The sequence below is a fragment of the Carcharhinus amblyrhynchos genome, chromosome 4 (assembly GCF_965287045.1).
Source record: "Carcharhinus amblyrhynchos chromosome 4, sCarAmb.v2.hapA, whole genome shotgun sequence".
Lineage (NCBI taxonomy): Eukaryota > Metazoa > Chordata > Chondrichthyes > Carcharhiniformes > Carcharhinidae > Carcharhinus > Carcharhinus amblyrhynchos.
Window position 1 is genome coordinate 86421782 of NC_137327.1, and position 65782 is coordinate 86487563.

General features: G+C 39.7%; 1 protein-coding gene across 2 annotated transcripts; it reads right to left on the minus strand.

The window, feature by feature from the left end:
* Positions 1–20288: 20288 nt before the first annotated feature.
* LOC145342160 (non-POU domain-containing octamer-binding protein-like) lies at positions 20289–58405 on the minus strand. 2 transcript variants are annotated; one of them, XM_080187453.1, is made up of 11 exons: positions 58281–58405; positions 57671–58052; positions 44440–44741; positions 38666–38761; positions 36854–37050; positions 35514–35598; positions 33230–33341; positions 31640–31694; positions 28645–28683; positions 28163–28290; positions 20289–21947 (listed from the first exon to the last, which is right to left on the minus strand). In XM_080187453.1, the coding sequence occupies exons 2-11, from the start codon at positions 58046–58048 to the stop codon at positions 21813–21815; spliced, it is 1527 nt and encodes a 508-aa protein (XP_080043579.1). In that variant the 5' UTR covers positions 58049–58052; positions 58281–58405; the 3' UTR covers positions 20289–21812. The 2 variants fall into 2 exon arrangements, with proteins under 2 accessions (XP_080043579.1, XP_080043580.1); XM_080187454.1 differs by lacking the exon at positions 20289–21947 and adding an exon at positions 26228–27254 and having other exon boundaries at positions 57671–58402.
* Positions 58406–65782: the final 7377 nt, after the last annotated feature.

Here is a 65782-nt window from a genome sequence, read left to right on the forward strand (position 1 = left end):
CAAAGAGGCTGAGATTAAGTCTGCATTTGCTACCCTCCAGTTAATTAAGTCACTAAGTATATGTGCTTGTACATGAGATTACATTTTGTCTGCATTCCCACAGATCTGCAGCCTTGCAGTAGTACATTACATCAGAATCCTTGTAGGAATGTGCTCATATGAGCTTGCTGTTTCAAAAGCAAATAAAACAGATTGTCCAGCAAAGTGCCTCAGATTCATCCTCCCATACAGTAATACAACAGAAGACGGTCGAACTGGATAACAACGCAATTGTAATTTGGAGCTCTACTTGGTTCCATATAACAGCAGGGGCTCATATGATTATGCTACAGCATCTCAGGTAATATCTGGATCGCCAGCTTAGACACTGATAAAAGACGTCAAAAAACATTTTTGCGATGAGAAGCAAATGCCATGTTTGGCCTCCAATATTTTCAGAAATTAAGATGAAATCATTGAATGAGATTGAGGTGCTTTCCATCAGATTGTTGAAGATTTTGGGCAATTTTTTTAAGGAATAACAGCATGCCTATTAACAGTAGAGAGATGTGGTTCATGGATTACTCAGATCAGAAGGGCACCTCAATTTGCTGCTGTTCCCCATGTTCTTCATAATCTAGTCATTGGTCATCTCCTTCCAGGATTTTACCTTGCTTACAATGCTGTACCCTATCTTTTGTCACATTCTTTATTGCAGAGCTGCGGATCAATTAAGGTACTCTTATTATAAACCTATGTTTCATTGTAAGTTTGGACCAAGAACTGATGATTAAATGGCTGAGTAATGGAGAAAATACCTATTTTATACAATTGTCCCTAGTCAAAGAAAGATACCATGACCGAAAGTGACAAAATGCCAGAACCGCATTAGATTTAATTTATTTTAAAAGGGCAGAAGTGAGAAAAACCTGGGATGGCCCAGCACAACAGATCTTGCTGTAGTATTGGTGCAGAAGGTAGGAAAAACGATCCTTGTTTTTAAGGAGCACATGCGAAACAAGAGAAAAAGAATCAAGTGTCTTGAGCAATTTCTTGGCATCACTTGGCTGTGAAGTGTTCTTTTGACTAACCATTCAATATTGGTTGTTTAGATCTCATCGAATTTGCAGTGTTGACCACTTTTCTTTTGATTTATACATCAGCTGATTATCTTGATTGACTGGAAATACTATTACCAAATCACATTTATGTAGCGGATATAACTCAATGTGCAAGTCAAAGTAGTGCCTTAGGCTGACAATAATAAAAATGTTGTTTGAAGCTCTATGTTAGTTAAATAGCCTGCAAATACGATTATACCCACATTGGAATAGAAATGGTTAAACTCAGTGAACATATTTACATTGAACCTTCATTTCAACTAAATTACTATAGTACAGGAACTGCATGTGGCAATTAGAGGCCATGTTGATCAATAATATTGGACAAGTGGCCTGGGAACAAGGATCCAAGACTGCCGAGATGACAGATGAGATTGCTGACTAAGAGAATTAGAGGGAATGGTCATTTTGGGACCAAGAGGGAACATGGTTCTAACAGAAGTGGAAACGGAGTCAAAATATTAGCATGCTAAGGAAAAGTAGTTCTGAGAAGTTACATTGGGGTCACCAGATAATGTTGGCACATTATATTCTGTACACGAGGTCAAGACCATAATTTGCAAATTACCCCAACTAATAACAATTAACAACATCTTTGAATATTGTAGACAACTCATGAAACAGTTGATGTAGATGTAGAATGTAATCCATACAACACCAGTTAAAAAATTGAGAATACAATTCAACATGAACGTTCAGCTATATGGCAGCTCCAACAACAGCTCAATTGCCTTACCCTAATAAGCCATGGTAATTCGCTTGGAAGCAAAAAAAAGGCATCAGTAGCATGAAATTTTAAATCTATTACATTTGTACCAGGAGCTTATACAATAAGTTGGTTTAATGCATGTTTTGGCAACATAAAATTAAGTGATTAAATGCATTGGTTTATAAAGAGTGGACTTTCTCTAAAGAAAGTCTCTGGGAGCTGTCAAAACTATCTCCCTACAGATTAATTCCATAGCAAAGTAATTCCATTCTCTACACAGAACAAAATATAAACAAATTATACAAAAAAAAGTATAGAGAAAGAGTTGGGTAATACAGGTGAATGTGAAGAGGACAAAATGGACCAAAAGGCTTTATTTCCACCTGGGATTTCTACAGTTCTGCTATATTCTATTGTTATGTTGCATGGTGAGCCATATTATGACAAAAACTTCAATAGCATAAACAATTATACATCAATCCTTTTTAGAATGAATAAAAGAATTAACCAATTAGTGGTTCAGTGTTCATATTAACAGAATTAACAGGAATATGCAAAACCCAACCTGCACTACTACTTATTCAATTATTTCACCAGTCACATTTCTACATTCATTAATGCAGTTACATTGGTGTTTCAACCTTCAATGATCATCAGGCAGAAATTCATTTACCTAATATTCATTTATGGAGTGTGGGCACCACTGTCACAGCCAACATTCAGTGCCCACCCCAGCTGCCCTCAAGGTGATGGTGGTGAGATGCCTTCTTGAACTACTGCAGTCCCTGAGGCATAGATGCTGAGAGAGTTCCAGGATTTTGACCCAACAACAGTGAAGGAATGGCAATAAATTATAGGATGGGTAGAAGGACAGGTAGTATTGAGGAAGCAAGGGGCTGCAGAAGGATTTGGACAGGCTAAGACAGTGGGCAAAGAAGTGGCACGTGGAATACTATGTGGAAAAATGTGAGCTTATGCACTCTGGAAAGAGGAATGGAGGCAGACTATTTTCTAATTTGGAAAATGCTTTGGAAATCAGAAACACAAATGGACTTGGAAGCCACTGTTCAAGAATCTCTTAAGGTTACTGAGCAGGTCCAGTCAGCAGTTAGGAAGGCAAATGCAATGTTAGCATTCATGTTGCGAGAGCTAGAATACAAGAGCTGGGATATATTTCTGAGGCTACAGAAGTCTCTGGTCAGATTCCATTTGGAGTATAGTGAGCAGTTTTGGATCCCATATCTTAAGGATGCACTGGCTTGGAAAGGGTCCAGAGGAGGTTCCCAAGTATGATCCCTGGAATGAAGAGCAGGTCATATAAGGAACAGTTGAGGACTCTGGGTTTGTACTCTTTGGGAGTTTAGAAGGATGAGGGGGGATCTTATTGAAACTTACAGGATACTTGCAAGGTCTGGATAGAGCAGACGTGCAGAGGTTGTTTCCACTCGTAGGAAAAACTAGAACCAGAGGACACAACTCAGGCTAACGGAATGATTCTTTAGAACACAGATGAAGGAGGAATTTCTTCAATTAAGAGTGGTGAATCTGTGGAACTCTTTGCCTCAGAAGGCAGAGTGTCTTTAAGGCACAGACAATAGGTTCTTAATTAATAAGGGATTATGGGCAAAAGGCAGAGGAATGAGGATGACAAAAATATCACCCATGATTGAATGGCAGAGCAGACTTGATGGGCCAAGTGGAGTAATTCTGCTCTTCTGTCTTAAAGTCTTATGGATGGTTACTGTCTTGGTGGTGTTCCCAGATATCTGCTGCCCTAGTCTTTCCTGATAGCAGTTGTGGGTTTGGAAAGTGTTGCTCAAGCACCCTTTGTGAATTTCTACAGTACACCTTGTATTTGGTACACGCTGCTGCCATTATTCATCGGTGATGGAGGGATTGAATGTTTGTGGAACCTTGTTCAGCTGCTTTTGTGCTTAGCTGTATTTTTGAGCATATTTATGAATTATTTTGTCATTGCATCTCACTTCAAAAGAAGCATCACATTAAAAATAATTTCTGCTTTAATTCAGTAGTTTCAGTAAAGAGAGATGGAGGAAATAATAAAAGTATTTGGCTGCACTTATAAGACAGTTTCATACTGGCAAGTGGTTGCCTGAAATAGAGTCATTACCATGTTTTTCCACACAGGATTAATGAATGTATTGAGCTTTCTGGTATGTTTGTTCAAAAAACACACCTGTTCACATTTTAAAGTTAAGTTTATTTATTAGTGTCACAAATAGGCTTAGATTAACACCTCAACGAAGTTATTGTGAAAATCCCCTTGTCACTGCACTCCAGCACCTGTTCCGGTACACTGAAGGAGAATTTAGCACGGCCAATGCACCTAACCAGCACAGCTTTTGGATTTTGGGAGGAAACTACAGCACCTGGAAGAAACCCACACAGACTTAGGAAGAAAGTGCAGACGTCACACGGAAAGTGATCCAAGCCAGAAATTGAGCCCAGGTCCTTGGCACAGTGAGGCAGCAGTACTAACCACTGTGCCACCATGTTGCCCTATTTGAATGTTGGTACTCATGTTATTTTTAAAGCTTGTCCTCTTTTTAAGATCTGCCATGCCAAAGTGTATAAGATACATAAGACGAGCATAAGTAGTTCAGCTAAAAAAAAATCAAGAAATTACCTAGCAATGCATACAGCTTCTGCATTTTTAGGGGATAAGATCTACCCATTAAACCAAAAGAATTATAATCAGGACTTCTCAAGAGGTCAGAATTAAAGATAGAGATATCTGAAGGCTGCAGATTACCAAGATAGGGCAGGGGAATGGCCATGGAATATTCTGAAAACATGAGATTTTCCAAAATCAAGGCATTAACTGGAATTTAACAGAAGACAACACATGGAATGAAATTGCAGGTGAATGAAGCTGTGAGTTTAGAGACAGGCGGCAGAATTTTGGATGGCTTTCAGCTTAGAGGACAGAATGCAGAAAGGTTGACAGGGACTGCACTAAAAAGTCCAAAGCCAACAAAAGCATGGATAACAGTTTCACTGTGAGGCACTGTGACTATGAAGGTAGAAACAGGTAGCCTTAAGTGAGGACTTGGATATGTGATTGGAAGCTCATTGCAGGAATGACACTAGGGTTGCAATCAGTTTTTTTTAAAGATGTGATTCAGAATCAGGATGAGGGGTTCCAGCAAAATAAGGAAAACGAAGCTGCAGAGGCTGCTGAAAGGATGGCTTCAATCTGCGACAGGTCCATGGACTCATCACACTTGTTGGAAGGCAAGTGTAGAGGAAGCAAGGGAATGTGGATTAAGAGGTGGGGGAATGGCAGAGGTTACAGTTGCACTCCAGGATGATAATCCTGGAACAGTAAGCAGTTTTGGCAGACGAAAACCAGGTGCATCTGAGGGATCCACTGAATTTCTTGTATGGGAAGGTTAGGATAAATGACCAATACCCATAACCAGGCTGTAGGATGCAACTCCTTAACCAACTTATTCAATGCACTAAATGCATTTTAGGGAAATCTCGTCTGGCCCAAAAAAATCCATTGCTTAACATCTGTAGTATCCTCCAGTCTATTTCACGTTAATTTGTCTCAGTGATGGTTAGTGGAGGTGAAAACCATTCCAAGGGCAACTATTAAGAACATAAGAAGTAGGAGCAGGAGTACACCATCTAGCCCGCCCTGCCATTCAATAAGATCATGGCTGACCTGAAGTGGCTCAGTTCCACTTTCCCGCTTTCTCCCCATAACCCTTAATTCCCTTGCCTACCAAAAACCTACCTACCCGTGACTTAAACATATTTAGCGAGGTAGCCTCCACCACTTCAACGGGCAGAGAATTCTGGAGATTCACCACCCTTTGAGTGAAGAAGTTCCTCCTCAACTCCATTCTGAACTGCGCCCCCCCCCCCCCACCCCAACCCCATCTTGAGGCTGTGTCCTCTAGTCCTGCTGTCCTTTCTGAGCGGGAAGAATCTCTCTACCTCTACCCTATCCATCCCCTTCATTATCTTATACGTCTCTATAAGATCCCCCCTTCATCCTTCTAAACACCAACAAGTACAGACCCAGTCTATTCAGTCTCTCTATGAGTCCAACCCCCTCATCTCCGGTATCAGCCTAGCGAACCTCCTCTGCACTCCCCCCAAGGCCAAAATATCCTTGCGCAAGTGCGGTGACCAAAACTGCACACAGTACTCCAGCTGCGGCCTCACCAGTGCCCTGTACAGTTGCAGCAAGACCTCCCTGCTTTTATATTCTATCCTCCTCACTATAAAGGCCAACATCCCATTCGCCTTCTTGATCACCTGCTGCACCTGCAGACTGGGTTTTTGCGACTCATGCACAAGGACCCCCAGATCCCTCTGCACCGTAGCGTGCTGCAGCTTTTCGCCCTTTAAATAGTAATCCCTCCTACAATTATTCCTGCCAAAGTGGATGACCTCACACTTGCTAACATTGTACTCCATCTGCCAGGTCCTCACCCACTCACTCAGCCTATCTAGATTGCTGGATCATGAGCTCATTTACAATGATCTATGTCTACCGAGATTCTATTTGCTTGAAAAACACTTCTAGGGGCTCTCATTTTTCTATTTCTGAGCCCCAATATGGCAGTGTTGATAAAATGTATTGTCTGGTGGAAGGATCAGAGGAGGGCAAACTGATATGGTGGCACAATGGGTTAGCACGGTCGCTCACAGCACCTAGGACCTGGGTTCAATTCCAATCTCAAGTGACTGTGTTTGCACATTGTGTTTGCATGGATTTCCTCCAGATGCTCCAGTTTTCTGCCGCACTCCAAAGATGTGCGGGTTAGGCTGATTGGTCATGCTAAATTACCAAAGTGTAAGAGGGATTAGCAGAGTAAATAAGGGGCTATGGGGATAGGGTCTGGATGGGACTGTTGTCAGTGCATGATCAATGAACCAGATGGCCTTCTTCTGCACTGTGGGAATTCTGTGATCCTAACTACAGGCATCATCAATAATGTCTTTCTGACTAACTTGATTGAATATTATTTCTACTTTTGTGAATTGGCAAAAGACAAAGATGCAATTTTCAGTTCAAGTATGATTCAGCCCTCCAAATAGGAATTATTGATACAGTTGCACAAACAAATATCTTAAAAACATTAAAAGCAACTTCCTCAGGAGACCGAGAAGGGAGAGAGAATGTAGTGAATGGTACAGTAGATAAGTGACTTTCTTCCCTGACCAATTTCAAGTTTAGCGCAACTGATGGGGTGGAATTCTTTTCTAATTAATGGCAGAGAGTTCTAAAATTTTAAGCAACGTCATCTATTTTCTAGTGAGCCTGAGTCAGTATAAAAAAAAATCCTAATTGCATACTATCACTCTCACTCAATGCCAGAAATGTAAACATGCCACATTACAAGTGCACACTGTTTCCACTGAAGCGGCTTCACTATGGAACTAACCTGCAGAGTGTTGATAACGCTGACACCTAAAAACAGAGTTCAGAGTTCAACAAAAACACTCACCTGGGCAAATACAACATTCAAATGGTAAATATATACCATGCCAGAGTACAAGGAATACTCACTCTGCATATTTAATCTCACCCAGTTGTTGATTATATATCAGCGCTGATAGAACTCTGAAGTATGTTAACTGCATGCTCTCTTGATCAAGGGTGTGAGAGTTGCAAAACTGAATCAGGAAAGGATGACAAAATAAAGCTGACTTAAAATATAAATGTTCTAGTACAGGTGTGGTATGAAACAACATTAAGATTTGCATGCCAAACAATAAAATTGCACAGTGTAAGACAAGTGGATTCATTTGTATTAAATGTTAAGTACAGAGAAAAACATATAAGATGCATTCTATTTTAGCTATTCCATCACGTTGCAAACATCACCGGGCACAAGCAAATGGTTTTCTTTCATGTTAGCTGCAGATCAGTGCTGTACTGACAATCTAACAACCTGAAACACTGCAATCCTTCTGCGAAGTGTATCTTGCATTATATTGCTTTTTGGAGAAATGAAAATGCCATTTCATTGCTGATTTTTTTTTAAATAAGCTCTTCTGATATTTCCTTTTAGAAATTGGCATCCTGTAAAGAGACAACTAGGAGCGATTGGCATGGAGTCATGAACCTCCTCAGTTATTATCCTGAATACAAGTGCTCCTGTATTACTTCAAAATGTAATGAAGTGGTAAGAGAAGCTAAACAGCTTTTCTTACCACTTCAGTGAATTTGAGTTCTCATGGTATAATACATACACTGATCCCTTCTCATGTGGAATGCAACAGACTTAGGTTTCATGTTTAAATGGTTGAAGATAACTACGAATATCATTAACTTATCAGGAAGTTATGTGTTGATGTAAAATATACCTCGTGTGTATTTTTTCAGCTGGGAAACAACTTTCTGAACATTTATATTGTGTGTAGTGTTTGCTGGCCTTTTATTTCCCATGGTTCTTGCCATCAGGTTTCCCACGGAGACCTTACAAAGTTTAATAGCAAGAAAAATAGTTTCATGCAAATTTTTGTTCACTGTGTTAAGATAGTCTTAAAATAGTTTTCCCACCTGTTGTATTATCCAACCACAAATCTGCTCCAATTCACAATCAAATTGGCAAATCAGCAGGGCTGACAAATTAGAAATACAAAATCCCACACTGTACAGGATAAGAGAAGAAAGATATGTAAGCAGAGGGCACGAATATCAAGGCAAGTCCAAAGAAGTTTTATAAATACTTCGAGAACAAGAGGACAACTGAGGAAAGAGGGTCAATTGGTGACTAAATGGGTAATTTGTGCATAGAAGCACAGGAGCAGATATAGCAGTAGTGCAAAATATTGAATGGGAAGAGCACAAGACAGGAAATAATACGGTGTTTAGCACCCTTTAGGCTGAATAAATCACCGAATTGAGTGAAACATATTCTAAACCACTAGGGAAAGCAACAGCAGAGGCTTTGGTCATCATATTCCAATCTTCACTGGTAAAATGCCAGAGTGCTAAAGGGGAGAACAAGCAACCTGAGTAGTTAGGGCCAGTGAGCCCAGATGCTGTGCTGAGCAAATCACTGAAAAAACTGACATATGGTATTAATCTTCATTTAAAGAAGCAAAGTAATCAACAACAAGTCAGCATGAATTTCGTAAAGATATTGGTGTGACAAACTTAATTGAATTTTGTGAACAAGTAGGGTCGATAAATGTAGCACATGGATTTTAGTCTACGTGGATCTTGACAAGATTTCTCATGGCAGACTAATTAGCAAATTAAAAACTCAAGGCACACCAGCAAAAGTGGCATGTTGGATCCAAGATTGGTTCAGTGGCCAGAAGCAAAAGGGTCATGATCCAACTGGTAGATTTTTAACTGGAAGGCCATTTCCAATGGAGTTCCATAGGAATTGGTACTCAATACCCTGCTATTCTAGATCAATGGGTTAGACTTAAAATACAGCAGGCAGATCAAATTTGAAGATTACGTGAAAATTGGCCACGTGGATGATGGGAAGGAAGAAAGCTTTAGGTTGCAGGAAGATATCAATAGATGAGTTAGGTGAGCAGAAGTGTGGCAAATGGAATTCAATTCAGCAAAATGCAAGGTAATACATTGAGGGCGGCATCAAGGAGGACAACAGAACAAGGAAATATACAATATACTTTTTCAGATTCCTCCCATTTAAAGGAACACAGAGGACCTGTTGTGTCCACAGACCCGTGAAGATAGGAGGGCAGGCAGGCAAGATAGTCACAAATTGAGGATTCCTTCCTTTATTGACCAAGTACCAAGGCACAAAATACAAAAGCAGGAAGATTATGTTGGAACTGCATAAACAACTCTTTTTAAGCCACAGTTGGAGTACAGGAAACAGTTGTGATCATTGCATTGCAGGAAGGACATGATTACACTAGGCAGGGTACAATGGATGTTGCCATGAAAACAGCATTTTAGATATGGACAAAGTAGGGTTTAAACAAAGAGCATAAAATTATGAGTAAGTTAGATGGAGTGAATAGGAAGGACCTATTTCCATTTGTAGAAGAGGAACACGGAGCACTATTTTAAAGTAATCGGTAAAAAGGGTAACTCGGTTTTCTCCAGATGCTCCGGTTTCCTCCCACAGTCCTAAAGACGTGGTTAGGTGCATTCACCATGCTAAATTTTCCCTCAGGATAGCCAAACGGGGGCCAGATCTAGCGACTAGGGGATTTTCACAGTAACTTCATTTCGATGTTAATGTAAGCCTACTTGTAACATTAATAAATCAACTTTAAAACCTGAAGATTAGATGGGAATTGTCCAGAAGATAGTGGGAATCTGGAAATCAATATCTGAAAGGATGGAGAAACCCGCAACACATTTCGCCTAGTTATGTAATTGAGGTGTCATGATCTACAAGGCCAAGAGCAAGAAGGTGGCATTAAAATAAAGAGTTCTTTCAGGTGCATGGACTCAATGAGCCTTGAAATTCTCATCTAACTTTCTCATTAGTTGTTAGGTTAGCTCCTACAAACCACACTTACAAATATTGATGTGCGTGATTAACCTTTATAAAATATAATCAAGTATTAACTAGTAGCTTGAGCAAATTGTATTAAGATGTACAACACCAATAAAAAAAACACTCTTCTCAACCTTTTGGCTAAGATCAAGTGTGCTTGGCTGAAGTCATTAGGTTGCATTTCAGCTTCATTTGAAGCAATTTTTTAAAGCAATATTTCAGCCTTTTGGCTGGGATGCAGATAAGATCACGCCTTGGAGGAGGAGCCATGCCTGCTCCAATCAGCTTGGGCTGTGTGGATCAAGCCCAAGACAAGAGGTAAAAACCCTGCTCGTCAGCTTGGATCGTGAATGTCTCAATTTGTTGAGACTCTGAATTGGACTTGATTGGATTGAATTGGAATAAAAACATCAGAAAATTTGGAGCTTTTTAAAACCTCATAGCAAGTTAGAGCAACGCTGATTATAGTTGCATACTGCTCAGAATTCAATATCATTACCCTTGGTTTGTTTCAACTGAGTATAATAGAAGGGAAATTGATTCATAAACAAACTGGCACTCTGGCAGGAAATGTGAACAAACTTGGTCATCTCTGCTGGCACAGTCAGAGTTCAACAGAAGACGAAAAGGAGATGTATTTTGACAGTGACGGATGGGAAAATATTCAAGATGAAAGCCATCTCAAGATTCAAAAATTTAGTCCAAAGATGCACACAGAAAATGTGGAATCAAGAATGCACTCAGAAGTCAAATCAAGCTGTGCGCACAAGCAACCATCTCCAGGAAAAACAGCTATAGCAAAGCATAAACTTCTACTTATGCAGTACCCTTCATGAATTCACAGTATGCCAAACCATTTTAGTTAATAAAATACGCTTGTAACCGAAACACACCAGCCAATTTACATACTGTACAGCCCAAAGAAAAAAAAATGTTGCTGGAGGAATAAATATTACTCCATTGCACTTGTTTGAATAATGCCATGGGAAATTTCAAGCGCATCTAACAGCAGATGGGCTTTGCTTTAATGCATTTTCCAAAAGACAATGGATGTTGGAGAATTTAAATTCAGTAGATTAGAATTTAAAAAGCTAGCACCAGCAATGCTGACCATGAAATTACCAAACTGTTCTAAAAACCCAACAGCTTCACTTATGTCGTTTAAGGAGACAAAGCTGCCATGCTTACCTGGTCGGACCAACAGATGACTCCAGTCCTACAGCACTGTAGTTGACACTGAACTGCACCTTCAAGGACAATTAGGGATGTGCAATAATGCTGGCTTTGTAGTGGCATCCACATCCAATGAATAAATGAATGGATAACTAATTACATCTTTTTCGTAAGAAAGTGAATGCCTAAGATCAAATGGAAAGATTTGCTTTGCAAGTTGAAACAGAATTAATTCATTGTTATGCTTACCACAATTTAATATATTTTCAATCTTGGTCATAAATTTTTATTTGTATTGGTACGATGAATTTGGTGAGAAACAAATCTATGCACAAGTAAGAATTATTATGAGACTCTTGTGTGCATCTCAATTTTTCCACTAGTTGCCAGGAAATTAACTGCTCAAAGTATTCAGTGCTATGTAATCAAAAGTTTTCATGCATGAAAATCTTGCCCACATCCAGTGGAGGTACATATGGACATATCACAAATGTTAGGGAGAATTTTTTTTAATACAATAGCAGCATTGTAAAGGACAATGTATTAATCAATAATGAGCATTGTTCAGTTGTATTCGTACGTTAATACCTTCACCTTTAGAAACGTGCAGTAATGAAAGGATCGGAAGACTGGTAAGTCTCTAAAGGCCTTGTCAATTCCACTCAAGGCTGTAACATTTTTAACCAGGTGATCACGAGTCCAATAATGGCAGAATGGTTTACGGGTTCCTGAAACCAAAAGCACTGGGACATGAGTATTTCACTGAACATAATGCAATAAATCAAGAGTTGGAGCTTTGGTCCTCACTTGCTCAAACTGTCCAGATTAATGTCTGAACCCTGCACTTTGACTCAAAGTGGGAAGATTATCATGAAGCCAAAACTTTTCTCATTGCTCATGCAAAATAGATTATATACTGGACTTGCAGTCTTGAGTGTATTAATACAGCTGTTCGGAAGTCTTCACTGGGTTACTGTTTCCGTCCATATTAGGTATGGGCATCAATATAACGCACATTATTCCTAGGGTACAGTTTTACTCATCGTGGTCAGTGTATGTGCTTACATTATATTACTGTCAAGGGTGGTCAAGATCTGACTGATACTGAAAATAAATTAAGTTTGCGCATTCCAATTGGTCATGCAACCAGTTCCAAATAACATCTCTTAGTTACAATCCAGAATATTCCAAAAACAAGCATGGCTTTCAAGTCCATTTAACAACCAATTTCTTAAAGCAGTGGAGATTTAGGAAATGATTAGGAACCGCATTAATCTATTGCAGTGAATAGCAAGATTTTTCTAAAAATGTAAATTTTACAGGGCTAAAAATGGTAATACAACTGCTACACACTGCAAACAGGTGAGGCAGGTTCAAAGCATGGGAGCATAGTACTGCAGCCCAAGATACAAATAAACAGGTCAATCTGATATAGAGGAGACTCTGAAAGGATTTAGTGACAGTTTATTTTTCTTGAAAACCATTTACTGCAATGCTGATAATTAATTTTTAGTTATACCTAGCTTGTTGTTCAAATAGTACGTTTAAAGCAAGTTGAAAAAAATGTTACTTGCTGGTTCAGAAGTATGACGTGGAGGACCAAGGGTTAAAAAGTGCAGAAATAACCCAATAACCCTCCTTGGTCAGATGATGCTCTTGGAACCATATTCCAAGAATTGAGACCACAATATAAAATTGAGGGAAAAAGTTGGTAGAGATTTCAGCTTGAAATTGCAAGGAAGAATTTATTTGTGCAGTGCTTTTCACAATCGGTGGCCCAAACACTTTATAGTCAAATACTTTGAATGCACAGTTACTGTTGTAGTATCAAACACTGCAGCCAATTGGCACACAGCAAAATCCTGCAAACAGCAGTGTAATAATGACACGGTCACTTGTTTTTGTGATGTTCATATAGATAAACAGTAGCTAGCTCAGTGGGGAAACTCCCCTACTCTTCTTCAGAATAGTGCCATGGGCCGTTTATATTCATCTGGGCCAATGTCTGTTTTGCATCTGTTAAAGACAGCACTTCTAATACTGCAGTATTCCTTCCACTGGAGATTCAATTTAGATTTTGAGCTCAAGTCACTAGAATGGGACTTGAACATGTAACATTTTGACTCGGGCCGATGCTACCTCTGTGCTACAGCTATCATCCAAGGACTGTCAAAAACAAGTTTTATACAATAAACTCGAAGATTGAATAAAATGTACAAGCAGCAAACATGAAGTATGAAATTTTGCAGAACAATCAACTATTTCTGCTGCTTTACATGTTTCCTGTAATAGTTATTCCCGAATCCACTATTTTCCAACAGAATCCCATTTGAAATTTACACAAAGATCTTGCACTGCAGAGTTGCATATAATCCCCCATGTCAATTAATTAGACAGCAAATATTTACCGATAGCTTACTTGCATTAAATGTTTAAAAGCCTTCATTTCAGTAGCTATCTACTCTGCAAAAATGTGCTCAAAAATATTCAAAACTTCCCAATAATACAAAGATGGGGTTGCTGGTGAAAATATCAAAATCAAGATTTACCAATATCATAAAAAAAATGAAATATTTGTTCTTTGAAATCTGTTTTCACTACCTTAAAATTGCTTTGTCTTACTTTGAGTATAAACAAGATTTTTCCTAAACTTGGGTGGAGGAATTAGAGGTAGTAAATTTTTTTAAATATCTCTGCCTGAACTTGATGTTCACAAGCTGAAAAAGCATACAAATCTAAAACCCTACAACATTGGAAGAATACCCAAAGTAAGAGTAGCTTTTTAAAAACAAAATCTACATACCCAATACCATCCAGAATTTCCATTAAGAAACTGAGTATCAAATTGACAACAGGAACTACTATGAATTACACATGCCTAAAGAGATAAAACATCAGAACCCAATTTAGAGCTGACGGAGTAAAGGCAGGCAAAAATTAAACCCTTAAAATCAGCAACAGAAATGGATTTACCACTGTCCACACTGGATTCAGTTCCAGAGGTATACAATTCAACAAGTTATTTTTTCATAAAAGGATTTTTCTTTGAAACCCATGTGCACCTGAAACTTGCTTAATATTAAATACATCGGCACTGTATGTCAATTGGACCATATTTCAGCACATGCTGTAAATTCCAACAGACCACTGTGTACACAGCCCTGTGGATTAAGCATAATTTTGGGCAAAATTAAAAATACTTCAATCAAAAATACTTCCAAATTAACACAATAAACTACAACTTTTTCCATTCCACAGGTGAATCTCCAATATCCAGCATATAGAAATAGGCAATTAAAGTTAGCTGTATTCTCAATTTTAATCTTTACACAAATAATTATGATACATTAGAAACAGAAAGGACAAGAACATTTCAAATAAAAGGTACATTTTGTTCATTTAAAAGTTGTGATTGTATTTACCATTTCCTAAGGATCTATAACTGTCTGTTCTTCCTTCACACAAAGATACTGATAGGCAATTTATGCAAGTTCTACAAAATTTAGAAGATGTTTTGTGTATTTCAGTTTTAATGCAGTTGTAAATTTCTTGTATCTGTCTGCATTTTCCTCAGCCAAGTACAGCCTTCTGGTAAAAACACATTTTTCGATGTATTACACATAGTTCAACTTATTTAGGAGTAACACTTTGTAAAAGGAAGTAGGATTAAGTTTGTACCAATAACGTATCTTCCAAGATCAGAAATGCTTCATAAGCATTGTGGCAAACATCAGCTTGGGATCTAAAACAGCAATCAGAAGCAGTGATGGAATTTCTCTTTACAAAAATGTAAATAACCAGTTAATTCAAATAATCACTTTGTCGACGAGACTACTTAAAGTGGCAAAACGGCCAAGTTGAAAAGTTGAGCAAGTTTGTCTGACAAAAGGCGACATGGGAATTCATCCTGAGCACGAACTCAGCAGCAAGACAAAATGAGTAAACTTGCCGACACAACAAGTAAAATTATAGTTACATTGTTAGTACTGTGGTTGGGAGCATAAAAATAGTGGGTATCACAAACTACATTGCATGCAACATGTAGACTATTCTAGAAATGTAAAGGTTGAAAGAAATACAGACATGAAATGTCACTTCTTCCAGCGCAAGAACACTGAACACAGCTGTGCTTATAATACATCAAGGAGACACATTGCAGAAGGTGGCCACCCAGATTGAAAACAATGGTAGAGGAATCGGCTACTTGCACGCGATGGAAAATCTGAGAAGATGAACACTGCTCAGTGTTTTACTGAAGGAATCAACATCTATGAAGAAGATGACCAAGACAGACACATTGGAAAGTAACCAAGAACAGCACAAAAAGGTCAGTGAAAACTAAACCTCCCTCTTCAATCAACTGTTGGTGTCTAATATTTCATTGCTTCTACTTTATAAATGACATGGAGAGGAAGCATATTAATAGGCTTGAATTCATAACTGGGCGGGAGGGCGGGGCTGAGAAACACAAAACTGAGACAGTGTTATCAAACTAAAAAAAGATTTAAACAAAAAGAACCATAACAAGCGAAGACTGATGAGGAAATGAAATGTTTCCCTTAAAAAAAAAACAAGCAATACCGAGACCACATTGATTTAATGAGAATTGAAACAAAACACTTTGAAACAATGCAGGGAAACAAGAGGACTGGGATTTGTCAAAGTAGCTATTTTTTTAAAAAATGAACTAATCATCCAGAAGAATAAAAGCTTATTCAACCATACTGCAAGAAGGACAAAGAACCAAAGGTTTATTAAAATTCAATTGATACTATATAATAGTATTACAGATTTATGGCACAAAAGGGAGCCATTTAATCCATTTTATCTGGACTATCTGCAGATAAACTACTTCAAAACTACTCCCACTTCCTCTCCATCCACTATTTTTCTCCACTTCAAACATTTAAATATATTGTCTTCACCTTAATTTATTTCCTGTAGTAAATGAAAAAAGGATGGAAAGAAATTTCTTTTAACTTTTCACAGACAAATTAAATTTAATGACCCCTTGATGCTGGCTCACCTGTTGCGAATTTTAAAAATCTTTGTTCAATTTTCACTTCCTTCTCCATCTTCCACTGGAATAGCCCCATAACTTCAAATCCCTCCAAACTGCATTCCCCAACCCCTAGTGCTTGCACATAATCGATACTGTTCACTCTCCAGGTTAGAATTTCCTCATAGCACTGCAGGGCACCATTACCGCAAATAGAATGGGTAATGACCTATCACTCATCTCTGCAGGTGCCACAATCTCCTCCCTTGGCAAGCAATAATCTTCAGTATCAGCTAAGGCATGTGCCTTTCCAGAAGGTCAACTCCTCTTTGGTTGGGTCACCAACAAATATAGAAGCTGGTTTTCCATTTTGTGGGGGCACAGAGGAGCATGTGTGCCACCACATCCCAGACCCATTTTCTCCTAACCCATCTGCCAATGTTGATACAGATTGAAACTGACATGTTATAGTCGTAGGCAAGCTGCCTTTCACGTATTAAGAATAATCCATAAAAATGAAATTTGTTTACGATTACTCTGACATGGGTCTTTTCTATAATGGGAGCTCCCAGACTGCATGCAATATTCTAATTACAAACTAACCATTGCATATTACAAATATGACCACAAACCCAGAATCCTACTGGAGTGTTTATGGTATAATCAAACAATAACCGAAGGATTCATGCTTGCATCTCAGGTCTATCAGTTCCTGCAAAACCCGCACATTTTCATTCAATTAATACCCTCAGTCCTCATTTTTCCTCCAAATACATTATTCATGGTTCTTCAAAAATTACAATGACCCCTCAGCTGGTATTTTACCAAACTAAGTGATGCCAGTTGTTATACATACATCATGGGGCATTGACTAATATTACCCAAATCAAATAATGTATGTATTTTGTTAACAAGTACAACCAGCACTAGCCTCTGGAGTACATTTACATCCAACCCAGTTCCAAATCAAGCCACACCCATCAACACTTCAACAGTTTCCTGGCCAATCAACTTTACATCTACACTTTTACATTTCCTTTCATATCACAAGCCAAAAGTCACGAACAGATAAAATTCAGGTAGACTACATCTAACACAATTTAAAGGTGTAACAGCCTTTTGGCATCTTAACTGTACCTGCAATTATCCTATTTTTTTTCTCCAAATGGTTATTAATTTGGCCTCAAATTCTTGAGAATTTGCCTGTAATAGAAACAATCCTTTCTTTTTGTCTTAAAGAGGCTATCCTTCATGATGTAATTTGAAAATGAGAAATAAATGAAAAATCAAGATTATTGTTTGCAAACCATTGCATTAGCCTTGAGTGTCTGCATTAAGGCCCAGTGGCATTTCCACCTTGACTCTGATTTGAAACAAATTCCATTTCTATACATATCTATTCATTGTTCCATTGTTTCTAGCAAAATTCCTATATCTTCTACCAAATTTCAGCTCCATTACGATTGTAAATCTGAGGCAATTAAAAGTATTACCCCCTTCCTCCAGGGTGACAAAATATTCCAAACCTTGGAGATACATAAAACAATCTATAGACACCTGACCCGCAGAACACGAACAAACTTTACAGACATATTTTATTACTACTGGATAAACTTGCGTCCCTTCCCTCCCCACAAATTCACTCACGCCCTTCCTCCAAACCCACAGGCTACCCCCTCATCTCCTCCTACTCCATCCGCCCTACCTGATTGATCCACCTTAGCCAGATGTTGGAAACCTGAAATGGAAAAAAGCAGTCAGGGCCCAATCAACTTGAAGTCTCTCTGCAAAACTACTGCTCCCGCTCTGGCCCCTCTCTTTATCTAGTCCATCGGCGTTACTTCCAGACAAGATGGCACCAGACAGATGATCCAGCACAGGATGACATTCTGCGAACTGCAGACCTGGGAATGTGACCTTTGCATCGCCAAATCACAGAAAATTGAGACGGACAGTCAATGGATGTGGCAGCTCAGAATTATCCGGATAAATTTCTCACACCCCATTTCCATCTGTAGAGCAGCTACATTTAGCCGTCCTTCTTTGAGACAGGATGATTTAAGAAGCAGTCTCAGGTGCATTCTCCATTTTCTGTACATAACATACATAGTACCTGGATCCCAGAAAACCTTCGGATAGTCATATAGATGAGTAAGATGGTGCAGATATGTTGGAATCAATTTTTCAAATCAGTCGACTCACCCCCCAAAATTAAACAAAGTCCCGTAATAGTTAATCCATTTCAGAAATTTGTTATTATGCACAACTAGGACCACTAGGCTGGGAGATGTTTTTTTAAATTCCTTGACAATTAGTGGATATCAGTGAAGATCTGTCTGAAGTTAACGGTGTGGATATCAGCAAGCCTAATTCAGAGAGTTACACTTGTAACAACTATTTGGAGTATGTCTTCACTATTCATGTTGAATTAAACAAGTACCTGAGAGCACCCTACAGATTGCATTGAATGAACACAAGATAATCAGACAGCACAATGCTAGGAAAAACGCAAATCGTGGCTAGCAAAGTTATAGAAATCCAAGATACAGCTGTGGGAGGCTGTCAGTGGTTTTCCTGGATTTTCAAAACAAAAGAAATTAGTAGAGATTAAGACCATCAGCTCAGCTGAAGAATTGTTTAGGCTGAGGATTTGCTTCACTAACTGAAGACAAAGTGAATAACGAATTAGTCTGGAAGAAAAAAAAAATCTAGTGTTATTATATCAGTCCAAAAGTAGTCTGGATTTGTGAATGTGGAACACAATTTAAGTAATATTACCAAATTTTCTGACAACACAAGTTGGATTTTAATAGGACTGGATGCAAGCGTATACCTGTAAAAGGTAAAACATACAATACAACTTCTACTATTGGAGAGAGTAAGACGAGGATTAGGGAGTTACAATCACACAATGAAAGCAGCCAGTATGATGCAGCCACAAATAAAATTGCTATGAAGTACAATGAGCAAGACGGAACAAGTAACAAGGGTGAAGCCAATTTAGCAGAATATCAAGCAGTTTTAGTCATCTCACTTCAAAAAGGAAATGAAAGCATTAGAAAATGCTACGTAAATCGGTGAATTTCCAATCCTTGTACAGAGCAAGTTACGGAAAAAATTCAAATTCAAGAGGGAAAACAAAATGTAGGTCTTCAAAATAATCAAAAATACAACCTTGATATGCAGATTATGGAAACAGGCCACAATTCCAAAGCCTCAACCAAAGCTGAGGACGTAAAATGCTGAAGACAGGACTGTGGAAGTATCATTTGAGAAATTCTGATGACTAGTTAACTGACACCTATAAAATGGAGCTGGACTACTGTTGACTCGGGAAAATTGGGAGAAACAGTGGTTTTGGTGTGTGTGTGTGTGTGTGTGTGTGTGTGTGTGTGTGTGTGTGTGTGTGTGTGTGGGGGGGGGGGGGATATCGAAGTTTAAAAAGTGATGGCTGGAAAAGAACAAAAAGTCCAAGTGAAACCATACATGGGCTCAGAATGAAATGAACCTAATGCATCAAATTATCTTTCCTTGCCCCAGGCTGTCCTCAAAATGGCAGTCCAACCACTTGCCTTGAACGAAGCTTAACATTCAACACACATTTTTCCAGTCATAGAGACTAGAATTACTTGTGGCAGAGGAGAAGGCCATTTGACACATCAAGTCTAAGCCAGCTCCTCACAAAGCAATCCAGTTGGTTCCACTCTTCTGCACGGTCCCCATGGCTCTGCAAGTTTATTTCCTTCAAGTACCCATTCTAATTATGCATCCTATAATGTTTTTTTCCTAAAATTTCAAATAATCAGTTTACAAAACTTCAAAAACATTCATCTTTTTCCCATTATTTTATTGTTACTTTTTTCAAACATGGCTTCAATGGCCCAACAGTATCAGGGCATACACAATAGAAAGGCCTCCAATTCAATCCAAGTCTGTTCTAGATTAGCACTCATCATCTTGGCTCTGGCAAATAATTGCTATTTGGTAGAGATACCAGAGAATTAATCATCAATCAGCACCTTCATGAATGGTTATGGGGCAAGAAAGGAAAAACAGAAGTTCCATGAAAATACTTCATTTTTTGAAAGCAAATATTGTGGTAGTTGCCATTAAGGTTGACTTATTTGGTTGTGGAGTGAAAGTAATAATTCAACAATTGAGCAACTTAATAATGGACCATAATAAAGCCATCTACCAGTTGCTTGGTTACTGTGACTTGATGTTGGGATGGTAGGAAACAGAAACTCTGATACATTTAACAAGATCTCAGACGTACACCAAATAAAACCATTGTTGCTTAAAACTTCATACTTCTGTGGATTTTTTTTTAGAAAAAAAACTTGGAATCCTCCGTTGTGCTAAAACTGCAAGTTAAATAAGAAACCCACCTCTCATTACCCATTCATTTAAAAATGCCAAATAACCAAAATCAAGATTACAAACTTTAAAACAAAACAGACGCTGCTCAGAAATGAGCAACAATACATTAGAACAAGATACAATTGGGATAGTAAATGAATACATTACAATAGAAAGATTGCTGAGAACTTTATTTGCATTTTGAAGTGTGTATTGGAAGGTATACCAGGCAAGTTAAGACAAACCAGAGGGTATCAAACTCAAAAGGTGGGTTTATATTTGATTTACTTTTCCTGCAAGTTAGGCATGCTTTCTTGGGACACAGAATCTTAAGCTCAAATGTCCCATTCTACAAATACAAGTCACTCCTGTTAGATGTGGTCAATGGTTTCAAATATTTTAAAACTTTTAAACTACTAAAACAAATGAGCCATATCCTTAAAAGTGAACACAGCATGTTATTGTCAATGAACCTGAAATCCACCTATTTCATGTCAAAAACTTAAGCCCATTCCACATTCCAACATAAACTCAAATGCAAACCCACCAATATCCTACATTCCTCCTCCCTGCTACATTTAAAATATCAAACATCAGCATAAAGCCTTCAGCAATAAAAAAAACACAAGTCATTTGAGATTCCAATTTTACTGTCTGTAATCACTTTAAAAAAAACAAAAATCACAAAATACGAAATTGTTCCAGAAGAATGTTGCTAGAGTAGCTAAACAAATATCAAAATAGTAACATCTCAATGAGAGTTCGTGTCCAAATTCTTTGCAACTTGTGCATTACATTATGTACATTGGAGATTACTGAAACATATCATGCACATTTACCAAGTACATCCAACAGGAAGTTAAAAGAATATTTGAAACAGTAATTTACTAAAGACCTTATGTACTAAAGCTCATTACAATGATACAATCTGCAAAAATACTCGAGGCAATTTTAAGTGGAATGGCTAAAGGCTACTGTACTTTTCAGGTCTGTAATTAGTATCTACGACGTTTGGCTGAACCATACTCTCCTTGATTTCCACGGGGAAACCCAGCAGGGCTGCCAACCATCGGTGCGCCCATGTTATTTGCTTGACCATCCATATTTCCAGGAACAAATCGATCGTTAGGCTATTAATTTAGTTAAAATATATATGATTGGACATTAGTGTTCATTGCAAGTCCCACGTAGATTTAACATTAGGCAGGTTGAGAATCCCCCATTGGAACGATGAAAGTCAGCAGAGTCCAGAAGTACCGATAAAAAAAGGGAAAGGGGTAATCACATTAGACTTACAAGGTATCAGCAAACTTCGGGAAACAAATCAATACCTTCGTCTTGCCATCCGCACACAGTATTTATTAAGCCTAGCAATTTCAAATGTTTGCAAAACGAAAACTAATTGAAAAATAAAAACCACCTACTCTTCCAAGTTCCAGTCAGTCAATAATCATGGGCCTACATCCTCTGGTGATAATGCATCACTTTTACAGAATGCAATATATGTCAAGGGCATTTTGTGACCTCAGTTCACTGTCATGAGCATGAAATGCAACTTTTAATTACCTTCAATAGCCAAGATACACCAACAGGTTCCACTTCTGTTTTCTGCAGTTAGCAGATCAATTGTTATGCATGACCCTCATTACAGAAGTGCACTGAAAGAACCAAGTTTGACTTAATGCCTCAGTTCTCAACTAAGCTGAAATTCTCAGTAGGCACTTCCATAAACTATACTACAGTAGGGGTCAACATCAGAAATAGAAAAGGGGAGGAAGTTGATGAATCAGCAAAACTAGTCCTCCAATTGCTTGCACATTTACTTCGGGTGTAACATAAGTGCACAGAATGAATGTGGACTACAGCAATAGAAGCGTGTTCCAAGATGTTTAAGCTTGAAACCGGAAGTTTTACTGAAGCAGAAGACAGGCAAAAATATTTCCTGTAAATTACACTATCATGAGCAATGTTATATTCCTCCCTAACTTTACTCAAACAAAAAAATCAACTTGAGTTTCAAGTTGTATCAAATATATAAATGGGTGCAAGATGCCTCTAGTTGATAATTCCACTTAAAATATTCCAAATATTTTATAATTACTCACAAACATACAATTTGTCTTCCTGGTTATGAATGCTTTAGTGACTTCCAATGCATGTCAGTTATTTTAAAAACATCTTGACCAGAATAGCACGAATTTCAGTCATTACTAGATCCAACATGAAAACTGAAAAATCCCCTTAGCAGGAAAAGGGCACAACACAGATTAATATTGATCAAAAAAGTTCCCTAAAACAATAGCCCATCTTGCCCAGAACAAAAGTTCCAGTCCTGAGGGCCTTGGTGTTTCTGGGTTAAAGAAGCAGACCACACAAAGGGGTAGGAGATAAGATGGGAGTTAAACCATACATCCTGATATGATGGGCAAGGTAATAACAGCTACAATGTCCTATACAACTAAATAATTTGCTAAAGATCATTATTCGCATGATAACAGCTATTTGAACAAAGAATTGAGAGGGCTGACGAGAGCAGCTAGTGCCAGCATAGAAACGTGAGCACTAGTGGCCTGAGCAACACTGCATTACAGCAAACTGAAACGGAATATGGGGGAAGTCAACCACTAAATATCCTGCAGTTTAGAAAAAGTCAAAAATCACAACACTGCAAAAAGATCAATGCTGTATAACTTCATTGTTCACATTGTTCCCATAGGTGGAGACTCAAAAATTCAGACACCAATAAATTTAAATATATTGGGTTTGTACTCAGCTTGGCCTTCAGAAATCAGCTCAAATGAACAGTTAAACAAAAGTACAAGCTCTGCTTTTGAAATTTTCAATCTATTGAAAGATATATCACAATCAGTTGATATCAAAGTGCTAATTATCAACTTCAGAAAATCAAGTACATCCTTCAATTTTAAAATGAACTACTTTGTACATATTCTTTGAATACCCACATGTTCTGATGTTCAACTATTAAGACAAAAGTGATCAAGCATTTTACGCAAATAATCGTGCCAATTATCTTCACAGCTAATTGTATAATGTAACTTGCAACAAATAACTACTTAAACAACTAATCTACCAAATCTGCAACTCACTTCAACATCTGAGTATTTGTTGAATAGTGTCACAGATTCAATCACCACCTTTGGTTCTTCAAGAGAACATAACGAGCCTTTGATTTTGTGACAAATGTATTGCAGGTTATAATTACAATAATAACTGCATTTCAGGGCCTGGATAAAAGGAAGGTAAACCCTACCAGCAGTGTGACATGGATAAAATCTGCGTCAGAACACTGCTGTGATATCAATCCCCCCCACAAAATTATTTAATTAGTCACCTCGGTCCACAGAGGAACGTTACTCATGCAAGAGAAATCAGCAGCTAACTCACAGCCAAGGAACAATCTCTCAATATTTTCAGGACATGCAAACAGAGAACACATTGAAGATTGTAACAAGCAAATCTGTTCAAATCATTCACAAGCTTAAGAGCAAATGCTGCAATTCCAGGCAGATAATGATCAGCTCAAAATATGCCATCAGTAATACAGTAGCAAACACCAAAACTTACACTAAGATTTGAGCAAATAATACAGTATAACTGAAACACGATGTTAAATCTGGGATCCTCATTTACAAACCAACACAAAACTGCCAAAATAATATGATTTGCATTCAAAACAAGGATGATTAAATCACCCATATACATTAAAGATTAATTTTACTTCTCAGTATCTACTCAATCTCCTTTTGAAACTAAGATTTTCACCAATGGAAGTAACATTTTAATGATTCATTTTGCAATATTCAAATAAATCTGCACGCTTAGACATATGCAACATTCAGAAAGCAAACTTAGTGCAATGTCAGAGAATAGATGGCTAATTTCTACAGTAATAGCTAGGATTCTTTAATGTTGTCAGAATTGGACATGCTCAAGATCTGTTATATAAAAGTTATGAAGAAAGCACTTCTGTCTACACCACCTGACCAAACATGATAGTATTATTTGGGCCCACAAAGCAAATTAGAGCTCTCTTTTCTGCAGTAAAGCACTTCATGGGTGAATACATCTGGCAGCCGACACACGTTTAGTACTACCTGATATTTGTAACAATACATACTCAGGTGATTTACTATACTATTGCTGGAGTAGCACTTTTCCACAATACTTCAAACAGTCACCATTTTGGAATAAAGTCACTGTAGTAATCCAAGTTCTCGGTTATTTAAAAAGTGCAGAATAGTACAAAAATGCAATAATTTTAAATGCATAAATCAGTCCTGATTTCTGGTTGGCCAAATTTGTGGTGGATTTCAACGTGTAAAGTAATAGATTTGAGAAAGTAAATTTCCTCGTAATTTTTGAAAGTTTAGGTCATGTAGCTAGCTCAACAATGCTGAAAAACATAACCTTATATTCAAGCATGCAACTATTAAAATCTATTAACTATCAGTAATTCCAAGGGACACATTGAACACATAAAAATTGCAATATAAGATAAATATTCAGACTGGAACACTTCAATAGTCCAAAGAACTGGCCCTTGCCATAGCTAATGTCTTTCAAGTCACAAAAAAAATACAAGATAAATGGCAACCAATGTTAACAACAAAGCAATAATCAATTGCAGTTACTAAGTCAGAGGATGACTAAAACAGCAATCTGTAGACGAGGCCAGAAAAAGTTCCATGTTTCACCTCCAAGACAGACAGCCTACAAATTAACTGCACTGAAACTTAGTGGCTCCAACAATCACTTACCTAATATTCCTCAGACAATTTCCACTGTTTGCCCCACAATGCAGTCAAAAACTCCTCTAAATCCATCCAAAGGCCATACCACAATCAAAGGATTTATCCATTAGCCTGAACTGAATGCAAATTTGTTGAAGCCTTGCATTCAATCTAAAAACCTAAGTTATCCAAAAACAGCATTATTTGCTGTAGTTAATCTATTTTGAAAGCCATCACCTAATTTTGGAGTAATAGTCTTCAATAAATTTATGTTAATTTTTAATAATACACTCAAGACTGGTGGTGAATTAAATCAAGCTTGTGCTTGTTTCACATAATATGCTTCTATTCACAAATAATGTCCAAGCACACACAACTTCTAGCAAAGAAAAACTGCTGTACAAAATGCAACTGTGTTACTTCAGGATTTGTTAACTGATTTTTTTTTTAGTACACGCTTAGGTTCACAAGTTTACAAAAATTCACAAAATCTTTTGCCAGATAATAAACTACAAATAAACGATAGAGATTAGCATATAATCCCAATAAAGGTAAAACTGAGCTCATGGTGAGTTCCAGGAGACAATGGATTGAGTGACCTGGTGAGAAGTCAAGTAAGTGGGATTTTCTTAAAAAATTGACTGTTGGGCCAAACAAGCTTTTCAAGCTTCTAAAATGTTTTATTTTCACTTGTTAACACAACGGTGCATTGACATAAACACTATTACAATAGCACCAAAACTGATACAGATATCCATGTTCCATCTGAGTCCTTCATTCCAGTACAGAATCTTTGCCTTTATTCACTATATACATTAGTAAATAGTTTGGCACATCCTCTGTTTATAAGAACATAAATGGTACTACGTTTCCAAAATTGAAAAATTAAGCATTAGCACCTGCTTGCCAATTATGTTTTTACTATACTAATCAGCTTCCCAAAGCACTGGAAAGTCAAGATCAAATGGTGAAGAGGGATAAGTTGGACTTGGGTGCACGGGTGTAATTCAGGCCCCATTTTATATATTCTGTTCTTATTGCTTTCCATTATAAATTCCTATTTTCACATTGATAATGGAACTGCCCATGTAAACTTAGCACAACACAATTACTGCTTTCTTCCAGTAGTGGAGCTCCAACACCTCCACGAGTGGAGCGCATGTAATTTCAACCTGATAAGTTTTTTTAAAAAAGTTAAGCTTTACAAATCTGGACACAGATATAATGGAAAGAGTTGACAGGAAGTGCACACAACATTTTTAGCGTATTAAGATATATCCAATAACTCACAATTACAGACTTCAAGCAAGAGTATGTACAATAACTGAAACACACTGCATCATTAAGATTACAGGAGAAATAACTTGCTCTCAACATACTGTGGAGCCTTAAACAGACAAGTCTACACAAATTAAAATCAGAGTACAAAACTCAATTTAAGAATGATTCCCCAGAAGCTTTTTTTGAGATGTTGACTTTCACTCATTTAAACTGTTAAGTCTCTTCCTCAGAATTTCCAGAAGTCTGCATTCAAACCCTTTAGGTTTTCTTGCACTTTTCTATCCATTCCTGCATCTCATTTTGACCACTGTCTGTAAACCCAGTTCATTCTTTTACTGAACCTCCTGTGTTAACCAGTTATGTAGAAGTTGGTCCAGTAGGGAACTTGTCATAATTCATCCTGATCTACTCCAGAAAGCAAGTGGAGGTAAAGAGGTAAATTGAGAAATCAATTAGCTGCCTGATAATCTGATCAGCCATGTTAATAAATGATAAAGTAAAACTTGGAAAAAAATCAGCACCTAAACCGCTGCTAAGTAAATGCATTCAAATCAAGAGCACCTGTAGTTTGTAAATTAAAATTCACATTTTGAAAATGTTGAAAATTGGCAGATTTAAAATGTGCATATTTCACAATGACCATTCCAGATTTTCCAGGATCATTGCTGTCACTGGCTATCAGTGGAAAACTAATACCACTGGACCAGATCCTGTTTTATAACAATTTCTTGCCATAATGGAGTTTTTACAAAGGCTCATGGCTCTTCTACAGTTGTATCGTGTTTGTCAATCTCTGAAGCGGACTAACCCAAAAAAATCAGTTACTGTGCAATATATGCCTAACTGAGGAGTGTTGAAAATCCAGGTTATTTGTTTATAAAGCACCCAGTATACGAAACATTGCAGAATTTGGGAACCTCCAACCTGATTATAAATGGGATATGGCCAAGATTACATGCTTTAAAGACATAATTAATGAAATACTTTGCAGTTTTAGCTCAAGGACTTAGTTGCCATGTTGGAATGGGAAAAAACAAGAAATTTAGCAGCATACTTTTCATATATCAGTTAGGAGGGGCATCTAAAGAAGGAGCCCTACACCATGTGCATTGAAAGTTAGAACTTTACTGAAATGAAACCAAGCTTAACAGTCTAGATAATTTCAACACACATTTACAGTCTCTCTCAGCATCACACTACCATGCCAAAGATTAGGAAAAAGCATGTTTACGACTTCAAATTCACTATTTGGTTATCTTAAATTTATATCCTTAGGCTAGTCTTACGTATTTAAGACATTGTTAATACATTACCATTCCCATGTTGTTTTCTGGCATTTGGTTTCCCAGGCTTCCAGGTGGTCCTTGTGGAGGTGGTGCACTAGTATTCACAGTTGGCCTGTTCATTCCCATAAGCGGCTGCGGAACTTGGTTTGCAGAAGCTGATGAGTATAATATTTTGGTAAAATATAAGCCGGTAGTTATTGGCACATTTGCCATATATCTAGTTACATACTTACTTCCAAAACAAATACTGATTATTGCTCTAACAACTTTGCATCCATCAATAATTACAGTGGGACTCCCATTCCTACTTAAAAATGCATATTACTATGGAATTTCAAGGAAATTGAATGGCCAAGTCTGATCTTGAATGCAATATTTTCTTCCCATAGTGACTTCTTTCCTGCATGTAATGTAATCATATCTATGTTGTTACCTCCCACAAAGCAAATAATGCAAATTACATCAAAAGACAGCTATCTCAATAAAGTGTTAAATTTGAAATTTCATACCTGCTTTAAGATTCGTAAAATCAGCTGCCGTTAGTCCCACTGGAAAAAAAAGGAACAAAATAAGTTTAAATTCTAAGGATGCCTTGCCAAATAAAATATTCAACAATTCCTCTAATACACCTGAAGGATCCACACTAAAGTGGAATATCTGTAAAATTTCTTTAAATACAAACTAGAAAAGATCAATATGGTTAGGAAAAGATATCAACCAATTCATGTTTCCTGCTTTACGTTTCTACAATAAAGAGTCATTATGGATGATAGGGTCTGTTGATACTCATCTGTTTGGCAGTCAAAGAAAAGGCTGCTACAGTGCTACTTACATATCAATCAACTTTTGAGAAGCTATGATATTCTACTGAAGACCATTCATTTTTTAAATGAATCAACTAAATGAAGAAAATTAAAGTGATATCAAAATATGTACAGGTTTAAGAAAGTATGGTGTTTAATTCCTTTCAATTTAAGGTTTATTTGTGATTCAACACTGGCAAGAAGCCTGGGAGATCTACTTTAAATAGAAACACTTGAGTATTAAAATTCCTCCCCTTCCTCAATTTGGTGCATGAACTTAAATTACCTACAGACTGCATAACCAGGGATGCAATCCAAAACCACCACTTAACAGACACTAAACAGCAATTAGCATACAAAGCTTTGATGAGGTGGAAAGACATGTACCCCAACTTCCTCTTCAAGGCAGCCCATTTCTCCATTTTTTTTATTCATTCGTGGGACATGGGGGTCACTGTTGGCCAGCATTTGTTGCCCATCCCTAGTTGCCCTCAAGAAGGTGGTCATGAGTTGCCTTCTTGAATCACTGCAGTCCATATTCTGTAGGTTGACCCACAATGCCATCAGGAAGGGAATTCCAAGATTTTGACCCAGCAACTGCAAAGAAACAGTGATATATTTCCAAGTCAGGATTGAGACTGGTTTGAAGGGGAACTTGCCGGTGATGGTGTTCCCATTTATCTACTGCGTTTGTCTTCTAGATGGAAGTGGTTGTAGGTTTGGAAGCGGCTGTATAAGGATCTTTGGTAAATTACTGCAGTACAGCTTGTAGATAGTACACATAGCTGCTACTGAGCGTCAGTGGTGATGGATTGAATATTTGTAGATGTAGTGCCAATCAAGCGGGCTGTTTTGTCCTGGATGGTGTCAAGCTTCTTGAGTGTTGATGGAGCTGCACCAATCCAGGCAAGTGGGGAGTATTCCACCACACTCCTGACTTGTGCCTTGTAGATGGGGAGTCAGGAGGTAAGTTACTGTTTTATCCAACAACCTTGCATAACAACTCACCCATGCCAGATTCATTTTCAGCTCACCCATTACTTGTCCTTATCCAATTAAGTATTTATACCCTAGATTGTTCCTGTCCTTTCCATTAGCTAATCGACACCTTATGATACTTGGACCTCTGCTCCCTAAATGGTCCCCTACCGATTGCTTAGTGCACCTCACTCCCAAGAATCAGATCCACTAATGTCTTCCCCATTATGTCAAATATACTGATCTAGAAAGTTCCCCTGTACACACTTCAAATTCTTGATTCCCCCTCTGCCATTTATATTATTTCAATCTGTATTAGAATCCGTGAAGTCCACCATTATCCTGCAGCAACTGCACCTCTAATTTCCTCAACTTTGCTCCTCTGTATCCTTCCTACCAGTTGATGACTCAAAATAATAAACTGAAGCAGAAGTTGGCCATTCGGCCCCCTGACCCTCAATAAGATCATGATCTATCTGATTATGGCCTTGAATCCACTTTTCTGCCAGCTCCCGTAACTCTTAACACCCTTTGCAGGTCAAAAAAAGTGTCTCCCTGAGCTCTGAATATATTCAAATGACCCAGCCTCACTGCTTACCATAAAAGAAAGTTCCACATTCCCCCCACCCCAGTGTTAAAAGATGTTTATTCCGAAATGGTGCCAGTGTTCCAGATTTCTCCCATGAAGGCAAATATCCAGTCAGCATTATCTTTTAAAGCCCCACAGAATCTTACCTGTTTCATGAGATCACATTTTTATAAACCAAACCAGAATAGGCCCAATTTTCCATCATAAGGTAACTCTTTCTACCAATGCATGTGTACCCTTTCTTAAAAAGGACCAAATCTGTACATAACATGCACAGTGCAGTCTCAACAACTCCCTGTACAATCACAGCAAGATTTATCTACTTTTATACTCTACATCCCCCACATCGCAATAAAGACCAACATTCAATTTACCTTCTTAACTACTTGCTGTACCTGCATGCTAACTTAATGTTTCATGTGCAAGGAACTCCGGTCACTCTGCATCGCAATCTCCAGGTTTTCTCCATTTACGTAATATTGTTTTTTTCTATTATTCCCACCAAAGTCATCAACCTCAAAATTTCCTATATCCCAGTCACAACCTACCTAAATTCTTACATCAACACATTTGACTAAAATACTTGGTCCCTGTCATCTAAATTAACATAGATATAAACAGTTGATGCTCTAGCCTCGATTCCTATGACCTACAGGACACACCTAGAAAGATATCTTACCTACACTGTATTCGTTCACAGTTTTGACATTCTGCTGGGATTTTCAATGATACAAAATGGGTCAGAGCTAACACAACAACGAAACACTAAATGAAACCACTTGACTTCTGCCCATAAATAACATTGGACAAATTACTCCCCTCACCTAAGTAAAGGTAGCAGATGCATCCTGGAAATTTTCCAAGTTACATGCCATTTTGACTTGGAATTATACAATCGTTCCTTCACTGTCACAAGGTCAAAAATCCTGGAACTCCGTAACAACACTATGGGTATACCTACTCCATATGGATTAAATGGTTCAAAGCAGCCACAGCTCACGACCACCTTCTCAAACCCATTTAAGAATGGGCAACCAATATCAGCCTAGCAAGGGCCACATCCCCTTTTTTAACAAAGTGAAGAAAAAAATTACCTTCATAACACTCTATTCTGAAATTCACTTTGCAACTTACCTGGCATGGCCATTCCACTCCTTTGGGCAATCTCTTCCATCCTCATATTTTCTCTCTAAAAGTTGCACATATGCAAAAAAAAACTCAGTCAATGTACTTCCTTCATTTCAGAAAACGTTATGATTGGCCTGTGCTACATGTCCTTGGTTTCCACTTATCCTCTGATATTTCATCTAAGCGGCCATAATTCAGAGTAAGAGTTTATCCAAGAGATCTGACCAGATGCAATGAAGTATTCAACTGGAGGATCAGACAGGGACCAGAACATAACCAGTCATGTACTCTCGTCAACATTTGTTGAATAACAGTGAGAAGAAAACTTGGCTGCTTTTTCCTGAATGAGAGATTCAATACCAATAATGGTGCCACTGCTGTTGCTCTGACTGAGTTAAGCAAAAAAATCAAAAGATCATGAAACAGTCAATACAAAGTCCCAAACACTACACTGTCCGTGTGAAGCCTACAACTCTTTAAAAACAAGATCGGTTCATCATTTAATCAAATTCAGACCCACAATGAGATAAAGATATTGTTCATCATTAAATCATGGATAAGCATTACAGTCAATTCCTGCTATTTATGGGGGTACCATTCCTGAGAAGTATCACAGAGAGCTCAATTAGCTAGGTTCCAGCCATGCAAGGGTAGCATTGGTTTGAGCAGTACTGTGATGCAGTACCTCTGTACAACGGAATGGGGAGCCGAGCAACACAAGTGGTGAAGAAACTGCCCACCAGTTCAAGATCCTAGCCCTGCACGGTACATTTCAAACATGTTCATTCATGTTTTTAAAAGGGAATTCTCCAATTCTGACACACCAGCAATCCCTCTGATCAAAGTGGGAAGTGCAAATTCACGAAGGAGGAAAAAATGGGCACTTCAACAAGAAGAAACTGTAGATAACGGAACATTTTACACCACACTGCCCATCACATGAGCAGAATATAGAGCACAGACAAGTGAAAATGTGAATCAGGAAGGCATAAACAGCAGGACCTCACTATAAATTAAATGACACTTATTAATCAGTAAATTGGGAGAATTTCAGTGTAGTGTAATATTAGTCAGTCACAGCTGGCTAACTAGGAATTCAGATACGGCTAATTGAGTAGTGGACATGTGATCCCAGTATGTATAGCATATACACACATTAACAGCATTGCGCACATATCTACGAAAACAGTGGTGAAAACTGGTCAAAGTACTGAAATTCAGAAGCATAATAAATTCATGCCAGAATTCCAAATTCATAGAATGTGACGCCAGCGTAAAATCCTTTCTAACGTTCAAATAAAAATACACACATTACCTGCAAATCATTTTCTACTACATCTCATACAGCAAGGCTTGTAGACAGATGTGTGGCTCTCAGTTATTTCTCTCGTCAGTGAGCTGCCCTCAAAACACATTAATGACTTAGAAAGATACCACTCATTTAATATGTGGCCAACGTAAGCTACAGCTCCAATAATATATTTGCTTACGTGATTTATAAATCCCATCTTTTCCATGTATATTCATACATTAACGCGCTTCCATGTCACCAATTGTACCTTTGTCATAAGGATATTAATAATCCAAAACACTTACATTTTCACCAAAGCTCGCTCGGAATCCCTCCTGTTGTCTTCTCATCATTTCTTCTTTTTCACGTTGACGCAACAACATTTCTTCCTCGCGTCTCCTGCGTTCCTCCTCTTGTCTACAACGTTAACACCAATTAGAATTTAAGCTGCCAAGAACATTCTTTATCTAATTTTACATACAGGCAATTTGTTAAATCTTAAATTTGAAGAGGGAAAATTGGAATAAAACATTTTCACAATTAGTGAGCAGTTTTGCATTTTGATTTACAGTACAGATTCCTGAGAACCATAGCAATGACAGCCATCAAATTCACGCTTGAGCTGACACTCAACATGGAGTCCAACCCAGGTTTTGTATTTTTACCACATCTTTTATAGAGGCTCATCTAATTCCCTCGTAAAATGATTGTTAGACCCTCTACCTCCATTGTTCTCAAACATCTTAGGACAATATTTCAAGAACACAGCTCGCCACCACCTTAAGAGGCAATTAGGAATGGGAAATAAATACCAGGCTTGCCAGTGACACCCACAACCCATGAGCAAATAAAGAGGAACCCTTTTCAAATAAGTGGATTAGTGATTACAGATCTCCCCATTGAAATTATGTAATATTTACGTTGCAAGTGCGACACTGGGGTGTTCTAATGTTTAAAAATCTACATTTACTTCAGATATTGCATCCTTTAGGCCACAGCACCTCAATGAGGACTTTTAAATTATCTCAGAATCCTTGTAATCTCCGAGAGGTTTATGGGCCTGAGTTTGAGAACCATTACTCTAAATCATTTCACATCTACGGTAAAGAAATCTTTTGGCAATAAAGTCTAGTCTGAACTACATTAACTCGTGACTGCCCAATGGAAAATTTTTAAACTATTTTCTCCCAACCCAACAGAATCTCTCTATTCCCACCTATTTTCCTTACAAATATCCAAACAATATAGGGCAAAAAATGTTTGCTCTGAAAAATCAGGATCTAGTCCACTATTAATTCAGAGATACCGCAGTCAAGCTGCCGATTAATTTTAATCAAAAACTCCCACTCAATGATAAATATTGGTTTGACTTGCTGATTAATGCCAATTCAAAAAGCTACATCAGGTATCCAAAATTCAGCAATATTCACCCACTTTTAAGTACTAGATCCTTACCATCGACTGCAAGTGTGAAGACGTGCCCTAAAGAAATTAAGTCATCGCTTCTATTAAGATTCACCCTCTTGTCCATATTATGCACGCCATCTCAAATACCCAATATTCAATCAATTTGAGCCAACTGAAGCAAGCCAGAGAAATGAATCTTCCTCTTCCAGCAAAAGGGTCATTGCAAATTGAACCGGATTTTTGAAAACCATTGTTTCCGAATGGTAACTGCTTCAAATATCACCACAAAAGTTTAGCATTCAGTCATGAAAAGACCAGCGACACAAAAACATTGATTCATGATGCAATTCCTCAAATTTATATCAGAAGCTGGAATACATCTTTTAAGACTGAAGGAACTGATTGCTTTTTTCCCCCACCACCTGCATGCAAGCAGAAAACTAGCATTCACCCAGGAAAAATGAGAACAGGAGAAATGGCTGGTGAGTGCAAACATGAAAGTCCTTGGCAGCGTATTTTTAGCTGGCAATTAGGACATGCATAAAAAGGAGCCATGGAAACTCTATTGGGATTAAGTTTCCACTTGCTTTAGACCACAATATCAACACTTGTAGATCTAATTTACTCTACCAAAAAGCACCGATACTTTCTCATCATTCAACTGGTCTCTCCTTTCTTAACAACTAACTGGCATTCTTTACCCTCATTCGACATCAACTAATTCCATTTCAAACTACTACAACAACTATACTGCTGTTTTGGATCAACTAGTCACAATTCAGCAAAAATCCGAACCATCACATATAAATGGAATAGAAGAACAAAGAAAATTACATCACAGGAACAAGTCCTTTGGTCCTCCAAGCCTGCACCGACCATGTTGCCCGACTTAACTAAAACCCCCTACCCTTCCAGTGACCTTATCCCTCTATTCTCATCCTATTCACGTACTTGTCAAGACACCCTTTAAAAGTCACAACGGTATTCGGTTCCACTACTTCCCCCAGCAACGAGTTCCAGGCATCCACTACTCTGTAAAAAAATCTACCGCCTACATCTCCTTTCTGAACACTTGCAATATGCTTGACATGATAGCCACTTTATGTCAGTATATGGAGTCTACAAAACTCTGGTTTGGACATTCACTTCCAAGAACTTAGTACAGGAAACAATGTTGTTTACCTCAGTTCGATTTGTTTTCGCTTTTGCAGTTCCTGATTATGCAGCTCTTCCATGCGCCTCAATTCCTCTTGACGTCTCATTAAGTCTATAACAAAAATAACAAACATTTGAACTGGACCAAAATTGCATTTTTATACACAAGTACAACATATTGCAAATTCTGGAAGATACAATTGCATTTTTAAGCAAATAGATTTGCAACTTTATCGAAGTACACTGACTACAGAATTTCCAAAATGGGTGAATATTTAATCCCAATCTTTGTAACGTGCCCAGAATCGTACACAGCAACATTCCTTTAGAGTTGCAATATTGGTGTGCAACATTCAAGTGTGGCAAACAGCCTTGGCTTGTTCCCCCATCCACCACCAAAAACTTCAATCCATGGCAATATAAGCCAAATTATATCATTTTCAAGGGAGTTCAAGAACAGACACCCATGTGCGTGTACATAAACTTAAGCTGACATGAGAAAATTGGGAGTATTTTTAAAGCCGCATACAGGATCCTTGACTTTATGAAAAGGAACACAAAAGTACAAAAGACTGTTTCATTTTTATATAACACTGGTCAGTACCCAACTACAGTACAGTGGTCTATTTTGAGCATCAAATTTTGTAGGCAAGACATTTACTAGAACTGTTCAGGAATTATAAATTATGTGGAAAAACTGCAGAAGTCGAATTCTTCTTCTTACAAAAGAGATGGGGAGATTTGAAAGAGAAATCTTGACATGGTTTCAATAGATTAAATAACAAATGGCAGAAAGGTCAGTAACTAGAAGAGAGAGTTCAAGAACCAGAGGTAAAGTGAAGAAAAAGACAGCAAGTCTTTCCATCTGGAATGAATTACCTGAAAGAGTGGTGAAGCAAATTTTGTAGCTTTGAAAAAGAAGGAACTGCAAATGCATTTGCAAGGGGGAAAAAAGCTATGGAAGAATAGAAGGGAGAGTGGGACTAATTGGTAAATCTACTTCATACATCTCATTTCTGAACATTTGCAATATGCGTAACATGACAGCAGCATACAGGACAAAGAGCTGGCACATGTGCAATGGTCCAAATGGCTTCCTGTCTGTGATGCACCCTATAAAATTTTCCCTTCAATACTTTACCTAAATGATTCAAATATTCCATCTAAATTGATATGGTCAAGGGTCTACAACTAGCCTTGGTGGTCACAGACTGGGGGAAAAGGAAAGAAATCGAAAGGAAGCAGAGATGGAGAGAGAATGGTGTAGACAGAAAATTCACATTTCACATTCATGATCACTATCCAGTAACAGCCAATGCCTTTAGACACGCCACAAAAAAAAACCAACTGCGATCTTCTCAACCCACCTTGTCTCATGAGCATGACTTGGTGTTCATGACGTGCAGCTTCCAGTTCTACTTCCAGCTTCTCTCGTGCTTCTTTCACATTTCTATCAACTTGCTCCTGCTGCTGTTTCTCCATTTCAAGCAGAGCCTTCCACCTCATGGCATATTCATACTCAAATGATCCATGCTGGGCAAATCTGGGTGGCTGTTCCCGTTCCCTTAAAAATGAAACAGTTACAGACAAGTGTAATTAAAGGCAAGAAGCCAAAGTAATCTCAACTGCACTCCTGCCCTAGAAAGAAGCAGTACCAACGTTTATACATTATACAAAGAAAAAAACCATATTGCCAAAGTAACAATATTGATGTGGCTACTAAAAAAGTTTAGTCGGGTTGTCATGGGTGAGCTCACTGACGTTTTTGCTGCAATGGTCAAGTTAACATTGCTGTGACATAAAATCAATAAAAACAAAATACCATAAACAAAAGGTTAAGGATTACTTTATTTGGCCCTTACAATTTAGTTTTGCTTGGGGTGGAAATAAGGTTGACTGTTCCCAAACCATTCTATCATCAAATCATGAAAAACGACTTTTGCAAGCTTCCCTACCTTCCTGTTTTTGATAAATGCACTCTATAGGAAGAGTTTAATGAAAACAAGATGGATCAAGAGGTTTCACCAAACCCTACATGAACTTATTCACGTAGGAACTTAATTTTGACAACGTTCAAGTTTTACAGGGGTCTTTACCCCACTGCCCGCTCCTCACTATAAATTTCAGTACTACTTTTTGTACCAACACAATAAATTTTGACAACTCATCTGGGTTTTTCATTTCATGAGAAAATGACAAACAGAAGTATTAAAATTTTATTTATAGCAACCTGCTGCTCTTTTATGCACAGCAAGAAGTCTCACAACACCAGGTTAAAGTCCAACAGGTTTATTTGGTAGCAAAAGCCACTAGCTTTCATAGCACTGCTCCTTCATTACGTAAGTGGGAGTTCTGTTCACAAACAGGGCATATAAAGAAACTCAATTTAGAAAATTATGGTTGGAATGCAAGTCTTTACAGGTAATCAGGTCTTAAAAGGTACAGACAATGCGAGTGGAGAGAGGGTTACGCACAGGTTAAAGAAATATGTATCGTCTCCAGCCAGGACAATTTGTGACATTTTGCAAGATCAGGCAAATCCTCAGGGGATTACAGATAATCTGACATGAACCCAAGATCCTGGATCTTGCCAGGATTTGCCTGGGTTGCAAAATCTCACAAACTGTCCCGGCTGGAGACAATACACATTTCTTTAACCTGTGCGTAACCCTCTCTCTACTCGCACTGTCTGTACCTTTAAGACTTGATTACCTGTAAAGACTTGCATTCCAACCATAATTTTCTAAATTGAGTTTGTCTTTGTATGCCCTGTTTGTGAACAGAACTCCCACTTACGTAATGAAGGAGCAGCTCTACAAAAGCTAGTGGCTTGGGCTACCAAATAAACTTGTTGGACTTGAACTTGGTGTTGTGAGACTTCTTACTGTGTTTACCCCACTGCAACGCTGGCATCTCCACATCATGGCTCTTTTATGCAGTCATGGATAGTACTTAATTTCGCAAAATAATAACAATCCACTCGAGGAAGCAAACTTGTGCTTTCAATTTTATTTAGCACATCAAGTCACTCAAACACCCAAACAATATGCAGGCTAATTTATCCATGCATTTACATTCTATCAAGCACTCAGTAAATGCAAACCCAAGCATAATCTTACATGGTTTTAGAAGGGGACAAACATCAGCATCTTTGAAAACAATTGATAGTCAATACATACTTGTGATAATGTTGATTTTTCTGGACCAGTTTCTCTTGAAGTCCATCTTCATCATCACATTGATCAAAAGGTTCAACAGTCACAGGTCTTGGAAACCTAAAAACGGGAAAATAAAGACCAAATATGGATGCTAGTTTTAAGCAACAAATAGTGCATTGCACAATGTAGTATGTGACACCAATTCCTGAAAAATAAAATTTTTCACTTCATGTAAAAATGAACAAACATGCTTACAGGCCTGTCAGAAGGGATGATCTTATTCCATCATGAAACTATTACCAAGGTTTTAATACTTTAGCTATGGAAATAAAGACAATCATCTGTACATAGCAGGTTGACTCTCTGCTCATCACTAAAAGAATTAAACAAGTTTTATACAGAAATGCCTTTAGCTGAGGGTACAGTACCATGAATCAAATCTTAACGGTTTTGGAGTGGGGAAGAATTTGTTTAAATTCAAAGCTTTGGGAGTATGTAATTAGACTTTAGCAATGCTATTTTAGCCATGAAAATAAAATCTTGTTTTAATATAATTTTGGACAATGGATAATTTTGGAAAATGGGAAAGTGCAAAAAAGAAATTAATTACCTACGGTCACAGAAGTTTATAGCAAGGAAAATGGGCCCTTTCGCTCAACTTGTTCATGCTGCCCAGCTTTTAACCACCAAGCTAGACCTAATTTCCCACAATTAGTCCTAAATTCCCATAATTCCCTAATTTGGCTCACATCCCTCTAAACCCATCTTATTCATGTAACTGTCTAAATGCTTTGTAAAAGACCAAATCATATCCACCTCTACTACTACCACTAGCAGCTTGTTCCAGTCACTCACCACCATGAGTGAGAAAAAACTGCCCCTCTGGACCCTTTTGTAGCTCTCCCCTCCCAACTTAAACCAATGCACTCTAGATTTAGATTCCCCTATATCGTTGGGAATAGATATTGATTGTCTACATTATCAATGCCCCTCATTATTTTGTAGACCTCTATAAGATCATCCCTAAGCTTCCTACGCTCCAAGGAAAAAGTCCCCATCTATCCAGCCTCTCCTTGTAACTCAACCATCAAGTTCCAGTAGCTTCCTAGTAAATCTTTTCTAATTCTTTCTAGTTTAATAATATCCTTTCCAAAATAGGGTGACTACAACTGTACACAGTATTCCAAGTGTGGCCTTATGTCTTACACAATTTCAACAAGACATCTCAACTCCTGTATTCAATGCTCTGGCGAACAAAACTAAGCATGCTGAATGCCTTCTTCACCACCCTGTACACCTGTGACTTCATTTTCAAGGAGCTATGAATCTGTCCTCTCTCCCAAACACCTTACCATTAATTGAGTAGATCCTGCCCCAATTTGATCAGCCAAAATGCATCACCTCACATTTATCTAAATTAAACATCCATCACCTGCCATTCATCAGCCCAACTGACCAAGATCCTGCTGCAATCCTAGATAACCTTCTTCACCGTCTGCTATGCCATGAACCTCAGTGTCATCTACAAACTTACTAACCATGCCTCCTAAATTCTCATCCAAATCATTGAAATAAATGACAAATAACCGTGAACCTAGCACCAATCCCTGAGGCACACCGCTGGCCACAGGCCTCCAGTTTGAAAATCAACCCTCTAAACCACCCTCTGGTTTCTGTCGTCAAGACAATTTTGTATTTAATTGGCTACCTCACCCTGGATCCTGTAAGATTTAATCTAATGCAACAACCTACCATGCGGTACCTTGTCAAAAAGCCTTGCTAAAGTCCATGTAGACAATGCTGACTGCACTGTCCTCATCTAACTTCTTGATTACTCCTTCAAAAGACGCAGACAAAATCGTGAGACAAGATTTTCCACTCAAAACCATGTTGACTGTCCCTAATTTAGTCCCTGCCCCCAAAAATGCCTTTAGATTGTTTCTCAAAATATCAAACAACTTATCCACTACAGAAAATAGGCTCACAGGCCTGTACTTTCCAAGCTTTTCCCTGCAGTCCTTCTAAAACAAAGGCACAACATTTGCTACCCTCCAGCGTTCAGGCACTTCACCTGTGCCTGTCGATGATTCAAATATCTCTGCTAGGGGACCCACAATTTTCTCCCTAGCCTCCCACAACGTCCTGAAATACATTTCATCAGGTCCCAGGGATTTATCTATCTTGATGGGTTTTAAGACTACCAGCACCACGTTCTATAATATGTTCACTCCTCAAAACATCGCTATTTATTCCCCAAGTTCCCTGACATCCATGCCTTTCTCAACAGTAAATACTAATGAAAAATATTAATTTAGAATCTCACCCATCTCTTGTGAATCCTTTAAGGAGACAGTAGGGCCTCTTTTTACTCTTTTGTCCTTTATGTATTTGTAGAAGCTCTTTGGATTCCCCTTTGCCTTATCTGTGCTCGACAAAAAAAGCTAGGAATCTTTGGAATTTGCCTCAGCAGAAGCTCCCTGACCCAAACGACGACAGCAACATCTAGTTTGGGTTCTCACTTCCACTAGTGTTCCAGAACAGTTTTCTGAGTAGGTTGTGAATAGCTATCTCAACTTTACACTTTTACAGTGAAACGTAGTGGATTAAAAGATAAAAGAGGAACTGGCTTGAAACTTCAGGAAATCAATATTCAGGGACACAATATTAACAATTTTGTTTTACTAACTAACCTATTTCCATAAACCAAACTAAAACCAGCTTTGCTAAGGCAGACAAACTAAGATACATTAACCAACAGCAGTAATGTGTTACCAGATGTTCTAAAGGAACAAAACATTCCTTGGAAGATCTGAGGTATAGATATTTCAGTAAGAGTAGGGAAGATGGCAAAAGAGGTGGAGGAGTAGCATTGTTAATCAAGGATAGTTTAGCGGCTGCAGAAAGGCAGTTCGAGGGGGATCTGCCTACTGAGGCAATGTGGGCTGAAGTTAGAAATAGGAAAGGAGCAGTCACGTTGTTACGAGTTTTCTACAGGCCCCCAAATTGTGAGAGAGGTGTGGAGGAAGAAATTGCAAAGCAGATTATGGACAGGTGTGGAGGTCACAGGATAGTTGTCATGGGTGACTTTAACTTTCCAAATATTGATTGGAACCTTTATAGGTCAAATAATTCAGATGGGGCAATTTTTGTACAGTATCTACAAGAAGATTTCCTGACACAATATGTAGATAGGCTGACAAGAGGTGGAGCCATACTGGACTTGGTGCAGAATAATGAACCGGGCCAAGTGTTAGATTCGTTTGTGGGAGAGCACTTTGGAGATAATGACTACAATTCGGTGTTTTTCATTATTGCAATGGAGGGGGATAGGGCCATATGGCAGGGCAAGGTTTATAATTGGGGAGGGGTAATTTATGATGTTATCAGGCTAAAATTAGGGAGCGTAAGATGGGACCAGAAACCGTCAGGGAAAGGCACAAGTGAAGAGTGGAGCTTGTTCAAGGAACAAATTCTGAGTATTGCCTGTCAGGCAGGGAGGAAATGGCCGAGTAAGGGAACCATGGTTCACGAAAGAGGTTGAATGCCTTGTCAAGAGGGAAAAGGAAGCATATGAAAGGATGAGGAAGTGTATGTAAGGATGAGAAAACAAGGTTCAGCTGGTCGCTTGAGGGTTACAAGCTAACAAGGAATGAGCTTGAAAAAGGGCTTAGGAGAACTAGGAGGTGGCATGAAACATCCTTGGCAGGTCAGATCAAGGAAAACCCCAAGGCTTTTTACTCGTGAGAAATTAAAAAATTACCAGGTTGAGGTTAGGGCCAGTCAAGGATAGTAGCGGGAACTTGTGCATGGAATCAGAAGAGATAGGAGAGGAGATAAATGAGTACTTTTCTTCAGCGTTCACCAAGGAAAGGGGCCATCTTTTTGAGGATGAGAGCGTGATACCAGCTGATAGACTGGAGGCGGTCAATGGTCTGACAGAAGATGTATTAGCAATTTTGAAAAACCTGAGGGTCGATAAGTCCCCTGGGCCAGATGGGATATATCCTAGGATTCTTTGGGAGGCAAGGGAGGAACTTTGCTCTGATCTTTGGCTCCTCACTGTCCATGGGGATAGTGCCAGAGGATTGGAGAGTGGCCAATGTTGTTCTTCTGTTCAAGAAAGAAATTAGGAATGACCCTGGTAATTATAGGCCGGTCAGTCTTTCTTTGGTGGTCAGTAAGTTAATGGAAAAGGTCTGAGGGATAGGATTTATGGCCATTTGGAAAGATGCAGCTTAAATCGGGATAGTCAACACAGATTCATGAAGGGTTAAGTCTTGCCTCACAAACGTGACTGAATTCTTTGAGGAGGTAACTAAGTGTGTAGATGAAGGTAGAGCAATTTACCTGGATTTTACATGGATTTTAGTAAGGCGTTTGATAAGGTTTCCATGGTCGGCTCATGAAGAAAGTAAGGAGGTGTGGGATAGAAGGAAATTTGGCCAATTGGCTAAGTAACTGGCTACCTCATAGAAGGCAGAGGGTGGTGGTGGTGGATGGAAAATTTTCAGACTGGAGGCTAGTTACCAATGGTGTACCACAGGGATCAGTGCTGAGTCCTCTGCTTTTTGTGATTTTTATCAATGACTTGGAAGAGGGGACTGAAGGAGGGGGTCAGTAAATTTAGCGATGACACCAAGATTGATGGAGTAGTGGATGATGTGGCGGGCTCTTGTAGGCTGCAAAGAGACATTGCTAGGATGCAGAGCTGGGCTGAAAAGTGGCAGATGGAGTTTAACCCTGATAAATGTGAGGTGATTCATTTTGGTAGGACAAACTTGAATGCAGATTACAGCGTCAATGTCAGGGTTCTGAGAAATGTGGAGAAACGGAGAGATCTTGGGGTTCATATCCACAGATCTCTGAAGGTTGCCGCTCAAGTGGATAGAGCTGTGAAGAAGGCCTATAGTGTGTTAGCGTTAGTTAACAGGGGGTTAGAGTTTAAGAGCCATGGGGTTATGCTGCAACTGTACAGGACCTTGGTGAGACCACATTTGGAATATTGTATGCTGTTCTGGTCGCCTCACTCTAAGGAGGATGTGGAAGCATTGGAGAGAGTGCAGAGGAGATTTACCAGGATGCTGCCTGATTTGGAGGTCGGTCTTATGAGGAAAGATTGAGGGAGCTAGGGCTTTTCTCTGTAGAGCGGAGGAGGATGAGGCGCAACTTAGAAGTTTATAAGATGATAAGGAGGATAGATAGAGTGTACGTTTAGGGACTATTTCCTCAGGTGGATGTAACCATTACTAGGGGGCATAACTTTAAGGTTCACGGTGGGAGATCTGGGGGGGGATGTCCGAGGTAGGTTCTTTACTCAGAGTGGAGAGTTGGTGTGTGGAATGGGCTGCCTGCTGTGATAGCAGGGTCGGACACTTTAGGAACTTTCAAGTGGTTATTGAATAGGCACATAGAGCACACCAGGATGATAGGGAGTGGGATAGCTTGATTCAGACAAAGCTCGGCACAACATCAAGGGCCAAAGGGCCTGTACTGTTCTATGTTCTACATCCTACGTACCATTTTCCATGCATCCAGACAGATTTACACTTCTTTAACCTCCCCCCCAAGCACTTAGGCCAAGTATAGGACACCAAACGAGATAAGCTAACAATAAAGTCAGGAATGTAACCTATCTATTGTCTGTGGCTTAACGCTACAACAAATGGGCTTTCCACTCACTTCCATCAACGAACTTAATGAAGCAGGATGAAACTGCTAACTAGTGCAAAACAAAATACTCTTGCCTGCAAACTCTGCCACCCACCCACCCCCACATTTTTATTCTGATTACTCACGCTGTCAATAAGAATGCACCATCTGTACATCTGTCCAGAGCCTTGCGTGCTGCAGGTTTTGCTGCAAATTCTACAATGCCTTTACCAGTTGGCTTTCCACGATCATCTACGATCACCACTGCTCTCTCCACTGGTCCAAAGATAGAGAAAGCCTCATCCAACAACTCATTTGATACAAACTGAGGAAGATTCTTCACGGTGAGAGCAGCACCATGTGTTGCAAATCGAATTCTTATCTGTCTCCCTCTTAGTGTAGTATCATCAAGTTCCGCCTTTGCAATTTCAGCCAGGGTTCTAGTTTCCTATAATCAAAATGAGTACATGTGAATTTTCAGTCACACAATTAAAATATTGTTCTAAAATACAAACCCACTAATCAGGCCACTCAATGCCCTCCGAATATAATCCGAACTCTAGCCTCTGGAATTGTACAAGTAACAAGGCAGCTCTCGTGCTTACCCTAAAAGAAAATTCAAAGGTAAGTCACCTCATCATCCCCTGGAAAGAAACAGCAGCATCAGATCAACATATTCATACTAAAATCACCAAGAGAAAATGTGAGCCATACTGGAAGAGAAGATCAGTCAAATCAAAACCCTGGTGGTGCTTGGCTATACATCTACCTACAAATGGCTTAAATATTATTTTTTGCACCAGAACACTTCAAATCATACAAGTTCCCTGAACGATTCTACACTACAACTAAGAATAATAAGGAAGTTTAGTCTGAAGTCAAAAAATGACTAAGTTATGCCACTGTTGTATACAGCATTGGTCAGGACTCGACTTTTAGATCACTTTGGGAACAGCATCTTCAGAATGGATATACTGCCTTTTTGGCAATACAGTAACCAAAACTATACAACGGTTTACTTCAAAGTAAGAGCCCAAGCATTCAGAAGTGACATCACAAGGCACTGGGACAAGACACAAGATAAATCTAGAACTCTCTGCCACAAGAGAATATGAATGGTGGTGCAAATGAAGTTTACATGACTTTTAGGTTGAGTAAGAATAGTCAGACATAAACTAACAATGCTACAACAGACCGGAGGAATTGAATGGCTTTCTTCCATTCTGGTACAAGGGTTCCATGCGTAGACAGGAGATGGAAACCATCATGCCTACAACTATCTTGCTGGCTAAGAAGCTAGGTTATGTACCCAATACCACACAATCATTGAACTGGGATCTTCTTAAACATTAGCCAGGGACAACATGGTCATATTCACTATACTTGACTGTTGCAGGTGCGCGTGCACAATCTTTCCATGCCAATGAAACTTGGTAGGAGAAAAGGAGACATGGCAAAATCTACTTTGGGTTAAAAAGCATAGGAATAACTGCTCGATTCAGGTACATGATATGGTCAGACTTGGGTCTTTAAAAGGCTAAGAATCCTGTACTAAAACAAGCACACCATCAGTTTCAAAACAATACAGTTTGGAAGATGACGAGCAGCAAAATTAACAGGGCTGGTCACATAATTCATAGATGTTTACGCATAGCAGGAGGCTATTCAGCCTATCGTGCCCATGCCGGTCAAAGATCTGACTAGAGCAGTCCCACTTTCCGGCACTTGTCCCTCAGGCCCAGAAGTTACAACAACGCGAGTGAATATTTACTTAATGTTGAGTTTCTAACTCAACCACTTTTGCAGGCATCGAGTTCCCGATTCCCACCATTTTCCTCAGATCCACACTCACCTTAAATCCATGCCCACATGTTAAAGCACGACCTTCCTGCTTTGTATTCTATGCCCCAGCTATCACACGTCTTCTTAACCACCTTATCTATCAGTACTGCCACCTTAAGGTATCTGTGCACATGCACCCCCAAGCACTCAAAAAAAAGGTTTTCCAGGCTATCTTGTTCAACCAAAGTGAAAGCAATTTTGGTAATAAATTGAGATCACACAATAGATTTAACTCACCTCCAGCCCAAAATACGGGTCTGGCTGCTTCTATTTATCTTATTTGAGTCACCAAAGTAATTATTTTACATTATATTCAATAACAAGATACAATTCACAAGATACTACATCAAGCATTGAGCTTTTTGGCTGTGGTCAGTCCCCAGGATTGGTAATTTTCTACAAACTATGAAGTATCAACCAATGGGTGTACAAATATTAAAAAAGGAGGCTGCCCAATGTGACTGGACCATGATTTAAAATGATTACAAACCACTTATTAAAATTGCTACTTTGAATAAATGGCTATCAAAGTAGTTTGCTATCAACTGTGATTTAATGGCAATCTGAAAATGAGTAAATTTGATTTTTTTTGTTTACAAACATTCACACAAGAACACATTTATTTGTGCCACAGCACAAGGCGAGCACTTTCTGCCCATGCGTATGCTAAAGTGAGAGATGCTTTGAAATACAGCTCTCCTTTCTGCAACTAAATCATGCTTTTATTTTGCTAACTGCCTCATTTACAACAACATTTATTAATGTGAAAACATACTGCAATTTTAATGTCAATTATTTATTCAGGCAGCGAATACAAGATGTCTGGAGAGGAATATACATATCTTCCCCCAGCAATCCCAATTAGTGGTCTTAACTGTGCAGTTTCTCTTTGACAAAATTAACAAGAGACATCACTTGGGGCTCAAAACAAGGATCCTAGGATTGAGTCCCTTTATTTGAGACAGTTGGGCTGTGTAGAAATTCATAGCAAAAAAAGTCTTTCCAGCTTAATCTCTTGCATAAAAAAAACACACCAGTGGTTAAAGATGCAGTTAAACTGGTCTGGGAACAAAATGACACGCATTCACCAGCTTGGTGGGAGAATCGGTGAAAATGCGGCAGTCACAGCATAGGTCAAGTGCATAACGTTCCCTGACTGGAACAGTTAGTGAATCAAAAATTGCACAAAATACACAGCACAAAAAGAACATCTGGCCCAACTAATCAGAATTGATAGTTACACTTTACATCTGTCTCTTCCCATTCCATTTGTATTTTTAGCATGTCTTTCTATTCCATTTATTCTCCTGTATTTGTCTAAATTTCCTTTGGAAAGTATCCAAGCTATTCACCTCAACTACTTTGCAAGACTGTTTAAAATAAGAACATTTTAACATCTATCCCAATATCCTTATTGGACAGAGTAGTAACTACCTTGTATTTATGGCCTTGGTTTTAGATTCTCCCACAAGTGGAAATATTTGGTTCACGTCCACTCAGTCCACTGAACTAAAAGATCTCTATCAAATCACCTACAATTCTTCTCTTCCAAGTGCACGCGCCACCATTCAGTACAATCATAGTTAATCTTCCCAGCTAGCACAAACAATCTCAGTGACTACCCAGTCAAGTCGCTTCAGAAGCTGTTTCAATAAGATTGCTACTCATTCTTCTAAATGCAAGAGAATACACATTCAATTTACTAAACCTATCAGAGGATAATCCTCTCACCCCATGAACAAATCTCCAATGCAAGTATACAGCTGCTTAAAAAACAGAGACCAATGCTGCGCACAGTATTCCACATGAAGTCTCACCAAAGCCCTAGCCCATTATAGCAAAAGTTCTTTACGCTTGTACTCCATTCCCTTTGCAATAAGGGACAACTTGCAATTTTTGTCTTCCTAAATGCTTGCTACATGTCACTAACTTAGTTGCTCCCCGAACATCACACCTAACCCTCTCTGAACTTCAATGTCACACTTTCAAAATATTCTGCTTTTCTATTCTTACGACCACAGTGAACTTCCTCACATCATGCCTCATTTGCCATCTTACTGCCAACTCACTTAACCGGTATATCTTTTTGCAGCCTGTGCCCTTCTCACAGCTTACATTTGTCTAGCCTTGAACAAATTTAGGTACATTTGTCTAAATCATTAACATATTTGCACAAAGCCAAAAATACAAATCTGTTCTATGCAGCCTGATAATTAAAAATGTGCTATTCATTCCTACTGCTAGCTTGCTCTTTACACATTAATATGTCTTTCATATCTATGAGCCCTTCCTTAAAAAATTTCATGGGATGTAGGCAACACCGCAAGACAAAGATTGGTTTCCCATTTATAAATGTCCCTCGAGACGCTACTAGAGATAAGCCAACTTCTTGAACCTCTTCATCCATGTTGCATAGGTATCCCCACGGTGCTGTGAGGGAGTTATAGGAATTTGATTCAGCAATAGTGAAGGAGCAATAACATATATCCAAGTTCAGATAATGGGTGGCTTGGAAAAGTGGTCAGTGGTATTCTTTCCAAGTGTCTGCTGCACTTGGTCTTGATGGTGGTGGTCATGGGTTTAGAAGGTGCTGTTGAGGGAGATGTGACAAGTTAGAGTAAACACAGTAAGAAGTCCAACAGGTGTAGTTGGTAGCAAAAGCCACTAGCTTTCACAGCACTGCTCCTTTGTCAAGTAAGTGGGAGTTCTGTTCACAAACAGGGCATATAAAGACACAAACGCAATTTAGAAAATAATGGTTGGAGTGCAAGTGTTTACAGGTAATCAAGTCTTAAAAAGGTACAGACAAGGTGGAGAGAGGGTTAAGCACAGTTTACAGAGATGTGTATTGTCTCCAGCCAGGACAGCTGTTGCCTAGGCTTGCAAAATCTCACTAATTATCCCGGTTGGAGACAGTACACATCTCTTTAACCTGTGCTTAACCCTCTGTGTGTACTGGCTCCAGCCAGGACAGTTAGCAAAATTTTGCAAGCCCAGGCAACAGCTAAACTGGCTGGAGACAATACACATCTCTTTAAACTGTGCTTAACTTTCTCTCTGCTCACATTGTCTGTACCTTTAAGACTTGATTACCTGTAAAAACTTGCATTCCAACCATTAATTTGTAAATTGAGTTTGTGAATAGAATTCCTACATACCTGAGGAAGGATCAGCGGTCTGAAAGCTTGTGGCTTTTGCTACCAAATAAACCTGTTGGACTTTAACCTGGTGTTGTGAAGCTTCTGAATGTCAGTGGAGCTGCACTCACCTAGGCAAGTGGAGAGTATTCCACGACACTCCTGACTTGTGCCCGGCAGATAGTGGACAAGCTTCAGGGAGTTATTCGCCACAGGATTCCCAGCCTCTGACCTACTCTTGTAGCCATAGCTTTTATATGGCTGATCCAGTTAAGCTTCTGCTCTATGGGAACTATCGGGTGTTGATGAGGGATGCGGCAACGACATTGCCATTCAACATCAAGAGACTGTTAGATGTGCTCGTCAGATGGTCATACTCTGGCACTTGTAGCACCAGTGTTACTTGCCATTCATCAGATGTTGCTCAAATCTCGCTGCATGTAGACACAACTTGCTTTGGAATCTGAGTTGTCACAAACGTTGAACATTTTGAAATCATCCCCACTTCCAACCTGAGATGGAGGGAAGGACATTGATGAAGCAGCTGAAGATAGCTGGACCAGGATCAAACCCCGAGAAACCCCTGCACTCATGTCCCACTGACAACAACAATCTATCTTCGATGATGTCAACCACTGGAGAGTTCACTCCACCGATTCCCATCGACTTCAATCTTGCCAGGATTCCTTTATACTACACTCAGTCAAATGTTCCTTTGATGTCACAGCCAATCACCCTCACCTCATGAGTTCAACTCTCATCCATTTTTGGACCAAGGCTGTAATGAGGTCCAGAGCCAGGTGGCCCCAGCAGAACCTAAACTTATCACCTGTGAGCAGAGTATTGCTGACTAAATGCTGTTGATAGTTCATAAACGACCTCCATCATTGTTAATGAAAAGAGTAGACTGATGGGGCACAAAGTGTTCAGGCTTGTGTCTAACATAGGTCTGAACCACTGGTTATGGGATCAGTTGGCTCTTATCACATACTGCTTTGGACTAACTGCATGCCGAACAGTGAGTTGCACTTTTACCAGGATGACCTCATTTTCAGGCATGGCTAGTGCTGCTCCCGACATAGCTTCCTGCATTCTTCCTTGAACCAATGTCGATACCATGGCTCAATTGTTATGGCAATATGGGAAATATTCCAAATCATGAAATTCAATTTAGTGGAAAACAATCCTGCCAATTATTAACAATGCCTCGTGGATGCCAAGATTTGAATTGCTAGATCTGTTTGAAATCTATTCCATTTAGCATAACTGTATTACCACACTGAAGGTATCCTCAAGGTGGAACTTCATAAGGACTTAGTGGTGGTCAGTCCTGTCAATACCACGTTGGACAGACAGACAGGTGAAAGCAAGTTCAATAAGGTTCTTCCCTCTTGTTGGCTCCTTCACCACATGCCTCACGCTCAGTCTAATGGATTTATCTGAAGTCAGTAGTGGTGTTACCGAGCCACTCTTGGTGTTGAGACACCAGATTACACTCTGTGCCCTTTCCACCTTCAGCAGACCTGCAAACTGGTCTTCAACATCCGAGTATGGAGTTATAAGCAGTGGGAGAATCCTGCTTTGCACGCCATTAAGTAAGGTTCCATTCTGGAAGATGTTAATGGCAAGTCTTTATTAACAACTCAATTATGCATTTATTTATAGTATACGGTACAGGCATGGAACTGACCCCATTTGAGATCTTAACCAACTGTGCCGATCTCCAGATTGACCTTGGCTCTGGGTCAGTGCTTTCTTAACATTGTGTGAGTGACAGTGTCCTCAGCCATCAGACTTCACGGAATCAAGAGTTGATCTGGAGGACTCCGAAGGCAATTACCTCCGAACTCTACATTACCATACCACCACCTCTGGTGCCCGTGTCCTGCCAGTGGAACAGGCCATATCCAGGGATGCTGATGGCTGAGATAGTGAAAGGTGGACAGGGTGTTGAACATTCGTGCTGCTCCAATCTGGGAAGTGCCAAGATTCTTTAGTGTTTTTGAAGCCACATTCATCCCCCCCATCTAAGAAGGATTCCATCACACTACTGACTTGCATCTTGTTGGTGGACAGATAGGAATTACTTGCTGCAGAATTCCCACTCTCTGACCCGCTCCTGCATCTACAGTATTTATATGGCCGGTTACAGCAGTCTCTGAGGATTTCATGACATTAATGCCATTGAATATCAAATGATACTTGCCACATCAGCCCAGGCCTGAATGCTGTCCAAGTTTTGCTGCATATTGACCAATTACTTAAGCAACCTTTCGTGTGGTATCTTATCTGAAGTCTTTAGAAATCCAAGTATATTACATTGACTTGTTTCCTGTTCTGTACCCAACTCAATCAGGATTGTGCTGTTGAGTTTGTCTGATCATACCACGATCTAAGTGTGCTGTTAAGACTTTCTTAATAAGACTCCAGCATTTTTCCAACAACAGATTTCAGGCAGTTGGACTGCAGTTCCATTTCTTCCTTTCTTTTGAAAAGTAGTGCTACATTTGCTCACTTCCAATCTTAAAAGAAAGAGCTCCAACTTCAACAATCTTTCCTGAAAGCTGACATTGACTGGATGTACTGCAATATCCTCCAAGACCAAAAACATTGCCTTCAGTCCCCACAAATATATTCCCAAACCATTCTCTGAGGCTGAACCAGAATCTGAAGCTGAATCAGACAGTTCACAACCACGACATCCTGTTCGACCCCCAGCTGACATCTTCAAGACTGCCCATATCCACCTTGGCAACATCGCCTGACTCAGGCATCTTAGCTCATCTGATACTGAGGTCTTCATCTACGCTTTAGTCACTTCTCAACAACTATTTAAAGACTCTCCTGGCAGACCTCTTTCTATAAAGATAAGTTCATCCAAAACTATGTTATACATTTATCAATCAGGGCTCCTTCATCCATCACCCCATGTCTGCTGATCCATTCTATGGTTGGGGAACAACACTGGTTTTCAGTCCAGCAAAATGTGTATTTTAAAATTCTCTTGTCGGTGTTCAAATCTCTCCATGGCCTGACCCCTTCCTCATCTGTAACCTCCTCCAGCTCTGCATCCATCCAAGATCTCTTCCCATCCAGTTTGGCTTCTTGCGCAACCTGCCCTATTTTATTACTTCACCATCGTTGACGACTATGCCTTCAATTGCATAGGCCTTAATCTCTGGAAGTGTCTTCCCACTAATGACACTGCAAGGTTAAAGATGGGGAGACAGACTATCCTTTTTGGAAAATTGGTCTCCAGTGCTAACAGTTCAAAATATACTGCCATCTCCTTGCACTGATGAGACGACAACAGTTAGGAAGAACTCTGAGCCAGATCCAGAGCTTTGCTTTGAAGTGAGAACTCTCCTATAGGAGTGTTATATCAATTTTTCTTTATGGCCAAACTTTTCAGGTGGTTTGAGTCTTAGCATTAAAGGAAATGATTTCCATAGTTGGCAGATAAAGAAGTCCATGATGAGTATTATAGAGAAAAAGTAAATCTCAAACCAACTCATTTATGCATAGATTACATATAGTAGCTAGAAAAATAAATGAGAATGGACTAAAATTAAATACATGATTTACAGTTCATACAATAACGATTCAAGACTCAATCCTTCATTTTGATATGCCACAATGTGAGACTACCTCAGTCAAAATGCAAGTTTATTTACAACTATGTGGAACTTCTCCACTTTCAGGAAAAAAAAGCAGGGCCATCGCTGAAATGCATGGAGAATGTTAAAGCAGATGGTCAAATATAATCCTGTTCCAACTATACAAAAGAGATCTGAACTTTCCGTCAAGCAATTATGGCATTTTAGGCTGAAAGCACATTCCTGGATCACAATTTTTTGGGATTCAATGCCAATAAGGCTTAACACACAGGATTCCAAGAGCTCCCATTTAGCATCACAAACCAGACTCCACACTTATCAACATTAAAAGAACTTGAATTTTGTTATGATTCCTCACAGTGCACAAGTAAAAATTCAGGATAAAGCAGTAAGCAACTTAAATCATCACAATCAATGAGGTTTCAGAGAATATCTAACAGACAGTATTTAAACTGATCTCAACTCTCGAGGTAGGAAGGCGATCACAAGCCATGATATTAACTTGGGCAGAATAGCATGGTCCTCCATTCCTGATAAACGTCTAGCAAATCCTGCTGCAAACTGTGTGCCAATACCAAGTGATAATAGGATCACAGTTTAATTTCCTGCAACGTAAAAAAAAGCGCCAACACTTTACAATTTATACATTGATAACCAACTAAATTAACTAGGCATCATTAAGGATGCCATAACACTTCCTTTTCTAATATTGCTGTTCTTTATGGGTCAACAACTCTTCAAGTTGCTGATCCATAAAGAACTAGCAGCGAATAATTACCCAGATTTTGGGAGTACAAATATCCAATGCCAGCAAATGAACTCACTTCTTATTAAGTGTCTCTTGGACGAGAAGAGGTAGAAGTATATTTAGTAATTCACATGCTGACAATGATCCCAATTACAACTTACCTAGACCAACTTGAATAGATAACATGACCCAATACGTAATTTGTCTTTGTGAGACAGAATGTTCATATCAGAATGTGTGGCTAAAACAAAATAACGTTGAATAATAAATTTAACCAAATAGTAATGCAATTAAACACCACCTTAAAAATTGTTTTTGATGTTTAAAAAACAGAATTCCAAGAACTATCTTTTTTTTATATTAAGCGCTAGCCCAGCTTCATAGTTTATCCCACCCTTCTTTATCAACTTCTTTGTCATTCTTTGTTGACATTTAAACCTCTCCCAATCCTCTTCTCGCCCACTACTCTTAGCTACTCTAAACACATCCGCTTTTAATTTAATACTCTCCTTTACCTCCTTCGTTATCCACGGCTGATTATCTCTCCTCCTACGATCCTTTCTAACCATCGGAATAAATTTCTGCTGAGCACCAAGGAAGATCTCCTTAAAGATCCTCCACTGTTCCTCAGCAGACCTACTTTCCAACGTGCTCCCCAATCAACATTCGCCAATTCCTCTCTCATCCTACCATACTCCCCTCTGTTCAAACAAAGGACACATGTCCGGGAACCCACTTTCTCCTCCTCCATCAGCATCAGAAATTCCACCATACAATGATCACTCTTCCCAAGAGGATCCTTCACCACAAGGTCCCTAATTCTACCCGCCTCATTACATAACACCAGATCCAAGATAGCTTGCTCCCTCGTCGGCTCCAACACACACTGTTCAAGGAAACTATCCCGGCAGCATGCCAAGAACTCTTCCTCAAGCCCACCACGTCCAACATGGGTCGACCAATCAATATGCAAATTGAAATCCCCCATAATTATATCCGTTCCACTCCTGCACACCGCATTTATTTGCGCGTTAACAGCCCACCCCACCTCCAGATCATTATTTGTGGGCCTATAAACGACACCCACCAGCGTCTTCCTCCCTTTGCTGTTCCTAATCTCCACCCACAACGATTCCACTTTCTGCTCTTCTGTTTTTATAAATACATAAAAAGGAAGAGGCTGACTAGGGTGAACGTTGGACCCTTAGAGGATGAGAGGGGGGACTTAGTGGTAGGAGATGGGGAAATGGCTGAGGCCTTGAATAACTTTTTGTTTCGGTCTTCACGGAGGAGGATGTGAATAATTTGCCGGGTGTTAGCGATGGAAAGATGGTAGAAGTGGAGGGCCTGAGTGACATTATTGTTACTAGAGAGGCAGTGCTCGACAGACTGGAGGGACAAGTCCCCAGGACCGGATGGAATGCATCCCAGGGTTCTGAAAGAAATGGCGGAGGTGATAGTGGATGCCTTGGTGATTATTTTCCAAACGTCACTGGATTCCGGGGAAGTGCCGGAAGATTGGAAAACGGCTAATGTGACGCCGTTGTTTAAGGGTGGCAAGCAAAAGGCAGGGAATTATAGGCCGGTTAGCTTAACGTCTGTTTTGGGTAAAATGTTAGAATCCGTGATCAAGGAGAAAACAGCGAGGCATCTTGAGGAGAATTGTTTGATAGATCAGACGCAGCACGGTTTCGTTAAGGGGAAGTCGTGTCTGACAAATTTATTGGAGTTCTATGAGGATGTGTCTAGGGCGGTGGATAGAGGAGAGCCAGTGGATGTGGTGTTTCTTGATTTTCAGAAGGCGTTTGATAAGGTGCCTCACAAGAGGTTATTACAGAAGGTCAGGGGGCATGGAGTTGGGGGTAGGGTGTTAGCGTGGATAGGGGATTGGCTGTCAAATAGGAGGCAGAGAGTGGGGGTCAATGGGTGCTATTCAGATTGGCGGTTGATGACTAGTGGAGTGCCCCAGGGGTCGGTGCTGGGGCCTCAGCTCTTTACCATTTGTATAGATGATCTGGAGGAGACAAGTGTATGGTGTCGAAATTTGCTGATGACACCAAGATTGGTGGAACAGCAAATTGCGCGGAGGGTGTGGAGAGTCTGCAGAAGGATCTAGATAGGCTGGGCGAATGGACCAGGAACTGGCAAATGGAATTTAATGTTGGCAAATGTGAAGTTGTCCACTTTGGTAGGAATAATGGTAGGGAGGACTATTACTTACATGGCGAAAAACTGCAGCATGCGACGGTGCAGAGGGACCTCGGGGTCCTTGTGCATCAGTCGCAAAACCCAGCCTGCAGGTGCAGCAGGTGGTCAGGAAGGCTAATGGGATGCTGGCCTTCATAGCGAGGGGGATTGAATATAAAAGTAGGGAGGTCTTGCTGCAACTGTATAGGGCACTGGTGAGGCCGCAGCTGGAGTACTGTGTGCAGTTTTGGTCGCCGCACCTGCGCAAAGATATTTTGGCCTTGGAGGGAGTGCAGAGGAGGTTTACTAGGCTGATACCGGAGTTGAGGAGGTTGAACTATGAGGAGAGGCTGAATAAACTAGGCTTGTACTCGTTAGAGTTTAGAAGAATGAGGGGAGATCTCATTGAGACGTATAAGATGATGAATGGGATGGATAGGATAGAGGTGGAGAGGCTCTTCCCGCTCAGAAAGGGCAGCAGGACTAGAGGGCACAGCCTCAGGATAGGAGGGGGGGGTTTAGAACAGAGTTGAGGAGGAACTTCTTCACTCAAAGGGTGGTGAATCTCTGGAATTCTCTGCCCGTTGAAGTGGTGGAGGCTGCCTCGCTAAATATATTTAAGACGCGGGTTGATAGGTTTTTGATAGGCAAGGGGGTTAAGGGTTATGGGGAGAGGGCGGGAATGTGGAACTGAGACACGACAGATCAGCCATGATCTTATTGAATGGCGGGGCAGGCTCGAGGGGCTAGATGGCCTACTCCTGCTCCTATTTCTTATGTTCTTAGAACTGTGAATCAAACTACAATTCATATTTTCTGATCCAGTTAGTTACCCAGAAGTATTCCAGTATTCTAATTGTACTCAGATCTAGAGGTGAATTAAAGGTCATTTTTAATCCAGAATTCCTTTCCCTTTAAGATTGTCAGTCACTGATGCCAATATGCATTTTAAGAGTAGCATTAATATGCTGAAATGGTTAATATTGGAGACAAAATTCTATTAAAACAAAATGTTCCAATATACAATGAGTGACTCAACAAGCAACAGACTTGCGTAAACCTGCAGTACAAACAGGTAGAAAATTGAGGTCTGGCAGGAATAATTTTGGTCCAAACTCAAAACTTCTTCAAGTCAGATGTTTGACAAATGGGGTGATGGGTTCACACCTTACTCCCAAAAAACGTCTTGTGCTTTACATATAGAACTTTTTAATAAAAATTAATGACCTTTCATAGACTTGGACGATTAATAACTGCCCAAACTTTCCAGCTGTGGAAAAAAAAGCAATTTTAAAAAATTTATTATTCTGCTGCACTGACAATCCAAGTTTATAATTTCCCCCAAAACGATCAAATAAATTGATTTGCTTATTTTCTAATCTACAGAGTGTATAACAGACCCTCTAGCACAAAATTAACCAGTTATCAACGATAGTGAGAAAATGATTAAACGAAATTGCATCAGCCAGCACTGTAAAATAAAAAGAAACATTACAACAACCCTTTTTCTGATTGATAAGTGTGTTAATTTGTACCAATGGTAAAAAGAAAACACGTCAGTTAGGGCCTCAAAACAAAAAGAAACATTACAGCTCAAAACATTCCGAAATTCCCCTTTACAAATGCCAGCTCTCAATTTTAATATTCACCAAGACCCTTTCCAACACTATTTAAAGACACAACGGGTCAAAATCATTGAGAGCAGCCGTAATATTTATTCATTGCAATATGGACGTGCACCGATTCGTGCAGCGAGTGAGGGGGAATAGCTGGTAGGTGCGAGGAATGGTGTTGCGTGGGTGGGGAGGGGCAGAGAACAAAGACCCTGGAGGAGGCCGCAACTCACCAGCCGGATGAAGCCGAAGCCTTTATCCTTGTTGATGAAGATCTCGGACGGCTCGCCGTACTTCTCGAACATCTTCTTGAACTCGTCGTCGGTCACGTCGTTGGGCAGGTTGCCGACAAACAGGCGGCAGCGCTGCGTGTAGGTCTTCTCGCCCGGCTTGCGGAAATTGGTCATGTCGACGGTGATGCCGGCCTCAGGCCGCTCGCTACCGCGCCGGGAAGCCGCCTGGTGATGGTGGTTATTGGCTGCGGCGGCGGCCGCCGCGGCGGCTGCTCCACCGCCAGGCCCGGAGCCTGCATCTTGGCGGTATTCCCTCTTGCGCGGGCTGCTGTTGTCGTTGCGGTTCCTGCCGCCGGATTTCTGGATGTGATCTTGCATGTTTCTGAGATTCAACAAAAAAAACTAAAAATTCAACAAAAAAAATCCGCCTCCCGCTCGATTTTTTCCTCCGTTCAGGCCTCTATTTTTGATGCGTAATTTTTCAAAAAAAACGCAGATTTAAAACATTTTTTGGACGCAAGGTGGGGGGGTTGGAATATGCGTCGGCTATTTTGACTACAAATAGTTGAATTTTTTGGGTGAGAAGGGAGCTGAATTTGATTTTTTTTACCTCACGATCACAAGCCGCTACGACTGATGAACAACCAAAGCCGCGAGGAAAAAGGGCGCCGGGGAAAAGAAGCCCGCACCTCAACCGAACTTGAGAACCACGGGGGGGAGGAGGAAGGGGGCGATGGCAATGGTCCCGCCCCTCCTGATTGTTGATTGGCCAGTTCTGTCAGATTGATGACGATCCGTCATGGCGTCACAATAGGATAGGGCACGTCGCCCGCCGCTGATTGGTCAGCTCGGCCGTCACTTAAGCCGCGCCGGGGGATAGGCGTCATTTTGTTCGTGAGAGGCGAAGGTCGGCATGTGCTTTAGTTCTGCGTCATTTGGAGTGCGGGCGGTGATTTGCGCGAAACCTTTCAAAGTCTTATTTGTTTTAAAAACTCAGTTGAAACTGTTATTAAAAACCAAGAAACGTTCGATAATGATTAAAAGTCAGTTTCATCTTCTTTGGGCTTTTTTTTGTAAATTCGGAGGAATTTTATTTAGTTGAGCTTTAGCCAAATTAAAATAATTCATGGTTTCACCGTCGCAAAACGTTTCTTCCTTCGAGAGGGAGGCGCTTTTTTTTCTAATAAGGAAGAGAAGGCCTAGGAGAACTTTATAAGCCTGTCTTATGAAAGAAGAACTGCAGACTGAACCCAACGTAGGGCAAGGAAAGGTGCACCAGTAGACCAGAATTTAACTTTGCTTTTCTAAAGGCGTGGCAGTTTACATTTCTGTAAGCTCTGGGACACATCATTAAGAGAAGTAATGCAAGTCGAAAATTTAAAAAAATTAAGTACTAGGGTTTATTTCTGGAGGAATAGAACTGCAGCCAAATTTGTATCAAACCTTGGTTAAACCACACTTGTTTAAACCTCTATGGGAGTTGGCTTGAGTCAATTCGTTTGAATTGAATGCCCTGTTTCTGTACTATAGATTCAATGTTAAACTTTCAATTATTCTCTCCCTTTTGCTTCACGTTTATGCATGCTTCTATTTATTCATTCACATAATATAGTGTTTCTGGTAAGACTGGAATTTGTTGCCCACGCCCAGTTGTTGGAGAGAGAATATGGTGTTAAGCCCTACCTTCTTGAATTGCTGCTGTTAAGAAGGGCGTTCCAGGATTTTTAACCCAAGAATTCTGGAAGAATAAGTTCCAAATTAATATAATATATGATTGAAGGGAACTTACAAGTGATGCTGTTCCAAGATGCCTGTTTCCCTTTTATATCTGTGTAGTAAAGATTGTATGCTCGAAAGATGCTGACAAGAAAGTGTCTTGGACGGTGTCAATCCTCTTCTGCATTACTGGAGTTACACTCAGCCGGGTAAGTGGAGAGTACTCCATTACACTGATATGAATGCTTTGGGGAAACATGGTGAGTAATTCTCCCCACTATAGCCAGCCTTGATGTGCTCTTACAGCTGAAGTATTTGTGTGGCTACTCCAGTTAAGTTTCTGTTCAGTGGTGACCCTCCAGGATATTTTGAGGAATTCAATTAATGATAATGCTGGAGGGAGAGAATGTGCAAACTCCACACAAACAGTGACCCAAGCCAGGAATCAAACCCAGGTCCCTGGTACTGTGAGACAGCAGTGCTAACCCCGGCTATCATACTGCCCCCAAGGTCACATGGTGTAATCATTTCATTTGAAGGTTTGTGCAAGCAAAGGTACCACAGGAGATTGACTTGTAAAAGTGAGAATTAAATAATCATATCCACTCAAAGGTTTAATTGAGTGGACAACTTTGTTTTTGCGAAGCTCTCCTCCCTTTGGACACACTTGTAGAAGATATATCACACAGGTACTGGGAATTACCCAATCGTGCTCCACTGATCTAAATTATGTACCAGCAGGTGCTGCTGAAGAGCCTTTGTGATCTCCCAAAACAGCTATTTCAGACTTGCACTAAGTTTAGATAAATTTTCTCTTTCAATCCATTCAGTCCAGCTCCAGGTAATCAATTCAATTTTTAAAAATCTGTTCTGTGCATTATTTGATTCATTCATTAGTGTTACCTGTTTCCCAGAAAGTGAACTGCAATGTATCTCTGTCTGTACCCTGTTGTCTTACATATTCCACAAGTCAACTTCATCCAATCCATTATATTTGTCACCTGTTTTCTCCTTTTCTTCCTTCTCTTGCTTCCTGTCAATCTCTCGTTCTAATATTTATCACTATCTATCATCAGCTCTAGTGTGACCAAAATATTGTTTTCTTTAATTTTATACACTAATTTCCTCTTTTTCCAGCCCTTCCACATTAGTCTTTGTGTAGGATATGCAGAACATTCTCTTGTATGTCCATATCTCAAATAATTCAACTTATTCCACATCATAATAGTCTCTTATTTGTTGTTGCCAAAGCATATAACATCGATGACAAAATGTAGCTTCCCGACATTCTTTTCCAAAGATTCAGGTTTGGCATCTTTAATTTTAAACTTCTTTCTTTCTGACAAAAATGGTTTTGGCTGTCTTAATTCTCTTTTGGAGCTCTTTACATATTCACATTTCCCTACACTGGCAAATTTCACTGCAGACTTTCAGTAGTTGCATTGATCCTCCGGAAGACCTACTCTATACAGCCTCACTGCATTCCAAATTTGGGCTCCCATCTTTAAACTATTATTCCCTCATTTTAATCTATGTTTTCTCACTAAGTTGAAATCCAGATTCCAATTGGCCTTTAATGAACCCATCAGCCCAATTTCCATACCTGCTGCAGTCGCAGCCTATCTGCCTTGTGTTACAATGGTAAGGTTTTTATGATTGTTGTTTTTGGATTTTTTCTTAATTGTCAGAATGTTAGTTTTAATTTAGAATAAATGAAAAGGATCATGTAATCTGATGTCCATGTGACTCCAGTTGGGTGGTAAACTAAGGATCAAAGGTAATTATTAACTATTAATTATTGTATTAAGGTAGGAGACCAATTATTTTTATATTTCAGGACAATCAGAACTGTTACTATCAATCGAGACTTTGTGTCCTGAAACTCAAAGATGTTGACAATTTCAAGATTATAAATAGTTGCATTGAAACCTGTCCCTTTCTTTCTAAGATGAAAGGCTGTTATAGACGGGGACAGCTAAGTAACATTTCAAATTGGGGACTCAGCTAAGGTATTTCCTATTGTCATGAAGCAAGGGATAGGGCTTTCCTATAAATCCTGGAATGACAGGGTCAGCTGTCACGTTGGTCTTGTGTAGTTTGCAGTTGAGTTGGGGGAGCAAAAGAGAACTTGAAGGCCAGCACCTTGAGCAATTACTTGGGATAGAATTAGTAGTCATGTGGAAAAATGTGGGTTGATTAGGAAGAACCAGCATGCATTTCCAAAAGGGAAATCGTATTCACAAACTTGTGGAGCTTTTTGAGTTGATTTATTGTCACCTGTATTAGCATACAGTGAAAAGTATTGTTTCTTGTGTGCTCTTCAGACAAAGCATACCCTTTGTAGAGAAAGAAGTGAGAGTGCATGATGTAGTGTTACAATCATGGCTAGGTTATAGAGAAAGATCAACTTAATGCAAGGCAGCAGGGAAGAACCTGTTCGTGAGTCGGTTGGTGTGATTTCAGACTTTTGTATACAAAAAGGGTTGATGAGGGGTTTTATTCATTCGTGCGACAGGGGTGTTGCTGGTTGGCCAGCATTTATTGCCCATCCCTAGCTGCCTGAGAGCAGTTGAGAGGCAACCACACTACCATGGTTCTGACACATGTAGGCCAGACTAGATAAGGACAGCAAGTTTCCTTAAAGGACATTAATGAGCCAGATGAGTTTTTCCAACAATTGATAATAGTTTCATGGTCATAATTCCAGATATTTTATTGAATTCAAATTCCACTGCCTGCTGTGGCGGGATTCAATACAGAAACTGAGTTTCTGTATAATAGGCAATAGATCAACATAATGCTGTTGATGTAGGGTACATGGACTTTAAAAAGGCATTCTATAAGGTGCCACAAAGCAGACTCATGAGAAAAGTTATTGTTCATGGATTAAAAGAAACAAAAGCAATATGGATACAAAATTATCTGAATAATCATAAGTAGAGAGTAGTGGTCAATAGATATTTTTCAGGCTGGAGGAAGGATTGTATTGGTGTTCCCCAAGGGTCAGTATTGGGACCCTTGATTTCCCTGGATATATATTAATGATCTACGTCTTGGAATGCAGAGGACAGTTTCAAAGTTTGTGGATGGTATGAAACTTGGAAGTATTTGAAACTGAAGAGGACAATGCGGAACCTCAAAAGAAGATAGACAATTTGGTGGAATGGGCAGAGAGCTGTCAGATGAAATTCAATGCAGAGAAGTGTAAGGTGATCCATTGTTGTAAGGACAAGATGGAGACAATATAAAACAAGGAGTAAAATTCTTCAGGGGTGCAGAAACAGGACCTAGGTGTATATGTGCATTGATCATTGAAGGTACCAGGGACTTGAGTGCAATTCCCTGCTTGGGTCACTGCCTGTGCAGAGCCTGCATGTCCTCCCCACTGAGGGAAATGAAAGTAATGTACTATTATTGCTATTAAAACATCGCATACTGGAATGGCTGGCATTTTGCAGAGTGTAGTTAAGAAACCAATAATGAAAGAAATGCAAAAATAGCAAGGCCTAGATAATAAAAACATGAATTAGTTGCAGCAGTGATGGATAGGTAGAGATATAAATAGACAACATCTTGGAGATAGGAGAATGCTCCAAATGTATGACAATTGCTGATGCAAGTGCTGTCAACCTGAAAATGAGGTTGTGCACAAGACACCTTGTGCCAATTCTCCAAGTGTGAAACTGTGTAAATGTGGTATTCAATCAATTTTGAAGAGGCGATTCACTAAATATAAACTAACATTAGCATTTAAGAGAAGGACTTGGAGAGGGGGGACTTAGTGGTGGGGGATGGGGAAATGGCTGAGGCCTTGAATAACTTTTTTGTTTCGGTCTTCTTGGAGGAGGACGTGAATAATATTTGCCAGGTGTTAGCGATGGAAAGGTGGTAGGAGTGGAGGGCCTGAATGACATTATTATTACTAGAGAGGCGGTGCTCGACACACTGGAGGGACTGATTGTGGACAAGTCCCCAGGACCAGATGGAATGCATCCAAGGGTTCTGAAGGAAATGGCGGAGGTGATAGTGGATGCCTTGGTGATTATTTTCCAAACGTCGCTGGATTCCGGGGAAGTGCCAGAAGATTGGAAAACGGCTAATGTTACGCCGTTGTTTAAGAAGGGTGGCAGGCAAAAGGCGGGGAATTATAGGCCGGTTAGTTTAACGTCTGTTGTAGGAAAAATGTTAGAATCCGTGATCAAGGAGAAAATAGCGAGGCATCTTGAGGAGAATTGTTTGATAGAGCAGACGCAGCGCGGTTTCGTTAAGGGGAAGTCGTGTCTGACAAACTTATTGGAGTTCTATGAGGATGTGGATAGAGGAGAGCTGGTGGATGTGGTCTTTCTTGATTTTCAGAAGGCGTTTGACAAGGTACCTCACAGATTATTGCAGAAGGTCAGGGGGCATGGATTTGGGGGTAGGGTGTTAGCGTGGATAGAGGATTGGCTGTCAAATAGGAGGTAGAGAGTGGGGGTCAATGGGTGCTATTCGGATTGGCAGTTGGTGACTAGTGGAGTGCTGGGGCCTCAGCTATTCACCATTTGTATAGATGATCTGGAGGAGGGAACCGAGTGTAGGGTGACGAAATTTGCTGATGACACAAAGATTGGTGGAACGGCAAATTGTGCGGAGGGTGTGGAGAGTCTGCAGAAGGATCTAGATAGGCTGGGCGAATGGGCCAGGAACTGGCAAATGGAATTTAATATTGGCAAGTGTGAAGTTGTCCACTTTGATAGGAATAATGGTAGGAAAGACTATTACTTATGTGGCAAAAAACTGCAGCATGCAATGGTGCAGAGGGACCTCGGGGTCCTTGTGCATGAGTTGCAAAAACCCAGCCTGCAGGTGCAGCAGGTGGTCAGGAAGGCAAATGGGATGCTGGCCTTCATAGCGAGGGGGATTGAATATAAAAGTAGGGAGGTCTTGCTGCAGCTGTATAGGGCACTGGTGAGGCTGCAGCTGGAGTACTGTGTGCAGGTTTGGTCGCCGCACTTACGCAAGGATATTTTGGCCTTGGAGGGAGTGCAGAGGAGGTTTACTAGGCTGATTCCGGAGTTGAGGGGGTTGAGCTATGAGGAGAGGCTGAATAAACTAGGCTTGTACTCGTTAGAGTTTAGAAGAATGAGGGGAGATCTCATTGAGACGTATAAGATGTTGAATGGGATGGATAGGATAGAGGTGGAAAGGCTCTTCCTGCTCAGAAAGGACAGTAGGACTAGAGGGCACAGCCTCAGGATAAAGGGGCGGTTTAGAACAGAGTTGAGGAGGAACTTCTTCACTCAAAGGGTGGTGAATCTCTGGAATTCTCTGCCCGTTGCAGTGGTGGAGGCTGCCTCGCTCAATATTTTTAAGACGCGGGTTGATAGGTTTTTGATAGGCAAGGGGATTAAGGGTTATGGGAGAGGGCGGGAATGTGGAACTGAGCCATGACAGATCAGCCATGATCTTATTGAATGGCAGGGCAGGCTCGAGGGGCTGGATGGCCCACTCCTGCTCCTATTTCTTGTGTTCTTAGACAGTGATGCAGAGTGTACTTTTATTGCATCATAATATGAAAGCAATTTATGCCTGTATAAAGGGGAGATGTGTGTTGTACATCGCATTAATGACATCCTATGAGACTGTGGCTGAGAGACAAACCCTTCTCATCCTTCTAGATGTCAATATATCCCCTGGCTTGTTTCTAATTTCCACCCTCCATAGTACAGAGCTCATCCAAAACTCAAAGTTACCCATATCCTAATTTTCATCAAATCCCATTCACCATCACCACTGTGCTTATGAACTAACGTTCACTACCAGTACTCAGTTATACTGATAAGCCTGGTTATTTAGCAAGATTAGGATACATATGTCATGATAGTAAGCAGAGGATACAAAGGAGACTGCAGTAGGAAGTCGTGTTAAAGACAGCAGTCCCATGATGGAATAATGTTGACATAGGTTGGGTAGAGTTGACATAGACCATTAACAAACTGTTATCCAAGATCCCAAAAGTGTGGTAGGTGAGAAAAGTTCAGAAACTGTTTGGAGGATAGAGTATCAAAGACACTGCATTGATGAAGGTATTTCTCTGGAATAAAAACTCGAGGTGCAGAATCAGTTGCAGGGCATACTTAACAGTGGTAAAGTTGGAAGTCACCACAAGGTCCACAAGTGGTAGGGAAAGATTTTTCAGCCCAGGAACTAAATTCCAGTGAACCTGAAAGACCAATAGAACATTGACTCAGTAGGCAAGAGCTGTAAGATGTTCAAAGTTGCTTTAAACATTATGCAACATATCAGAGATACACTGGCTGAGTCCAGTGCAGAAATGTCACATTGATGTACTGCAATCGCCAGGAACTTGAAATCCAAACCTGAAAAATAGCCATCCTTTCAGAGCAATGCGTTATG

Excerpts from the sequence above, each read along its gene's own strand:
- LOC145342160 (XM_080187453.1), bottom strand. The coding sequence starts at position 58,048 with ATGCAAGATCACATCCAGAAATCCGGCGGCAGGAACCGCAACGACAAC. Across the intron at positions 37,051-38,665 it reads AAAAATCAACATTATCACAA|GGAACGGGAACAGCCACCCA; the intron begins GTATGTATTGAC and ends TTCATTTTTAAG. Across the intron at positions 21,948-28,162 it reads CAGAAAACAACATGGGAATG|CCTAACGATCGATTTGTTCC; the intron begins GTAATGTATTAA and ends CTAAATTAATAG.